The sequence below is a fragment of the Impatiens glandulifera genome, chromosome 6, assembly GCF_907164915.1.
Source record: "Impatiens glandulifera chromosome 6, dImpGla2.1, whole genome shotgun sequence".
In the NCBI taxonomy this organism is placed as follows: domain Eukaryota; kingdom Viridiplantae; phylum Streptophyta; class Magnoliopsida; order Ericales; family Balsaminaceae; genus Impatiens; species Impatiens glandulifera.
Window position 1 is genome coordinate 8,493,147 of NC_061867.1, and position 72,089 is coordinate 8,565,235.

General features: G+C 33.3%; 5 protein-coding genes and 1 long non-coding RNA gene across 6 annotated transcripts in view; all 6 read left to right on the top strand.

Moving 5' to 3' along the window:
* The first annotated feature begins 11,761 nt into the window (after window positions 1-11,761).
* On the top strand, window positions 11,762-15,223 carry LOC124943075 (putative disease resistance protein RGA3). The gene has a single exon (XM_047483637.1). It carries the CDS (start codon window positions 11,762-11,764, stop codon window positions 15,221-15,223), a length of 3,462 nt encoding a protein of 1,153 aa, XP_047339593.1.
* Window positions 15,224-29,866: 14,643 nt separating this feature from the next.
* Window positions 29,867-34,802, top strand: LOC124942421 (putative disease resistance protein RGA4). Its single transcript, XM_047482926.1, has 2 exons — window positions 29,867-30,410; window positions 34,265-34,802. Exons 1-2 carry the CDS (start codon window positions 29,946-29,948, stop codon window positions 34,793-34,795), a joined length of 996 nt encoding a protein of 331 aa, XP_047338882.1. The 5' UTR covers window positions 29,867-29,945; the 3' UTR covers window positions 34,796-34,802.
* Window positions 34,803-35,458: 656 nt separating this feature from the next.
* LOC124943076 (putative disease resistance protein RGA1) lies at window positions 35,459-36,919 on the top strand. Its single transcript, XM_047483638.1, has one exon. The coding sequence runs from the start codon at window positions 35,459-35,461 to the stop codon at window positions 36,917-36,919; it is 1,461 nt and encodes a 486-aa protein (XP_047339594.1).
* An 83-nt stretch (window positions 36,920-37,002) lies between these two features.
* Window positions 37,003-37,739, top strand: LOC124942422. Its single transcript, XR_007099697.1, has 2 exons — window positions 37,003-37,055; window positions 37,617-37,739. It is a non-coding gene; the product is annotated as an uncharacterized LOC124942422 (long non-coding RNA).
* A 21,996-nt stretch (window positions 37,740-59,735) lies between these two features.
* Window positions 59,736-63,662, top strand: LOC124943078 (heavy metal-associated isoprenylated plant protein 36-like). Its single transcript, XM_047483639.1, has 3 exons — window positions 59,736-59,876; window positions 59,942-60,199; window positions 63,574-63,662. Exons 1-3 carry the CDS (start codon window positions 59,738-59,740, stop codon window positions 63,660-63,662), a joined length of 486 nt encoding a protein of 161 aa, XP_047339595.1. The 5' UTR covers window positions 59,736-59,737.
* An 8,410-nt stretch (window positions 63,663-72,072) lies between these two features.
* Window positions 72,073-72,089, top strand: part of LOC124943079 (putative disease resistance protein RGA4) — a 690-nt gene continuing 673 nt past the window's right edge. The window contains exon 1 of the mRNA XM_047483640.1: window positions 72,073-72,089. This exon is cut by the window's right edge and continues 673 nt beyond it. Coding sequence (XP_047339596.1) covers window positions 72,073-72,089 — 17 coding nt within the window.

Sequence of the window (72,089 nt, forward strand, 5' to 3'; positions counted from 1 at the left end):
AAAGAGGGGAAGGAAAAAGCAACACTCTACAACTGAAAAATAGAAACTTCTGGTGCCTCATTGACTTGTTCTTTGTATTCTCTTAATTTGTGTTGACATGGACATGGTGGATATACAAGTTATATGTGTAGTTATGGCCAATATTTTGCACAAACTCTATCAATATCGATCCATGTCGGCATAAATGTGCTTGAAGTTGGGAAAACAATTGTTATTGCATTTGTTGTAAATGAGCCATGTTTTTTGGATGATGATTTGTTTGTTGTTTTTTAATAATAATATATAGAAAAAGTATTTGAGATGTTTTACGGCATTTGCAGAATAAACAATGGTATGCAAATTGAATTATCTTATATTAATAATTTTGAACTCCAGTCTTAAAATTTTTATTATAGGTATCTTTCTTATGTTTTTGTGGGCAACACTTACACAAACTTTGCTGGAATGACAATGACTGTAGCTGTTATGTCAATGACTGTATCTGTATCTGTTATGTTTAATCCTTTGGTAAGGCTTTTTCATCCCTTATATAATAATAATAGACAAAGAAAAACTTCAATTGTTTTTCATAATTCTTACATTTTTTATGGTATTGAAACCCATATTATTCTTCATTCCCCAAGTCTGAACTTCCTCCTGTTCTTCAGGTCTGTAATGAATTTATCTCAGTTCATTAATTTTTCAAATTAAATCATATATTTCTGAAATCAACTTTTTTAAAAAAAAATTCTACTATAGGTGTATGATATTATATATCCTTTGTCCATGCCATCTACTACATACCAATGTAAGTATAAACTTTTTATGTTATTGATTCTACACTGATATGATAAATTTTTAATACATTTTCTAGATTTGGCAAGCAAACAGAATTACCGACCGGGACAAAAGACATGACATGTGTCAACGTGTTCTCGAGGGTTATGGGCTGAAAATCAGAAAAATCGATTTTTGTTGCATCAATAATTTTTCAGGTAATTTTTATTATTTATCAACAATTGTTTCTAAATTAATAATCCAGCAAGAATTTACATATATATTTGTTATTTGATTATGTTTGTGTTTTATATTGAGGTGAGGTGGTTCCTGACTAGAAAAAAAACATGGACATTAAATTGAAATTTCAATCGATAAAACAGTCTATCAATAAATATAGATTAAATTGAAATTGATTGACTTTCTTTATACATAAACATGTTGTTTTTATATATATTTACATGTTGTTAGATACTTTGAGTCAATCAATTTCAATTTAATAATACAAATTTATTTTAGGAATATTTATTTAGGTTGGAAGAGGCAAAAATATTTTAAAACTGAAAGAACAAGGAGTTATTCTTCTGATTAATCATATATAATGCATGATTTTAGCTCATAGTAGATTGATTTTAGTTGAAATATTGAATCTCAATAAGATCTAATAAATGATTTCGAGTAAATACATTATAAATTATGGTATGTATTAAATTAAAATTTTATTTGGTGGTTTCATAAATTAGCATGTTAGCACCTATATCATGCCTTCAATAGGCATGAGAATAGAATGGAATACAATATTGTCTTGGTATTATGAACTATCTGATATCAAGAATTAATAATTTCATATTAAATATTGTTCCTTAGATATGTAACACAAATTTTATTATTAACATAATTATTCACTTACATTCACAGGTTCATTTTGTGATAATCCACCATAACCTTACAAATCTGATTTGAAATTCATCATAAGATTAGTCTTTCATCCTATTTGACTTGAATTATCGTTATGTTCATTTGTTATTATTAATTTATAGGCTAACCACATTTTGATTATATGCTATCGTTTTTCATTGTCTCTTTATATTCTGTTACTGGAAATAAATCTAACGAGATCTTTTGCACACATAATTGCAAAGTGTTCGCTGTATTATTTCTAATTTAGGATCAATGTGAGTTTTTCATACAATTTAAGTTTCAGTTCACTCATTTTTGTTTGAGAAATCTTAAAACAACTATTTAATACTTATGCTCCTCTTAATATTTAATTTAAGTACTAATTTTATTCATTTTATTGGAAATTTCTTATCTTATATCAAACAAGTATTCAGAGGTGTGTGATACATATCTCTAATCTACATAGTTTTAGATATTTATTTTATTTTCTTATTAAAGAAATATAAATGTAGAGTACATTTAACAAAATAAGAAAATTTGTATGGGATAAATAAGGGTTATTAAATAACGAGGAAGCAGATTAACAAAATACCCAATAAGTAAAAAGGGTCTTACCACTATGTTTCTATTCCCATTCTACCATGTTTTCTTGCTAAAATCAATTTTAAGTTGTTAATATGAATAGAAGTAGTTGTTAATATGAATAGAAGTATTTTGTGACCATGTTCAAAAATATATATTAATTTATTCATTATAAATTATACTTTTCTTTTATCAGAAAACTCTTTTCTCTGGTCTATAAAAGAAAATGAAATGGGCTATTCTTAGATCCCAAATGAAAGAGCTCTATTGGATATTGACAAACGAAGTGCTAGAAGGAAGATGGGGTACTGGAGATAAATGGAGGAAGTTAATTGTGTGTCATTTTAAAATGAATAAGATATCTTGGGTTTATAAAAATGCTCCGGTTAGCAGAGAAACCAGAAGGGACTAGGTTTTTTTCTTTTAACTTATACCGACGCTTAATATGTGCCGGTATTAAGCGTCGGAAATGTATCATTTGGTATGTAGTGTAAATTGGATGGTCTTTCATGTTTTAGGTGTTTCATAATGGAGATATTGGACAGGAGTCTCCTTAAAATTATCCTTTGATTTTAAATTCTAATTATTATTATTATTATTTTGTTGTAAATGTTCGAGTGTAAACTCGAACTCAATCTAAAATTACACTTTGGTTGCAAGTTCAAAATTATTGAAGTAGTATATCCAAATTAGTTAAATATAATATATTGCAATCAATTAAATGATCTAATGTATTATATTTTATTTAACAAATAAATAATAAGGTCCTTATCTAATTGGTGGAGTATTTAACCGCAAATCAATCAGTAGAGCCATGCGTGTTTTTCCACTAAGAAATCCTATTTTATGTTAGGATTTATGTGCCGAAATTCGACCCGCTTTAAACGATCTGTAAAAAAAAATAAAAACACAAGAAGACACATATTTATAATGGTTCACTCGAAAGATCTACGTCTACTTAATCCGTCACCTGATTTTACTATGAAGAAGAAGGAATACATAGATTTTGCCTCACACTATTTATCTCTGTAAAATTATGTCTTTAGCCTATAAAACTCTTAACGCCAAAGTCAATTAACTTTTGTAGACTTTATTATAAGTGTACTCTACCCCTAAACATTATAATATATTCTATATCAAATTTAGAATATTTCTGAATCATTTCTCTCCTGTCTAAGCCTGAGAAACGATAATATAAGATTATTGAATTCTAGTTTGAAATTGAGGAAATACAATAATTTAGCAGATAGCAAGATAATTACAATTAGAATAAGATTGAAAATTAAATTAAATAATTAGACAATATCAAAAGGAATACAAACTCGAAAACTTTTGAAATCAAGTCGGATTAAAATCTTGTATTATAAAAAAGAATAATCTCATATACAAGAAGTTCAAGAATGATCTTAGCGACTTATAGAAAGTATTGGATGGACTAAGATCCATTTCTAAATGTTCCCTCAAATAAGCACAAAAATCAGAAAGATCTATGTCTACTTAATCCGTCATCTATTTTACTACGAAGAAAAAGGAATACATAGGTTTTGCCTCACACTATTTATCTCTATAAAATTATGTCTTTACCCTATAAAACGTTTAACAACAATATATTTATACGTTTTCCCTCGAATAAGCACAAAAATCAGTAAAGCTTATTCTAGCCGACAATGACGAAATCATTTTAGGCCCTCTACCCTTCTAATTTTTATTTTCTTTTCTTTTTCTATGGAAATTAACCTAAGTTTCTGTTCCTATAAATATCTTGAAGCTTCCTAATTTTTTGCTTTTAATATTCGAAGTCTCTTATTTCTTCCTTCATATTATTTATTTACTTTTTATTTTCCGTAGAAGAACAAATAATATTAATATTATATGTTTTTCCTCAGTGGTTTTATTTTTTTATACCATTTAAGTTATATTTAAAATTGTCCGCCATTTAATTAATTGAGGATTAGATTGATAAAACATAATTTCTCGAACTAATTATTTTTTATTTTAAATCTCATGCAATGAACCCGTTTATGAATTTAAGAAAACATTTTTACATAGAATCGTGATTTTTAAAAGATAAAATTGGGTACTAAAAATGAGTGTCTACCCTTCTTATTAACATGATTTGACGAACCTAGTATATTTTTGGTGGTAATAAATACAATATTGTTATATATTTTGTGTCTTTAATTTCTACCGTATATATGAGTTTCAATTGCAAGTTATTCATCACACTATGATATATTCAGAAAATATGTTTTCGAGATCATAATAATGTTTCTTCTCTTTTTGTGTATACGATGTTTTATTTATTGTATAACTTAATATTTGATATAACATTATTGATGTATGATAATGTAATGTGATAACTCTTTTTAGACAAAGATGAGAAAATGAAGGGAGAAAATTGGAAGTTCTATGGAATGGTATTATATATATTAACACTATAATTAATTTGTGTCACTACAAATTACTTTTTTTTTATTAAACAATAAATAAAATTAAAATATATTTTTAATAAAATAAATATATGCATATCTATCGAAATCTTTTTTCACCAACAATTATGACATTAATAAATAAGATGCACATTATAAAACTAATAAGTATTATTATTGATTGAAAATTGGAAAAAATTTATATGTTCGTATTTGCTAGTTAGACAGTATGTTTGTGCAAATTTACATAATTTTTAAGCTAGTTTTTTATGTTCTCATTCTAACAAAAACATATTAGATGAAAATTTACGATTAGTTTTTTATGTTTGAGAAAACTATGAAAGTGTAATTCAATCACAATTTCTATGTTTGTAAATATAATAAAAATAATTACAATTCCAACCTAAAGAGAATGAAATTGAGAACTATAAAATTACACTAGATTGAATTTCATTGGAATTTTAATTCCAATTTCAATTCTTAATATTAAAGTGTTTACCAAACTTAATAATTAAATTGGACCCTCAAATTCCAATGTCAATTCTAAGTTTACCAAACACAAGAAATTGGAATTACATTAATTATAATTATAATTCTATCAGAATTGGTATTGAATTATAATTCAATTATTATGTTTAACAAAACTATAAAATTGTAATTCAATTCTAATTCTTATGTTTAAAAAGTATATTATAAAAACTAATTTAAATATATATTATTTGTCACGACCTATTAACTTTAAAAAATTGGCCACAATGGGTTAAGTACATAGCCCACAAATACACTTAACCATTAACCAGACGCAACTTATCGTCTGACGGACTCGAACGCAAGACTCTCAAAGAGACTGAGGATATCCACAACCTATTAACATAGTTCAAAAGTGAAAGTTTTTTTTTCTAGTGTTCGGTTATCAATAAGAAAAAAATATATCAATTCAACATTTTAATTTACTAAATTAAAAAAAAAAAATCCATTATAAATGTTAAATTCCTAAATTCTAAAAAAAACAAAATGCCAGTTGAACCTCTTAACTTTCTAAATTCAATAAACAATATATCTGTTTGAAAATTTAACTTACTAAATTAAAAAATATATTAGTTAGACATTTTAACTTTCTAAATTAAATAAATAATTTATCGGTTCAACAGATTAATCGCGTTGTAAATGATAAAATATTAAGATATTTTTGTTTTAAAAAAATAAATATTAGAATTATAATTTCGTGATAAAAATAGTGGAATTGAAAATGGTAAAGTTACATCGACTATAATCCCACTGTAATTTTAATTCTAATTCCAATTATTAATCTTAAATGGTCTATTTGGACCCCAATTTCAATTCCATGGTTACTAAACACACTAGAACAATGATATTTTTTTTTAAATATTCATTATCCACGATGTAATACTTTTTTTCATTCCTTAATAAAACATTTTTTTCTTCTAAAAAATACTTAATAAATTGGTTGTAATATATCATATGAATAAATGATAAAATTGAATGGTTAATTTAAGAGTTTGTTTCATATTTTTGTGGTGTGAATATATAAACTTATAGTAAGTTATTGGCTTTATTTTCAGTTGTGATGCTTAACTTGTAGAGTATCATAGTTTTGTTAATTTAGTTTTAAGTGTAATTAACCATATTATTGGTTTAACAATAGTATTAACTTCACATTCTATACTTATTTTTAACATAGTTTAATGAATTCAATTTTTGATCAACCCAACTAATATGAAATTTTATAAACTTATTTTGTTTATGTTTATTATTTCACATATAGACAAAAGAAATTGGTGATTTATTTGTGTCTTATTATAACACTTATAAAAATCAAAATAAAACCATAGATTTTTGTGAAAGTATTTTTTTTAAAATTGCTTCGTTTTTAACTCCGTCAAATGTAGGATTATAAACGAGTTGAGCCAAGCCAAACAATTCTAGATTCGAGCTTTTATATTAGAGCTCGAGCTCGTATGTATATAGTTGGGCTTACGAGCTGTTCGTTCGTTAGGAGTTTGTTTATAAACTAGAAGAATGTTTCATGTTAGGTGAAGAATTTTATCTTTGGGGGTTTTGAATATTAATTTATTAATAAATATTATACGATATTTTAAACAAGGATGTAACAAAAATATTCAGGAGCTGACGACGAGCTGAATATTTAAGTTTTTTATAATAATTTTAAACGAGCTCGGCTCTTTAAGACAAAAAAACGAGCTTGACTGAGCATTTTACCGAACTGAGATTCGAATAACTCTGTTCATCTACATAGCTAGTTAAACGTATTCTCCTAATTTAACTAAAATTGTTAGTCCTTTAAAAACTAACTGAAACCAATTAATTAATGTCACATGATGATTAGAAACTTTAACTTGAAACTCCTGCTAGTTCCATTGTTTCTTCAAAAAATATTCAGATTAAGAAATATATAAACGATATAACGGAAAATTGTAAACGAGTGAATAAATGTAGATTTTTTCTATTTATTAATAATTAGATAGTGTATTAAATTGAAAAAAAAATTAAGAAATTAGGGATAATGTGACATTTCTACCGTAAAAATAAATAAATATGTGTGGCCTTAATAACACCCGAGCACCACATGACCGAAGCTAGCTATTGATTGTGTTTAGGAAGGAAATTAGATTTTTTAAGTCATCCCATGTGCGAAGGAAGATCATTAACATGTCATCAACAAATCATCATGATAATGAGAGTCCATGATAGGAATGATCACGAGGAGAACAAAATGATTAATATTGGTTGTATCTTTAGCTGTGGTTATGGTTTTCAATTTCGCGTTGTTCTTTTTCAGGCTTTGGGCCGTTGATATCATATCTTCACATGAAGTTGAACTTTTGAGGCGGGTTTCATTTTCTTTTAAATAGATCGTAGTTTATTACTTGGAGGAATTTGGTATTATTTTATATTGGTGAATTGTTCTTTACAGGATGCAGTTTGATCATGTTAATAGACAAGCAATGGATGAATCTGTTGAATGGAGACGAAGGTACGATGAAGAAGTCGAAAGGGGTACAATATGCATTAAGGAATTAACCGATGTTTGGATCATCTCTGTAGTGTTAAACTCCTAATTATTTTTCTCTAATGATTGGTTATTCCATTTTAATGTAACAAGTATATTTTTTTACTCCTTTCACTCTTTCAAAATTTTGTTATTTTGCTAATACACTTGGATTTTGTTGTTTACTTTGGCTTAAACGAATATTTGTTTTTCTTTTTAATTTTAAAAAAATGGTTGATGCATATGAAAAGGAGTTCAATTTTGAAGAGGATAATGGAGGAAAATGGTGCTAATGTGAATATAAGAGGGCACACACAAAACTAGTTAGAAAATGTAAATGTTCTTTTAGTTTTGGATCCTAATGATCCAAATGAAAGGTCAACAAATGAGAGATATCTCATATGAAAAAATAAAAAATAATAACTTTACCTAAAGGTTAAGTTATTATGATCTCCCATATGAAAATTTTGTTTGTTATATTTCTAAAGAATGCATTTTTTAAAGAAACAAATAAAATAATTTCATTAACATGTTGTGAAAAACAAGACATGATGAGAGAATATTTCACAATAATAATGTAAATAAAAAAGAAATTTGATACATTACCTTTAGAGTGTGCAAATGGGTAAACCCAACCCATATTCAACCAAATTAAATTTGGTCAACCCATTATTCAACCCATATTAATGAATAATATGGATTATTTATGGGTTGAGTTGGATAACTCAAACTGAATTTTAGTTTATAACACATTTATTAAGGTTTTTACTCGTTTAATATTTAACATGTTTTTGTCACGATTAACACATTTTGATCCATTTAATAATTATTTGATTCATTTTATCTAATTTAATACGTTTTTGACTTATTCAACACGTTTTTAACTCGTTTACATAATATTTGCTTCGTTTGACCTATTTTGACTCGATTAATACATTTTTAGTTTTAATACGTATGTAACTCGTTTTAATCAATCTTACACGTTTTAACATGTTTGACACGTTTTTGACATGTTTAATACGTTTTTACCATATTTAATACGGTTAACACGTTTAACACATGTTTCACGTTTTGGCATGTTTAACACGTTTTTGACATGTTTAATACGTTTTTGGCACATTTAACACGTTTTTGACATGTTTAACACGTTTAAGGCGTTTTTCACATGTTTAATACATTTTTTTATATTTTTGGCATGCTTAACACGTTTTGGACATGTTTAACACGTTTAAGGCGTTTTTCACACGTTTAACACGTTTTTGACATGGGTAACATGTTTTAGCACGTTTAACTAGGGGTGGACAAACCTACGGATCGGATACGATCCGGTATTTCAGATCGGATATCCGCCTCTATTTTTTTCAAAAATTGTGATTCGTATCCAATCCGGTATCCAACCACTATCCGATTCGAAAATACCGAATTGGATCGGATCGGTCAGCCGGATACCCGTCGATCCGATTTTTTTCATATTTTTAATTTTTTTCATATGCTAGAAAATTGAAATTGTTCTATTGAGGATTTCAGTTATGAATAATGACGATTTGAGAACAGATCTAAAGGGAAATGGGAAGAAAAACAAATGAAAAAAACATATTTTTGTTTGGGTTTGTGGGTTTGTAAAGGAAAATGAGAGAAAACATAAGGAAGAGGGAGATTTTGTATTTTTGTTTGGGTTTGTAAAGAGAAGAAAGGAAGAGATAGATTTTTGTTTAGTTTCTAATTGTTTAATAATATTTTTATTTGAGTTTGTAAAGAGAAACGGGAAGGAAAATATAGGAAGAGAGAGATTTTTGGTTGGGTTTGTATTTAATTAATAATATTTTTGTTTGAGTTTGTTTATTTAATAAATTTTAAAATCACCGGATCGACTTCGGATATCCGAAATCTTTTTTGCCCGATCCGTATCCGATCCGGAAATCCGTAAAAATATCGGATCGGATCGGCCGGATCAACGGATCAGATCTTTCGGATCGGATTTTTTGGCCACCCCTACGTTTAACATGTCTTTGACATGTTTAACACGTTTAGGCATATATACCATGTTTTGGCACGTTTAACATATTTTTGACATGTTTAACACATTTTTGAAATGTATGACATGTTTTTAGCACGTTTAACCCAGCACATTTAACACGAAATATTTGGTTCATACTAGTTAAAAATTTGGTTCCTTAAATCAATTAATTTGATACACACAATCCACTATGAAATATTTTATTTGTGAAAAGATGTTATTCGAGACAATTAAGCTAAATATAAATGTACTGTGAAAACTAATATTATTGAAGAAATAGATGTCTTATGGATAGGTGTTACAAGCGTAACATGCTGGCCTCGGTCCGGGCTTGATTGCGGATGGCCAGGACCGAGAGGTACCCAAAAAGAGTCGCGGGTGTGCGGCAGGGTACCGGAGATGAGGAAGGCGATGGAACTAAAGTCTATGGTCTGGCGCTTTTGTGAAGCGCCAGGACCGAGAAGAAGCGTGCCGAGACGAAGTCGTGTGCGGGCGACTAAGGACCGAGAGGGGCCGAGAAGAGTGTCGAGGGCGTGCGGCACTGGCCCCAGAATGCTAAGTAATCAAAGTTGCTGTCGGACCGAAGGGTTGAGGACCAGGACCGAGAGAATGATGTTAGCATGCGTTTGCCGGACCGAAGGGTTGAGTACCAGGACCGAGAGAATGATGTTAGCATGCGTTGGCCGGACCGAAGGGTTGAGTACCAGGACCGAGAGATTGATGTTAGCATGCGTTCGTCGTGGCACGAGTGTGGAATGCCAGGACCGAGAGAGGTGTTGGCGAAATGTAGGTCGGGGGCCGGATTGCGGAAGGCCGGGACCGAGTGGAGGCCGAAGTGGGGTCGCGTGCGTGCGACCTAGGGCCGAAAGAGTAACAACAGCCAGCGCATGGAGTGTGCGGGCATCAGGTGGGAAAAGTGTGGAGAAGGTAGCATCAGACCGAGGGAAGGTTAGCCTTGCGGAAGCATCCGACCGAGGGGGAAAGCTGACCAAGTGTAAGCATCAGACCGAGGACCGAGTATTTCAGACATGGGCCGGATCATTGTGCATGGGTTAGGCCTCGACCATGGATCGGGCCTTTGGCCGGTTTTGGACCGGTACCCGATCCGACCCACATGGCGACCGAGGAGAAGTGCGTCGCTAGGTCAAACATGGAATAAGTCTCAGCCACGACCGAGTATTTCGGGAGGGCCCGGTCAAGACCCTATATTTTCGGAAGGCCAAGTCTTGGATGACTTTTTCAGCAAGGACTTGGCCAAGGCGGCTGCCTGAGTCTCTAGGTTTCCCACTTTGTTATTCTTAGGGCTATAAATATGTCATGAGCTGCACAAGACGAATTGTTGGGTTTTGTTGGATTTTTGGATAGAAAAATATCCCCACAAGTAGTGTCATTTTGTGTGCAGCCTTGATAATTTATAGCCTCTTTGTAACCGATATTTGTGAGTGAATATATTACAGAGTTGGGCGTTTGCCCGTAATTGTTGTGTGTGTTTATCTTTGCTGAATGTTTGATTTATCATTGTGGGTCTGGGCAGAATTGTTGAGTGAGTTGTTTATTTCTTTGTGAGAAGTGAACCTCGGAGTTTGGCTGACTGTTTTGGGGCGCAAAACAGGCCGCACAAGGGCGAAAAACTTAGAAAAATTCCGCTGCATAATTGCCTTTGTGACAATAGGCATGGTATACCTAATTAAATTTGAAAGGTTAGAGAAAACAGAGAAAAAAAGGGTTATATATAAATTAGTGTTATATATTTTTTAACTTAAATTTAAACCTTTTCAATATTAATTTATACTTAATTCTTCATGTGAGAATAAATTATAACTTGAATAGTAATAATAAACTAACTTTATTCTCTTAAGATTGCCAATAATTCATATTCAGATATTTCAAAAGAAATTGTGGTTTATATTATTGTATGGTCCACACGAAAAGGAAAGGAAAGTTCATTTTGTAAGTGATTAATTTCAATGATTGTTATTCAGTAGACACAAGATAACATTTGTGAGAAGTTTATTCATCTGATTGATCATCGAGAGAGAAACCAACATGGTTGATGCAGCTCTAATCAGTGGATTGCTTTCAAACTTGGCACCTCTGATTCAGGATGAATTCTCGTTGTTTTGGAGTTTTAAGAAAGAGGTTCAAAAGCTATCCAGCACGCTATCTTCAATTAGTGCCGTACTTGAGGATGCAGAGAGAAAGAACGTGCAGGACAAGGACAAACAAACGGAAGATTGGTTGCGGAAGCTCAAAGATGTGGCGTATGAGGTTCGAGAAATCATGGATGAGTGCACCTTTCAAGATCTTCGTCTTCAAGTGAACAGGCGTAATGCCTCCTCTTCAACCCTGATCCAGGTAACCAACTCAATAACCCGTCCTTTTAACAGTACTAGAACACGTCTAAAAGTTGGTCACAAAATTAAGGATGTTCAAGAGAAGCTTAACCAAATTTCTTCAGAGCGCCAAATGTTACGTTTGAGTGAATCTATTCCTGACTCAAAAATAGTTAAGTTTACTGGTCGTTGGCGTGAAACCATGTCTCTTTCTAGTTGTAATCAAGTTTATGGGAGAGATGAGGAGAAGAAAAAGATTATTGATATTCTGGTCAATACATCTAGTGTTAGTGTTGCCAAGAAGTTATCTGTTCTGCCAATTGTTGGAATTGGGGGTTTTGGTAAAACAACACTCGCCCAAACGGTCTTCAATGACGAGGAGATTGCTAAGCATTTTGAAACCAAAATATGGGTTTGTGTTTCTGATGAATTTGATATTCAATTGGTGATGAAAGCCATCTTAGAAGAAAAGGCGGAAGCACGCTCAGAAGAATTGCAGAAAAAAGTTAGAGAAAAATTGAGCGGGAAAAGATATTTGATTGTATTGGATGATGTTTGGAAGGAAAATCTTGAGGCATGGGACCAATTAAGATCTATCTTGGATTGTGGATCAAATGGTGCGTTTATCCTTACCACGACACGGAAAAGAAATGTGGCAAAAATTATGGAAACGGTTCAACATTTTCAGATATCATTGCTCTCTAACGAGGATTGCTGGCTACTATTTGAAGAGCGTGCATTTATGTGTGGAACACCAAAAACTCCCAACTTTGTTGATATTGGAAAAGAAATAGCTAAAAAATGTATGGGTGTTCCCTTAATTGTCAAGACATTGGGAAGTCAATTGAGCTTCAAAAGTGAAATAAATGAATGGTTTAAAATAAGAGATAGTGAGATATGGGAGATATGTCAAAATAAAGACTATGATCTTTTGCCCATTCTAAGGTTGAGTTACTATGACCTCCCTTATGATTTGAGAAGATGCTTTTTGTTTTGTGCTATATTTCCCAAGGATGCTGAAATTAAAAAAGATAGATTAATCCAATTGTGGATGGCCCATGATTTAATCCCTACTATTAAAAACCAGGTTGTTGAAGATACTGGGAATACAATTTGGAAAGAGTTGTGTTGGAGATATTTTTTTCAAGATGAGAAATTAGATTGGTCTGGACTTTATGAAACATGTAAGATGCACGATCTTATGCATGATCTTTCCCAATCTGTTATGAAAGATGAATGTTTTACGTGTGATGCTAATAGTTCAAATGATGGTTTAAGCCCAGAAATTCGTCATGTATCTACAATGGTTGATGAATTTGTCAAAATATCAGTTCGTTCTCTTAAGAAAATTGGAGGGTTGCAATCACTAATGCTCAATGGCAGAGATGTTTATGGAAATGTCAAAATACAGCAGATTTGTTTGAGTGTCTTGAAGGAACTTTCGGCTTTACGTGTCCTTAAACTGAGCTGCAATGTGCAATATCAATATTTGCATTTAGAATATGTGGGATGTCTAAAACATCTTAGATACTTAGATATTTCCGGTAATAAAAAGATAACAACACTACCTGATAGTATTTGTGATCTTTTGAACTTACAGACTTTGAAACTCAATTGGTGTTTTAAGCTTGAAAGTTTGCCCAGAAATATGAAAGACCTTATTAACCTACGACATCTTTATTTGAAGGGTTGTGATGGATTAAAATATATGCCTAGAGGGATGGGGCAATTGAAACATCTGAAGACGTTAAGTTTGTTTGTGATAAGCAACAAGGAGAGACACTGCCAACTTGATGAATTAAAAGAATTGAATATCGGTGGATCTTTTAAAATTAAGAATCTTGGAAGTGTTAGAGATGCATCTAAGGCAAGAGAAGTAAGTATGGCTAAAAAGACGAGTATCAATGAATTGGAGTTGGAATGGAGATCTAATGATGAAGTTGATGACAATGAGAGTAAGAGTACTAGAGATGAGAAAATTGGTGAAGCTCTAGAGGTTTCAACTGCAAAGCTGAAGATATTGAAAATGATTGGTTACAGAGGTGTGAATCTCCCTAAATGGGTGCGAAAATCATATCATTCTCTAACACGCCTTGAGCTTAGTACTATTGCTAGTAGCAGCGTTGATAATGAAATGATAGTACTATTCCCTTTGTTAGAGGAATTGAAGATTTGGAAGATGATGAATTTGAGGGAATTGGTGTCACCTAGCTGTTGGAGTACTGGAGCATTCCCTAATCTATCCACGCTGGAGATATCTGATTGCCCAAATCTAGGAGCCTTGCCACCTCATCTCAAAGAACTCAAAGATGTAACCCTTGAAGGTGAATGTTCGGATGAATTGTTATATAGCATCTCTAATTTTAATGGTAGTCTCACTCGTCTCACACTTGATAGATTGAATAATAATGATGTGGAGCACATATTCAGCGTCAACAACAAGATGAATGGAATTGAAGTAGTGTTATTCCCTTTGCTAAAGAACCTTACTATTATTAGCATGAAGAATTTGAGGGAATTGGTGTCTCCTACTATTTCTAGTGCCGAATTATTGCCTAATCTATGCAAGATTGAGATATGGTATTGCCCAAAGCTAGGGGCCTTGCCACCGCATCTCAAATCACTTAAAGTTGTACGTATTCAGGGTGAATGTTCGGATGAGTTGTTATATAGCATCTCAAATCTTACTGCTCTCACTCATCTCGAACTTCATAGGATGAATAAAAGAAGTGTCTTATTTCCAGCTGCATTAATGTTTGATGATGAGACACCAACCCTTGCGGACAATAATAATAATAATAATGAAGCACAATTAGGAGGAGGAAGAGTACGCTCAACTTTCCAATCTCTTCAATCTATGGCTATCGAGGGGTGCAAGAAATTAAGGCGTTTGTTTGATGAGGGAATGATATCAAAGATTAGTGGCTGCCAGAACAAACACTTCATCAACTCTCTCACGGAATTGTGGATTATAGATTGTCCGGAGTTGATGATATCAGTTGAGGAATTTGGAAACCTCAATATTAATAATTCACTACAGAGATTGTGGATTGAAGATTGTCCTAAGTTGGTGTCTTCAGAAGAAGCGGACGATGTTATCGCACTCCTGCGTCCCCTACGAACCAGACTTGGTCCTGAGAACTTCTTTGTAAATAATCTATTGGAGGAGGAATAGCAGAAGAAGAAGAGTCAATTAGAAGGTACATATTCATCTATTAATTAATGACTTGTAAGAAATTTCTTGACATCCTAAAAGAGTCGAATGCTCAACAAAGAGGAACTTCTTTTTTTTTTTTTAATAATTGAAGCTTTATCGCATTCTTCAACTATTTTATTATTGGCTGCAAACAGGGGCACGTAGAAAGGATCCTTTGAATGATTTCAAGTACATACTATGAAGGAGGATGGAATATCACCTATCCACATTACTTGTATGTGACTTCTTTTCATCTTCATAACCGCCACGATAAAGTCGATTTAGAATCTGTTTTCAAATTGAACGTGTCATTGCTTTTCGCAGTCAGTAGGCTAGTCTGCAGATTAAATCCACATGGATATTCTCCAGCTGCTTGCATTACTGTTACTGCATTGTATGTTTTCTTCTCCTCTTTCTCTGCAATGTATAATTTGATTGTGACTTTCAATTGTTTATTTGTTTCTTTGTTTGTTTATATAGAGTTGGACCATACAGTGATAACTTAAAGGAGTAGAAGACTCATCAAAGAAGTAGTACCTAAATAATTATATTAATTTTGTAATCTATTGGTTTCTTAATTCTTGTTTACTTGAAGTTGAGAGTAGATAGATAATCTATTGGAAAACAAACACCAAGAGCAGAGCATACCCAAAATTTAGTACGTAGAGCAGCTCTATTTCTATGATTTTATTTTTAAAACCAAAAAAGATACTTTCCAATCCATTATATAATGGTCATATTCACATTATATAATCTTTTGCATCAGGAGAACTCTGCTGGTAAAACGGTGTGAAGTTATACGAATCCCAACCGCTAAAAGCCAAATGTTCTATAAAAGGATTTGATCTAATTTCCTTTTGCATATTCACATTTACGTATTTCATTTGATGCATATATAGTTAGATCTATCTGTTCATCAGAAAATGTCTACAGTTTGGTGAGAGTTAGAATTCTTGTTTTGTGAAGAACGTAAATGATCTGTTATTGAGAGTCTTGACTTATGATTGATAACAATGTATAAAACAGTTTTTTCTTGAATACTCTATCAAGGGTATACTCATCATTTCAAAGAAAACCTCAAATTTTAGTAAGTTTTTTAATCAAATATTATTTTGGGTTACATTTCATATTTTCATCAAATTCTAGTACATTTCAAACTAAGTTTGGTAGAGGAACTGGATTAGAGTATGTCTTCAATTTCCGGAAACAACGACTTCAACTTCGTCGTTGACTAGCCCATGTGTTCCCGATTGTCTGTTTCAGGATTGGGAACCTGTGTCTCCTATTGCCTGAAATCGACTCGAGCCTTTATTGAACGAGCATCGATCTCGTTCTCTCTTCAAAGGGTATTTATAAGGGGGTTGGATTGATTGGTTAGCATCTTACTTAATATATAGAGATAAGATGTGGTATCTAATGCTTTTTATCAACTATATATGGAGACCATTGGAATTTAAAGGTTCTAATTCTTGTGCCAACACATATCAAAAGGAATATGGTTATGTTAAATTGAATGTCACATTTAAACACTTATCAATATCAACCAACTAATTAAGTCAAACACTACAAGAAACAAAAAAGGATAATACCAACTATAGAGGCAGTCGATATTGCGATTTAAACCTTCGACGACGGAGGTTCAAAGAGTGGTCGTCGACATTGGTATTGCCGTTATTAAGTTTTATTGGATAATAAGGGATCTTGTTCTTAACTTGAATCCGGGTATATCCTGAAATAGTGTGCAATGACTAAACTTGGATAGGACAATTAACGCCGAAACCTAAATGTTAAGTCAGTTAATCCAATTATTTTAGGAGTCGTAATGTTTGGCTAGAAACTAACTACGATTAATGAGTTTAAATCTATAGCTATAATAATTGGGTCCTATTAGTCACATACTTAGAAAGTAGTTGGGTTAAGTGAGAATGATTTCTAATTATTGTATATATTAGATATTATTAATAATTAGAAATATTATTTTTATTGTTTTTATTTATGACAAATATCATTATTGGTGAAATTAATTTCGGAAACAGGTAATTATAAATATTATTTTATTTTATGCTTTTATTTATGAAATAAAATAATCATAAATGAGAATATTAATTATGAAAACAGAAGGAAGAATATCAAAGATTTGTCTTTTGATATTCTAAGAGGGAATACTTATAATTAGCAAATCAGACAATCTCTCTAGGGATGCAAATCTACCATCTCTCATTTTAATCAACTAGAGAGAAATATAATTTTCCGAGAGAGAAATATTTTTCCGCGATATTACACATTTTTTCTAAGAGACAATAAGATTGTCTTTGTTGTTCTCTCGTTCTAGCAATCGAAGGCAACAAGATCTAAACGGACTCGTGTAGACCGACTAGAGGAGCAACATGTGGGGCTCTTATTTTTTCATACTGCAAGATCTACCGAGTTCATGCATCAAAGGTATAACCTAATGACTTATATCTTTAGTCGATCGATTATGCATTAATATCTTGCTTAGATATTTAGATTAGATCTTCTTCCACAACATATATCTAATAAACTTTTTCAATAAATCAAAATCGCAATCTTAGATCTACACAGTAGTGATCACTAACTCATTGAAAAATAAATTCAAATGAGTTAGAGATAAAAGTGATGGACCAATAATATATAACTAAAAAACTTAATATCTATGAAATTGTTGAGGCAGATCAATAGATAAAGACAATAGGTGCAACGTCCCAAAATCAACTTTTCTAGACCAAGAAATCTCCGGTCTTAATAGAGATCTAGGACCGTGGATAATGGAACCCAGGACCGAGTGGTCCGACCGATGATCCTGCAAATGAGGGATTATTAGGCAAGTACTCTTTCTTAATGTTTTCTAAACCCACACAATGCTATTTATCATGTATTTTATATAAACGATGCAAAATGTTTTCAAAGTATGTTTTCATTATATGTCCATAATTTATAAAGAATGATTATTTTATATAAGGGATATGGATTCAAAGGAATTAACGGATATAGGGGAGGATGGCTACCGGCATGAGCTTTGGTAGTATGATTCCAAATATGTGCGGACGAAATTGACGGATGGATGCCTTCCTTGGAGGATTAACTCTCTAGGCTAAGAGTCCCAATATGGCTCAGATGTAACTGTACATGATTTTCTGATTATATACCCTTAAAAACCCTCATGGATGCAATGCAGTAAAATGTCTTATTTTAAATGTTTGTTGGGTCTTTAGACTCACTATGCTTGTGTGGTGTAGGTACCCCAGCCACGGTTTTTATGACTAGTGAAGGAAGATTTGGAGTCAAGCATGGTGCATGAGATGCGTGTGGAAGGAGGGACCGAGACCGTATGATCGACTTTTATATCATCCATTTTAATGATCATGTCAAATAGACACCCTAGCGCTTCCACATTTATGTTCGAAATCACGTTGAAATAGGTGTAGGAAATTTAGTATTTTATGGCGTAACAATTTGGTATCAGAGCAATAGTTCCGAACCTTAGTACTTTCACACACATGCTCCTACAGATATTATTCCAAGAGTTTGCCTTCAGGTTGGTAAATTGTTTTAAATGATGTTTTTGCGTGAAATAACACTACATGATGAACGAATTTGTGTGTGTATGGTAACAAGGGCTCTCGTTGTTAACTTCAATGTGAGTCTAGATTTGAATTTGGATTTATATGAGAATTTGTCTTTTTAAAATTTGTTTATTTTTAAACATGATATTATATGAATATATATTTATCTAGATTCTAAACAATAACCTATTAAGTAACTCAAATGACAAAGGTGGTTGTTAAGGAATAAGACCACTATTAACATTTTAAGTTTAATGGCTAGTTTCTAACCTTAAAATGACCATCTTGTATAGATTGATTAGATTTAGTAAGAATTTTTAAATGGACTAATTGTTTCTTATGAATAGTTATTGTATATTATTTAAAATTCTGATCAGATTTTTTTTTTGGAAAAACAACTTAGTGTTATTTCATTAAAAATTCCCAAAAATGAAAAAAAAAAACAAGAGTTTAAGAGATCATTCTAGACAGGCCTAGAATGATTTTGAAGTCGTAACATTCTGAATAAAAACTAAAAAGATAAAAACGTAAATGATTATCTAATTACAATGATTTAAATTCTAGTGAGTTTAAAAAACGATAAATTCCAGTTCCTATAGATATTCCAGTTTTGCTCTATGCTTGGAATTCTTGTCCACATTCCCGCGAGGGCGCTGCAATCCGATACAATATATTTCCATAACTCTTCAACGCTCCTGCGGGTTCTGCCATATACCCTTGCATTCCGTTCTTACCAAATGTTATACACCACTACTCTAAAGTCGCACTTAAACACGCTTGTTGCAAATCTATTTCCCTTGGCTTTGAGTAGTGTTGTATCTTTGATTTTATTCCATTCGCTTGGGAAAATATTCAGCTCCAAACTTTTATAGAATCTGTCCTAAAGCTTTGAAGCAATACAGCAGCTCCCGAATAGGTGATCTATGGTTTCTTCATTTCCTCTACATAAAAGACAGCTTGCGTTCGGAATGCTCATATACTTGATGATACGATCACGAATGTTAAGTCTTTCCTAGAAGGTGAGTCATAGGATGAACTGGTGTCTAAGGATAATCTTCGTTGACCATACAAGAGGAGTCTAATCTACTTTCTGCGCTTTTTTCCGGGTTACCTCCCATATTTTCTTCGATACCAGATTCCCATTGTCCTCAGCTTTCCATTCATGAATATCCGGTCTATCGTGTAGTTGTATGTTACTTATATGATCAAGTATCATCTGTCCTTCTAGATTTCTTCTCAGGAGTGAGTCCAAATTCATGTCTTTAATGTCTCTAATTTTTGCTTTTGTGCAGTCCCTTCTGATGCGGGTATTTTGAAACTCCTCCTTGTGGATGATAGACTGGTTTTCGAACCAGGGGTCGTGCCAGAATAGAGTGTATTTCCCATCCCCTAGCCGGATGTCATAAAGATCTGCAATATCGCTTCTTAGTTTAAGAATATTTTTTAGAGACCAACTCATACCTTCATGAATTTTACAGGTCCAGATGTTGATTTCGTATTTCATAAACCTCGTATGCACTCATTTGATCCATAGTGACTCCTGATTGCGCTACAAAACCCACGGATTCTTGAAGGTGAGAGCCTTGTTCCACTCAATACAGTTCTTCAAGTTGATACCTCCCTCATCCTTCGGTTTACAGAGAACGATCCATTTGACTTTTTTTCCTCCTCTTCCGTTACTTTCCCAAATAAAGTTCCTCATCAACGTATCGAGCTCTTTCATTACCTTCTTCGGAATGACCATCTGCTGCACCCAATAGCCAGTTATGCCCATGACCACGGTTTTCATAAGTTCGATCCTCCATGCATAAGAAAGTTTTTTCACTGCCCAACCAGATTTCGTGTTTTTTACCTTTTCAATCAGATGTCCTGCTTTGTTTCGTCCTTTCACGCCTCCATAAAATGTCACACTTTTGCTTTCATTAATAGTTAAACCTCCTCTACCTCACAGAATGGGTGAAAGATTTATTTATATTAATATTAGTCAAATCCAATATTAATCTCAATTCCATCAGTTTGAAAACATTTTCCGAGCTGCATTTGAGTTTAAGTTTAGACAAAAATTGTTGATACATTTTTATATAGTTTTAATATTGATTTAGAATAAATAATATACTTGAAAATTATTTATTATTATTTAGAAATGAGTAATGTGGTTAAAACTATTACTCTAAAAATGAAAACGGAATAATAACAAGCATAGTGGAATGCAGAACAATAGCGTAAAAGTATGAAAAAACAAAATAACGACACAATAATCTTACATAGGTTCAGACCAATAATGTCCTACGTCCTATTTTTGAAAAATTAATTTAGTAGAGTTATAACTTATAATAGAGATTACAAACTCTAACTCGCTCTCTGTTTGTTCTAGGTTTTAGTCTCACACTCTCTTCTCGTTTATAATATATATATATATATATATATTATAATTTATAATTATGGTAAAGATCATGTGATATCTTTGACATCTCCATCATGATATGATCTCGTGACAATTTAGTTGACATTTTCATACTAATACGATTTTATTGACATCTTAACCAATATGTGATTTAATGTCTTTTTTAATCCAACAAATAATCGCACATATCTTCCTTCTTCTTTTTGTACCTAACATTTAGGCACACCAAATTGAGCCTCAAAACCCTTGACTCAATTCCACAAATTCTTATAATCCCGCTCAATCACCATCCCCAAAGTTTTCTTTATCGGTCCTATATCATTCATTTCGAACTCACTCCATAGCAAACTCTTGAATCGAACCTCTATCTTGTTTTTCGATGCGATCAATATATCATCCACGTATAACAATAGGAAGACCCCGCAACCATCAACCCACTTGACATAGAAACAACTATCGAAATTGCTTCTCACAAAATCGTTATGAACCATAAACTCATTAAAGCGCAAATATCATTGTCTTAGAAATTGTTTCAAATCATAAAGCGAGCATTTAAGGAGACATACATTGTCTTTATTACCGGGTTTGACGAACCCATCAGATTGCGTAATGAAGATGTTCTCCTTCAAGTTCCCATGAATAAATGTCGTCTTCACGTCCATTTGCTCGAGCTCCAAGTCAAACTAATTCACTAGATCTAGAAACACACGAATGGACGTGTGCTTCACTACCAGGGAGTAGATCTTATTAAAGTCGACCCCTTCGCGTTGTGTGAAGTTCTTAACTACCAATCTCGCCATAAATCTTGACTTGTTACTATCCTCTACACCTTCTTTGTACTTGAACACCCACTTTGAACCAACTACCCACTAATTGTTGAGTTTGTCTACCAATTTCCACGTCTCGTTTTTGTTAAGTGATGCCATCTCCTCCGCCATAGCGCACTTCCATTCAGTTATCTCATTTCTCTCTATTGATTCTCTAAATAATCTCGGCTCTAAATCTTGTAGTTCATCGGCCATAAAAAAATGCAAAGGCCACCAAATCGGAGTAGCCAAATCTTTTCGGAGCTCGGGTTGTCCCACGGTCTCTATCTCGCGCTATCTAGTTGGAGCTAAGGTTCTCTTCCGGATCCGTATCTCCCTCATCTACATGACCTTTTGTTTCATCCTTTTCACTAGTCTCCCTTGTCTCTATCGATTCTTTAGTAATTCCTCTTAGAAACTCCACCTCAAATGGCTTTCATGCTTCATTCTCAGTACCCATTTTAAAAACAACCACTACTTATAAATTTGACTTTTTTGAAAATATGTTGTATAACGTTTTATTTTTACAGATTATTCTTCCGGACCTAAGCATGCATAAAATTTATGCGTTATTTAAAAAAATTGTAAAAATAATTATTTAAATACTAATACTTGTTGTTGATCATAAATTATGGAGGAAAGTACATGAAGAACATCAATCATTTAAAGGCATTAATGTTTAAACATAAATCCCAAACGAGCATTTATATCAAAATATTTATTTTTCGAAATATCCCAAAAATATTTTGAAAGCATATTCTATTTTTTTGGGATTTTCAGAAAATGATTTGAGGTTCCAAAATTATAAAAATATTTTGTATTTTAAAAATGGGAACCAAAGAGGCCTTATGACGGTGTCCTAGGCCTTGGGTTCATTTTCATCGGTCATGGTCGTGGACCATCGGTCCGGGCTAAGAAGCCTCAATTGAGGTGTTAAGGACTCTCGGTCCTTGGCTGGGATTATCGGTCGGGGTGTAAAAAACCAATAGTCATGGGTTAAACTTAAGATAAGTTCATCAGTCCTAGGTTCGGGAATTCTCGGTCGGGGTCGAGATTCCTTTGTCCTGGGTGGAAGCCATTGGTTATAAGTTCGGATGTTCTCAATCCTAGATCTGACCTCTTGGTCCAAGATAACAAGCCTCGATCGGACCTATCGGTCTGAGACTGAATATCCTCGTTCGGATCTCTCGATCGTCGGTTGGACCTACCGGTCCTTAAGAACATCAAAATTAAAATTTTTGTAATTTTTCTAGATGCTTGAATTCTTCAATCCAAGGGTCTAGGTAGCTTCACAAAGCTCCCAATAAAATTTAGAACATCATCGTAATATATCAATGAACATGGGTGATGATCAATTTGTTCAAAACAGTTTGTAGCCAAATATCGAGTTTTTGATTTTAAAGTTGTTTTGAGGTGAAAGGAGTTAGCCAATAGTTTTTTTGTACCTCATATACTTGATTGATACCAAAATAAGAACACTAACTGTTCATTTGGATCAAATCAAGAACTCAAAATTTCAATTATTTTAAAAATATTTATTTTGATCAAACATGATCGGGATGGATCAAACATGATCCAAACAGTTTCCCAACATCATTACAATCATATTGGGAAGCTTTCTAGATTGTGATTCTCAAGGATTAGCCCAAGAACAACAAACTCGAAATTTGGATTTTTAAAATTCAAATATGAGTTTTTCTTTTTAAGACCGATTGGTCGATTATAACTTTAACATAAAGTCCATAAATGATCATAAGATCAATTTCCAATCATCAAATTCAAAAACTAGACATGATACAAGATTATGAAAACTGAAATATAAAATTTTCAATTTCAAATTGGAAGTATGAATTAAATGATGATTGAAATCTTACCAAGGATTGAAGAACACTCCTTACATCTTAAGGAATATTTTAGGATGCCTAGATATAAGCTTTAGAGCCTTATGCAAAATTTTCAAAAACTCGAAGCTTTGAGCTTCAATGACGGATTTTTGATTTCTATTGATTCAAGGCTTGAGTTGTTATCTATTGGTTTTGGAAATGTTGAGGGGGACTATTTATAACCTTTCTGAGTCGGTAGAGGCTTCAAGTGGATCGAATCAACCAAAAACCATTAATAGCGTTTTGGTTGTTCTTCATCCTACTTACCGAAATATGGATGAATCATCCCTATTGAAATAGCAGAAATGATCAACGAAGTAGGGTGATCATTTCAGCTTTCGAATCAGCTGATTTGGTTGACTGTGGAGAAAGTTCTACTTTTGGAAATCAAAGAATGAAACATCATCCTTATCCCTCTGGTGTCGCGATGAAGAAGACAGTGGTGGCCCAAAACGACGTCGTTTCAGATGAGAACGCGGACGCGAAGCGGTTCGTTAGCATTTGTTCGCGTCCGGTTGGCATTTTGGCTAACATGCATTAGTCGATCAGTTTGCTTCACGTTTGCACGTGCCTTTGACTGCAGCGGGCTACGCGGACTCTAGAGCGTTGAATGAAAATTCAGTGCTCATCCGATGGACGCAGTTACGGCTGTAGCTTTTCTCTAGGATTTTGGCTGCACCCGATTATGATTTTATTTTTATTTTAAAACCTTAAGAGTTTGTTTGAAATTTATTTTTCTCACCATTTTGGCTTTAGTTTTGATCTTTTTAAATACAAAAAATATTAAAATAAATATGACAAATATTTTGCCATTCATTTTATTTTAGGGTTAAATAAATAATTTTTGGGGATGAAATGGGTACCTCATTTCATCCTAAATTAGTTATTTTAATCCTTAATTTTTAAAAATTATTTTAAGATAAAATGAGTACAACATTTATCACAATAACTAATCTAATCAATTATTTTAATTATGTTTTTCCCATGGGGTTAATTATCTTGATTTTATTTATTCAAAACTAAATCAAAATAATTATTTTAATTTATAAATTGGGCATGTAAATTTTTAGTGCTTACAACTTTACTCACCCAGGATATCCAACAAACATACATTTATTCGTTCTCGGATCAAGCTTTCCATCTCGTTGGTGCATGTAAGACACACACCCAAATACCTTCAGGTTGTTGAGTTTTGGAGGAGCGTCATTTCAAACTTCTTTCAGTGTCTTTCATTCTATTGCCGTCAATGAACAACGATTGATAAGATAAGACTCAATGTTAATCGTCTCACCCCCAAACCACTTCGATAGACCGACCTCAAACAACATACATCAGACACGCTCAAGTAGCATTCTTTTTATTCGTTCTACCAAGACATTCTGTTGCGATGTCTATCAAATGGTTTTATGATGAACCATCCCTTCTTCCTTGATAAATTGATTGAACTCCTCGCATATGTACTCTAAATTGTTATTTGTTCAGAGTTTTTTAACCTTCTTCCCGGTCTGAATCTTTACCATCTTCTTTTACTCCTTAAACTTAGTAAATGCCTCATCTTTGTGCTTCAAGATCTATACTTAAATCTTGCGCGAACAATCATCAATGACGGTGATAAAGTACCGACATTTACTTAGAGTTGTAGTCCTCGCCGACCCTCACAAGTCTGAATGAACATAATTGAGGGTCTCCCGAGTTACCTCAACCGATCGCCCAAACTTCACTCTCGTAGCTTTACCGTATATGCAGTTCTCGCAAAACTCCAATCATCAAGTTTCTCGTTGCCAAAATAGTCTCTCTTACTCAACTCTTTAAAACCCCTCTCACTTCAGTTCCCCAATCTCTTATTCCATAGACTCGTGGGCGATACATCTCGAGGCTCCACCACTGCCGCCATATCACCAACTAAGGTGCTACCTTGAAAGACATAAAGATTCTTCTCTTGCACGTCTATCATTACCACTAGAGACCCCTTTGTGACCCTCAATATGTTCTTCTCACCATTCCATGTAAATTCAAGTTGGTCTAGTGAACTGGAAGAGATTAAATTTCATTGAAGGTTCGGGATGTGTCGTACGTCCGTCAATACGCTCTCGATTCCATCATGCGTCTTCAAATGCACTATTTCGATCCCCATCACCCTGTAAGATTTGTTGTACCTAACAAAACCTCGCTCACCGAAGTCTTCTCATAGGTCTCGAACCAACTCTCGTGTCATTTTTAAATGAATAAGATATCTAGAGTTTATAAAAATAATTTGTGGAATGCTCCGGTTAACAGAAGGGACGAGGAGTTTTTTCTTTCTTTTAACATATACCGACACTTAATATGTGTCGGTATTTAAGCATCTGGAAAGGTATCATTTGATGTGTAGTGTAAATTGTATGGTCTTTCATGTTTTAGGGGTTTCATAATGGAGATATTGGACACGAGTGTCCTTAAAATTATCATTTGATTTCAAATTCTAATAATATTATTATTTTGTTGTAAATGTCACACTCGAACTAGAGTTAGTCAATTTAAAATAACACTTTGGTTGCAAGTTTGAAATTAGTGAAGTAGTATATCCAAATTAGTTAAATATAATATATTGCAATCAATTAAATAATCTAATATATTATATTTTATTTAACAAATAAATAAGGTCCTTATCTAATTGGTAGAGTATTTAACCGCAAATCATTCAATAGAGCCTTGTGTGTTTTACCACTAAGAAGGAAAAACAAGTTTTCAAAAATTATTTTATATTCATTTTACATTTACTCTAGAGTTTTTAAAGATCAAGAAAACAAATATATTTTTGCGTTTTTCAAATATAGGAAGACTCTTAGCATCCCAAAGAATTTGTCTGCACCGTTCTTGACCCGTCAATCACTGGGGAAGGCTATCGTCGACACTCATCGAAGAATCAAGTGTCTCGTCGGAAAATCACAAATCAACGATTCACAGTTCAAATTCAAATTTCGGGTTTGTCAAAGGCTTCCCTAGACACATTAGAACTCAACCCAACTGCCATAACACAACATGAAACGATTTTTACTCCATTTCTCAAAACCAAACAATTCTTATTCTATTTTACAATTTTTTGTGAAATCGTGAAATAATTATTACAATTGTCCAAACCTATTATGTTAGGATTTGTATGTCGAAAGCTGACCTACTTAAAAGGATTTATAAAAAAAATAAGAACATAAGAAGACACAGATTTATAGTGGTTCACTCGAAAAAACTATGTCTACTTTAACCGGCACTTAATTTCACCGTAAAGAAAAATGAATACAAAGTTTTGCCGGCTAAACATTAATGTAATAAAATCTAAATAACATTTGATTTAACCCAAACTCAAACCGATAAACTCTAATTAACTTCGGTAGAGTTTATTATAAGTATAGACTTCACAAATAAACATTATAATATACTCTATATCAAATTTAGAATATTTATGGATCATCCCTCTCACGTCTAAGCCTGAGAACGATAATAAAAGATTATTGGATTCTAATTTGAAAATGAGCGAATTTAGTTTAAGTGGAAATACAAGTGTGATGCTGAAAATTAAAAAACCAATTAATGTCACATGATTAGAAACTTTAACTTGAAACTCCAGCTAGCTCCATTGTTTCGTCATAAAATATTAGATTAAGAAATATATAAACGACATAACAGAAAATTGTAAACGAGTGAATAAATGTAGATTTTTCCAATTTATTAATAATTAAATAATTAGATAGTGAATTAAATTGAAAATAATTAAGAAATTAGGGATCATGTGACATTTATACAGTAAAAAAAATATTTTTTACCTTAATCACACCCAAGCACCAAGCTAACTATTGAATGTGTCTAATTTTGGAAGGAAATTAGATTTTTTTAAAGTCATCCATGTACGAAGGAAGATCATCAACATGTCAACAACAGTTCATCATGATAATGAGAGTCATGATCATGGAATGATCATGAGGATAACAAAATGATTAATATTGGTTGTCTTTAGTTGTGGTTATGGTTTTCAGATTCACGTTGTTCTTCTTCAGGCTTTGAGTCGTTGTCGTTGATATCACAACTTCTTCACATGATGTTGAAATTTTGAGGCGGATTGCATTTTCTTTTAAATAGATAATAGTTTATTACTTAAAGGAAGTTGGTGTTATTTTATATTGTGAATTGTTCTTTGTAGGATGCAGTTTGATCATGTTAACAAAGAAACGATTAATCTGTTGAATGGAGACGAAGGCATGAAGAAGTCGAAAGGGTACAATGTGCATTAAAGAATTAACCAATGTTTGGATCATCTCTATAGTGATAAACTCCTAATTATTTTTTCTTTAATGATAGGCTATTCCATTTCATAGGAAAATAATAGGAGATTCTTAATGTAACAAAATATATTTTTTTACTCCTTTCACTCTTTCAATTTTTTTTTTTTGGCTATTACACTTGGATTTTGTTGTTTAATTTAGATTAAACAAATATTTGTTTTTCTTTTTAATTTATAAAAAATTGGTGATGCAGATGAAAAAGGAGTTCAACTTTGAAGAGTATGATGGAGGAAAATAGTGTTAATGTAAATATAAGAGGGAACACAAAAAAACTAGGTAGAAAATGTAAATGTTCTTTTAGTTTTGGATCCATAATGATCCAAATGAAAGATCAATAAATGGGAGATATCTCGTATGAAAAAATAATAACATTGCCTAAAGATTAAGTTATTATGATCTCCTATATAAAAATTTTGTTTATAATGTTATATTTATAAAGGATGCATTTTTTAAAGAAACAGATAAAACAGTTTCATTAACATGTTGTGAAAAACAAGACATGATGAGAGAATATTTCACAATAATAGTGTAAATTAAAAAGAAATTTGATACATTACCTATAGTTTGATTCCTACCAACCAAAGAACAAAAGGTAGAAGATGTTGGAAACAAAACTTTAATTGAAGATGTTTTTAAGATATTTTTTTAAGATCACAACGAGACTTATTAGTGAATTAGTTTCATGAATTAGTTTCATTGGACGAGAGTTGGTTCTCAAATTTTTTGAAAAGTTTTCATTTTGTTTCAAATGATTCTTGGTTTCATTTATGTCCCCATTAAAAAATATAAAGGGATGCCCATCCACTTTTAGCATTGTATATCATTCCACACAACACAAGTTGTGTGACACAATGACAGATTATTGTCCATTTCTTGGTCATGGCATGGCATGTTCTTGTGGTTTTATTAAATTGAGGAAAAAGCACAATTAACTGAATTAAGTATGTTTTATAATACAAGCTCCTAAACTTTGTTTTTATAGTCAGTTTAGTCCTTAAAAATTTATTAAGAATTAAAACACTTTAATTTAGACTAATATTTGTCTCTAACAAACACCTTATACATTAAAATTTATTTTTTCTATAAAGATTGTTCTCCTTATCTTGGTCCACACAACTCATGTTGTTGCATTGAATTGAGAGAAAATATTTTCGATTATACAAGTTCCTAAATTTTGTTCTTGTATAGACCCTTAAAGTTTGATGGTGAATTAGAAAAGTTTGATTTTGAATAATATTTTTTTTTGTTAATTTTAAACGCTTTATATGTTACAATTTAATTTTTCTACAAAGAATATTGTATATTTTCTATCCACACGACGTATCGTTGCATTGAATTGAAAGATAACTACGTATAAGTATTATAAAAGTTATTAAACTTTATTTTTATAATTTAGGCCATTAAATTTTTATTGTGAATTATAAAATTTTACTTTAAACTAATATTTGTTCCATGAGGAGTAAGAGAGTTAGAGTCGACAGAGACTATTAGTACAACGAAAAAAATAATGCCCAGAAATTCAAAAGAAAAGTGTGTATTATTGTTATGGTCCACACGGAAAGAAAATTGTGTATTATTGTTATGGTCCACACGGAAAGAAAATTGTGGTTCATTTTGTATGTGATTAATTTCAATGATTGTTCTTCAGTAGACACAAGATAACATTTTGTATTTGTGAGAAGTTTATTCATTTGAGAGAGAAACCACCATGGCTGATGCAGCTCTAATCAGTGGATTGCTTTCAAACTTGGCACCTCTGATTCAGGATGAGTTCTCGTTGGTTTGGAGTTTTAAGGAGGAGGTTCAAAAGCTATCCAGCACGCTGTCTTCGATTAGTTCCGTACTTGAGGATGCAGAGAGAAAGAACGTGCAGGAGAAGGACAAACAAACGGAAGATTGGCTGCGGAAACTGAAAGATGTGGCGTACGAGGTTCGAGACATCATGGATGACTGCACCTTTGAAGATCTTCGTCTTCAAGTCAACAGGCATAATGCCTCCTCTTCAACCCTGATCCAGGTAACCAACTCAATAACCCGTCCTTTTAGAAGTACTAGGACACGTCGAAAAGTTGGTCACAAAATTAAAGATGTTCAAAAGAAGCTGGGCCAAATTTCTTTAGAACGTCAAACGTTACATTTGCGTGAATCTATTCCTGACTCAAAAAGAGACAAGTTTACTGATGCAGCGTGCGTGGCTAGGATGAACCTTTATCAAGATTCGTTGATTCTTACGAATACCGAAAGTCGATAGATATTGAGGAAACCTCGTTTTCTGATTAATAATCTTCCCCTAACAAAGTGTTTTAAGATTCTTTAAATACTCAAACCCTAGCTTGCAAAAGAAATAAACAACTTTTAATAAATTGCAAAAAACACCCGAAACTAATAAAAAATGCGATTTTGAGCCCCTAAACGTTTCCGCCCGAAAAACACTAGGCAATCGTCGAAATCTGACACTTGCGAGATATTTTCGGATGCTGCAACTTTCGCATAAACGCCTCTTCGACTCGCACCGCATCATTCCCCCCAGGGTAGAAAAGATTCGTCCTCGAATCTGGAACCGCATCATCCTCATCAGAAGAAGACTCACCCACAAAAGGAACAAGATGCTTCACATTGAACACATCAGAGGTACGCACATGGCTGGGAAGGCGTAAACGATAAGCATTGGGGTTGATCTTCTCCACAATCTCAACAGGACCAATCTTCTTAGCAACAAGCTTGCTATATTCATGAGTTGGAAAACGATCCTTAGTCAGAATAGCCCACACAAAGTCACCAACTTCAAAATCAACAGCACGCCTTCTCGAATCAGCCTTCTCCTTGTACTTGGCAGTAGCAGCAACCAAGCGGTCATGAGTGGTCTGATGAACCTGAGCCAACTGACCAACAAAATCCGCAGCAGTGGAATGAGGACGCACCTTGCTGGGCAGTGCTAACAAATCAAGAGGAGCACGCGGAGACAGTCCGTAAATCACATGGAAAAGACTGAAACCAGTGGAGCGATTAACAGCATGATTGTGAGCAAACTCGGCCTGAGGCAGCTTCAGATCCCAAGCCTTAGGATGATCCCCAACTAAACTGCGCAGAAGGTTCCCCAAAGACCTATTAACAACTTCAGTTTGACCATCAGTTTGCGGGTGATAGGCACTGCTAAAATTCAGCTGAGTATTAACCAAACGCCAAAGACTCCTCCAAAAGTGACTCACAAAGCGAGTGTCCCGATCAGAAACTATGGAGGCAGGAAGTCCATGAAGGCGATACACATCCCTGAAATAAAGCTGTGCAACAGCCACAGCATCAGAGGTTTTCTTGCAGGGAATGAAATGAACCATCTTCGAGAATCGGTCAACCACCACAAAAATCGAATCAGAACCACGCTGGGTACGTGGCAGCCCAAGGACAAAATCCATACTGACATCAGACCATGGTTGAGTGGGAATAGGCAGAGGCAAGTATAACCCGGCATTAGTCGAAGCGCCCTTAGCCAACTGACAAACACGACAGCGAACAACAAAACGCCCCACCTCTTTGCGCATCGAAGGCCAGAAATAAGAAGCTGCAAGAAGCTGGAAGGTACGATCACGCCCAACATGCCCTTCTTTGTGGAGTTCCTGAATCATCCTCAAACGCAGGCTGCAATCTGGAATGCACAGCTGCACACCGCGGAAAAGGAACCCATCCTCCAAGACAAAGTCCCTCGAATCCCCCTGTTGGATGCGAATGAGGACCTGAGAAAAGAAATGATCATCACGATAGAGGTCCACAAACGAATCAAAGCCGGGTACATGGACACGCATCTCCGCCTGTCTACGCAACTCTTCATGTTCTTTGGGACTCATGCGGTAATGAGGACGGTTGGGTAGGGCAGCACCTGGAACCAAGTCAATGTGATGCTGGATATCACGCAAAGGAGGCAAGGCACAAGGCAGATTCTCAGGAAAAACATCTGCAAACTCCTGTAACAGCGGCTGCACTGGAATAGGCACCTCAGAACTAGCACCACAGGTAATCAGCGAACAAAATAGAGCAAACACCATGCCCGATTCGACCATGGCGGTCTGAAAAGGACCCCGAGACAACAAGGTGGTAGGGGGGGACGCATGATGAGTGGGGGCAGCACCCTTCTTGGGATGATTTGGCATCAACACAATCTTGGTACCATGAAATAAGAACGTGTAGGTATTAGCACGCCCATCATGTATAACAGAATGATCAAACTGCCAAGGGCGACCAAGTAAAAGGTGACAAGCATCCATAGGAACCACATCACAATATACAGCATCACGATAATGGGAACCAATGGAAAAATTAACAAGTACGCGCTTGGAAACTGTAACATCCGTACCTTGACTCAGCCAGGACAGGCGATAAGGCTTGGGGTGAGGTTCAGTGGACAGACCCAGCTTCGAAACTACAACCTCAGAAATCACATTCTCACAACTCCCAGCATCAATGATGAAGGTGCAAACTTTGCCACCGATGGTACAAGTGGAATGGAACAGATTATTGCGTAACCACTCGTTGTCAGGAGCACGAGGGGTTAAACATGATCGACGAATCACCAAAAGGGGGCCAACATCACCAGAAACATACTCCTCCGCTGCCTCATCATCATAAACATCATACACTGGCGCTGAATCTGAAGGAAGAGCAGAGTCAGGATCATCCACCTCAGTAAAAAGACCACGATTGGTGGACTTTGGGTTGCGACACTCTGCTTGGCGATGGCCAACTTCACCACAATTGAAACAACGCAAGCCACTGGGACGTCCCTGCGGGGGGGCTGTAGTGCCGCGAGGGGGGTCTGGGGTGGGATGGGCCGGCTGGGAAGAAGAACCAATGCCACTAGTGGGGACAACCTGTTTTCCAAAGCTACCCGAACCGCGCCTGGCTAGCTGTTTCTCAGCCTGTGAAGCACGCTGATGTGCCTCAGAAACAGTCAAGGGATCAAACATATTCAAAATATCCTGCAACTGGAGGCGAAGGCCACCAATATAACGAGAAACCAACTGGAGAGGGGACTCAGACAAGTCAACACGAGCCACAAAGGTGTAAAACTCAGTGGAATAGTCATCCACGGAACGAGAACCCTGACGAAGATTCTGGAACCGCTGGTACAGGTTACGTTCGTAATTATATGGTAGAAACGCAGCCCTAATATGCTTCCTGAATTTGTCCCAATTCGTGAGCTTTGCCTTACCATGACGAACACGTGTCTGTTTCAACTGCTGCCACCATGCTTGTGCACGACCATGTAAGCGGATCGTAACAAGGGGTACACGACGATCTGCAGGAACTTCCTTGAAATCCAGAATCTCTTCAACCTGAGAAAGCCAATCAATAAACTCTTCCGGTGATAGACTACCATCGAACTTAGGGATGTCCACCCTGAAAGCCTGCTCCCAGCGATGATTGGGGCGTTCAGGGGATCGATTCCGAAGACCACCGAAAGGGTTTTCATCTGTCATCGTAACATCATCTTCAGGGTGGTGCATGTGCATAGATGCATCCATCCGTTGCGTCAACCATTCAACCTGCCGCCTCAAATCGTCGTTATCACGACGAAACTCAGCGTTTTCACGTCGCAACTCAGCAAGGTCACCATCATCAGCACCAGGGGTAGGGTTGCGCGGCTGTCTTCGGGGCGGCATACCTCAGGGTCGACTGGAAACTGATACCAACTGATGCAGCGTGCGTGGCTAGGATGAACCTTTATCAAGATTCGTTGATTCTTACGAATACCGAAAGTCGATAGATATTGAGGAAACCTCGTTTTCTGATTAATAATCTTCCCCTAACAAAGTGTTTTAAGATTCTTTAAATACTCAAACCCTAGCTTGCAAAAGAAATAAACAACTTTTAATAAATTGCAAAAAACACCCGAAACTAATAAAAAATGCGATTTTGAGCCCCTAAACGTTTCCGCCCGAAAAACACTAGGCAATCGTCGAAATCTGACACTTGCGAGATATTTTCGGATGCTGCAACTTTCGCATAAACGCCTCTTCGACTCGCACCGCATCATTTACTAGTCGTTGGCGTGAAACCATATCTCTTTCTAGTTGTAATCAAGTTTATGGGAGAGATGAGGAGAAGAAAAAGATTATTGATATTCTGGTCAATAATACATCTGGTGCTTGTGTTGATAAAAAACCATCTGTTCTACCCATTGTTGGAATTGGGGGTCTTGGTAAAACAACACTTGCCCAAACTGTCTTCAACGACGAGGAGATTACTAAGCATTTTGAAACCAAAATCTGGGTTTGTGTTTCTGATGAATTTGATATTCAATTGGTGATGAAAGCCATCTTGGAAGAAAAGGCGGAAGCACGTTCGGAAGAATTGCAGAAAAAAGTTAGAGAAAAATTGAGTGGGAAAAGATATTTAATTGTATTAGATGATGTTTGGAATGAAAACATTGAGGAATGGGATCAGTTGAGATCTATCCTGGATTGTGGATCAAATGGTGGCGTTTGTCCTAACCACGACACGGAAAAGAAATGTGGCAAAAATTATGGAAACGATTCAATATTTTCAGATATCATTGCTCTCTAACGAGGATTGTTGGCTACTCTTTGAAGAGCGTGCATTTATGTGTGGAACACCAAAAACTCCAAACTTTGTTGATATTGGAAAAGAAATAGCTAAAAAATGTAAAGGGGTTCCATTAGTTGCCAAAACATTGGGAAGTCAATTGAGCTTCAAAAGTAATATAAATGAATGGCTTAAAATAAGAGATAGTGAGATATGGGAGATATCTCAAAATAAAGAATATGAACTCTTGCCCATTCTAAGGTTGAGTTACTATGACCTTCCTTATCATTTGAGAAGATGCTTTGTGTTTTGTGCTATATTTCCCAAGGATGCTGAAATTAAAAAGGAGAGATTAATCCAATTGTGGATGGCCCATGGTTTAATTCCTACAGTTATAAACCAAGAAATGGAAGATATTGGGAATACAATTTGGAAAGAGTTGTGTTGGAGATCCTTTTTTCAAGACGAGAAATCAGATCAATATGAAATTTATGAAACATGTAAGATGCACGATCTTATGCACGATCTTGCCCAATCTGTTATGAAAAATGAATGTTATACGTTGGATGTTAATAGCTCAAGTGATGGTTTAAGACGAGAAATTCGCCATGTGTCGGCAATGGTTGATGAATTTGTCAAAACACCGTTCGTTCTCTTAAGAAAATTGGAGGATTGCAATCACTAATGCTCAATGATAGAGATGTTTATGGAGATGGCACACAGCTGATTTGTTTGAGTGTCTTGAAGGAACTTTTGACTTTACGTGTCCTTAAACTGAGGTGCAATAGCAAATATCAATATTTGCGTTTAGAATATGTGGGATGTCTAAAACATCTTAGATACTTGGACATTTCCGGTAACGATCAGATAACAACATTACCCGACAGTATTTGCGATCTCTTGAACTTACAGACTTTGAAACTCAATAGGTGTTCTAAGCTTGAAAGTTTGCCCAGAAATACGAAAGACCTTATTAGTCTGCGTCATATTTATTTGGAGGATTGTAATGGAATTAAATCTATGCCTAGAGGGATGGGGCAATTAAAACATCTGAAGACGTTAAGCTTATTTGTGATAAGCAAGAAGGAGAGATACTGCCAATTAGATGAATTAAAAGAATTGGATATTGGCGGATCATTGAAATTGAAGAACCTTGGAAGAGTTAGCGATACATCTATGAAAAGAGGGATAAGTATGGCTAGAAAGACGAATATCAATGAATTGGAGTTGGAATGGAAATCTGAGGATGGAGATGATGATAATGAGAGCAAAAGAATTAGAGATGAGAAAATTGGTGAAGCTCTAGAGGTTTCAACTGCGAGGCTGAAGATATTGAAAATGAGTGGTTACAAAGGGGAAAATTTCCCTAAATGGCTCGAGCTTAAGGGCTTGGACAATGTGAATACTATTGCTAGTAGCAACGATGGCAATGAAATGATAGTACTATTCCCTTTGTTAGAGGAACTGGAGATTGGAAGAATGAAAAATTTGAGGGATTTGGTGTCACTTAGCTGTTGGAGTACTGGAGCATTCCCTAATCTATCCAGTCTGCGTATATTTAAATGCCCAAAGCTAGGGGCCTTGCCACCGCATCTCAAAACACTCAAAGATGTAACTGTTCAAGGTGAATGTTCGGATGAATTGTTATATAGCATCTCAAATCTTAGTGCTCTCACTCATCTCCATCTATGGTCAATAACAGAAAGAAGTGTTTTATTTGGAGCTGGTTATATGGCATTAATGTTTGATGATGAAGCACAATTGGGAGGAGGAGGAGTACGCTCAACTTTCCAATCTCTTCAATCTCTGACTATCCAGATATGCATGAAGTTAAGGCGTTTGTTTGATGAAGGAATGATATCAAATATTAGTGGCTGCCAGAACAAACACTTCATCAACTCTCTCACGGAATTGAGTATCGGGTATTGCCCGGAGTTGATGATATCAGTTGAGGAATTTGTTGAAAACCTCAATATTAATAATAATTCACTACAGAGATTGTATATCAGTGATTGTCCTAAGTTGGTGTCTTCAGAAGAAGCGGACGATTTTATCGCACTCCTGCATTCCCTTCGAACCAGACTTGGTCGAGAGAAGTTCAGAGTAATATTCTATTGGAAGAGAAATAGAAGAAGAGTCAATTAGAAGGTACGTATAAAAATAATAATTATATTTATCTATTATTATTAATTATTTTAATGAATTCTAATTAATATCTTGACATACAGTGATAACCTAATTAATTAAAGGAGGAGTAGAAGACTCAAGAAACAAGGAGCTGGTACGTACCTAAATAATTATATTCATTTCTTATTTACTTGAAGTTCAGAGGAGTAGATAGGTAATCTATTATTTGGTATCTGTTTCTATGATTCTAACTTTCTATATACTATATGAATATGATAGAAAAGTGTTTCAAACAAAGTCAGCATCATAATCAAATTTAGATACAGCTTAATTTTACAAGAAATAGACAAATTTAATGGCATATACATCTGGTCTTTTGTCAAACATTGGACTCTAAATCCAGTATTTGTTTCAATTTACAGCATTTTGAAGTACTGAAAATATAAAAATTGTAATTAATAATAATAATTATTATTATTATAATTCATCCAACTTTTTTCAATATGAAATGTCTCATTTGAAATTTTAATCACAAAGTAGTTGACTGAGAAATGAGAATTGGATAGAGATATTTTTTTTTTTTAATTATTATATATATTTCAATTTCAACTTAAGTCACTATTACAATTTACAATTGTCTTTTATTATTATTATTATTTATGTTGTGGTACTAGCTATATTTAAAAATGATATATAAGGACATTAAAATGTATAGAAATTAATAGGTTTGGATTTGGAAGGAGATTTTTGAGTCATCTCGAATCCTAAGGTAAGAATGAAGAAAGAGAGAAGATTAGTAGAAAGGGCTTCTATGTGCATAATTAAGGAATTAAACAAGGTGAGAATTAATCTTCTCAATTTAGCCCTAATTCATCTGATTATCTCATTCCCATTGCTTGTTAGGTTATAATTAGTTAAACATATCATCCATTAATTAATAGTTCAAGCTGAATAGAGTATACATACAAATTCATTTTTTTGGCAGATGAAAAAGAACTCAACTGTTGTTACTTCACAGAGGATGATGGAGGAAAATGATGCAAATAACTACTTCAAAACAAGAGGCTGAAATTGCTTCAGAAGGTGATTGATTCTTCAATTAATATTCAATCAACATGTTTTGATCTTATTTGTTGTTTTGGTGATATGGTATGTATGTATGTATTATCAAACTAACAGGAGAACATGGATCTGTTAGAAAGGGTTGAAACACTGAAGCAAGAACTCGAAGGGGATAAGCTTAAATGCAACTTTAATTTTATTTACGTATTTGATTTGATGCATATATTAGTTAGATCTATCTGTTCATCAGAAAATGTCTACAGTTAGAATTCTTGTTTTGTGAAGAACGTAAATGAGCTGTTATTGAGAGTCTTGACTTATGATTGATAACAATGTTAAAACAGTTTTTTCTTCAATACACTATCAAGGGTATACTATACTCATCATTTCAAAGAAAACCTCTAATTTCATTAAGTTTGGTAGAGGAACTGGATTAGAGTATGTCTTCAATTTCCAGAAACAATGACTTCAACTTCGTGGTTGACTAGCCCGTGTGTTCATAATTGTCTGTTTCAGGATTGTGAAACCTGTGTCTCCTATTGCCTGAAATCGACTCGAGCCTTTATTGAACGAGCCTCGATCTCGTTCTCTCTTCAAAGGGTATTTATAAGGGGTTTGGATTAATTGGTTAGCATCTTACTTAATATATAGATAAGATGGTATCTAATGCTTTTTTATCAACTATGGAGACCATTGGAATTTAAAGGTTCTAACTCTTGTGCCAAAACATATCACAAGGAATACGGTTCTGTTAAATTGAATGTCACATTTAAACACTTATCAATATCAACCAACTAATTAAGTCAAACACTACAAGAAACAAAAAAGGACAATACTAACTATAGAGGCCGTCGATATTGCAATTTAAACCTTCGACGACGACGGTTCAAAGAGTGGTCGTCGACATTGGTATTGCCGTCATTAAGTTTTATTTGTAAATATAATTTTATATTATATATACACATCTAATTGATGAAATAGTGTGTTGGATAATAAGGGATCTTGTCGTTAACTTGAATCTGGGTCTATCCTGAATTCGGATCTATATGAGAATTGGTCAATGAATTTTTTAAAATTTATCTAGTTGAGTTTTATTTTAAAGGATGACCCTTCTAGATAAAGACAATATGTCTTAGCTGATACAAATGAAGTCTTAAAGAGTGTAAACAAATTCCTAACTAGGCAACATAAACAAAATTAATCAGTAGTGACAAATGTATAGACTGGAAATTGAATCATAGATAGTGAAAATGAGGTATAAGTACCAAAAACAAAGGAAATAATGCAGGTAATAATATGAACGAACATTAATGATATACCGCAAATTCTTCGGTAATGCTTATTTTCCCATTCTCAATAAAACTATTGTCATCGGGTGGTATTGATCTACATTTTGAAGTCGGAAAATGACTTTTTAATTTTCCAAATACCGCATTAATAAAAAAACCAAGGTTTTAACCGGCGGTCCGACCGGCGGTCCAACCGGTCCGACCGCGAAACGGTTTGGTGAGCGGTCCGGGTTTTATCTTCAAAACGGTTACCTTTCGAACCGGTCAAAATCCGGTCCGACCGTCCGGCCTAACCTGAAAAACAAACCGGTTTTTTCCGGTTGGAAAGGTAAATTTTATAAAATTTATATAATTATTATTATAATATTATTATAATAATATTTAATTATTTCTTTGTTAGTACTATTCACTTATTCAATATATTGAGCTATGACTGTGAGCCTATATTATTAATTTATTACTTTTTATTTTTTTGTTTTTACTTTTGTTTTGCTTTTTTCTTTGTTTAGTTATTACTTATTAATTTATTAATTATTACAGTAGAGAGAAAAGAAAGAATTATATATATAATTATTAAATTTAGTTATTATTAAATTTAATTGACAGTTAAATGAGCATTTTTTTTATATGCCTAACTAATTTATATATATAATTTATGTATTAATATATTTAAATTTATTTTTTAAAAAAGAAAAAAAATCCGGTTAGTGGTTTAACCGGTTGAACCGGTCGGACCGAAGTACACCACAAAAACCGGGTTGATGACCGAAACGGTTTTCAAAATCTTGAAAAAAACTACATTTTAGTTTCCTACCTAGTTTATAAGATCTCGGCTTTCTTAATTTCTTGGACTCAATGTTCAAATATATTTGAGTTGATATGATTTTTTTTCGAACAATCTCAAAATCGTTGTGATCCAATTTGAAAATGTAGGTACGTGGGTTTGTAAAGAAACCATCATGAGACTAGGAGCAAAAGGAAGTGGTGATGAAGTTTAAAGGATGAATACAAGATATATAAAATTGATTAGAATGGTAAAGTATGAGACCTTTAAATTAAAGACAGGTGCTTGGAAAGTCCAGTTCTAAATATTGTCAAAAAAAAAAGTTACAATGGAAGAATAAGCAAATAATAACTCAATATATATATATATATATATATATATATATATATATATATATATATATTTAAGATGGTAAAAATAAATAAAAAAGTGTTTAAACATAATGACAAAAGATGACATAAAAATAAAATAAATGAAAAAAAAGTAAAAACAAGTTATCCAACTGGTTATCGAGTTCGTAGATCTCCAAGAAAAACGATTAATTCTCCGACCGCCTCCACCGGTTTTCCAAAACGATTCTAAGAAAATTTTATAATAATAACATTATGAATGATACGCATCGGACAACTACGATCATTAAAGATTTAACGATTTCTCTCCAAACCAAAAAATAATCGGATGGTAACCAAAATATGTAGATATATGGCCTCAATCTAAAATGTAAACCAAGTGTAACCAATGTTTTTTTGTTTTGTTTTGAAAGAAATATCAAAAAATAATAATTAAAGTGAAATGAAAACCATAATTAAAGTGTTATGATAGCTTTCTAATTTAAATATGAAAAATACAAATAAATGTCAATGCATAGACAATAAAGTACTTTAATCCAAATACATAGTTTGTTAACAACTCCTTTATCATATATCATGATTAATTAGTCAAATAAACCTTCATTATAATAAAAGATAACATGATAAATCTTCTATTTAATTTAAAGTCACAAATAATAATGTGATTATATATATATAGTGTTTAATTAATAATCCTAATAATTTAATTTGATATAAACCTTAAATATGGATTAAAGTAAATATATAATTATGTATGTCGGTAGATCAGGCACTAATCAAGTAATTAAGGATGATGAACACAAAGAAATGTGGTGCACACTTATCATTTCTAGCCATGAAAATAATCCAACACTCAAATCCGACCCACCACATGATCCACATGATCATGGACCTAATATTATCATTACCGCTCATAACACACCCCATTGGGTCCCGACCTCTCCCATCAAATTATAATTTAAACGATATTTAGATCAAGATCTAACTAAAGTTTGTTTTTGTGCACCTTAAAATCGGTAATGTTACGTCTATGACTCATTTTATGAGAGGCGCTTCCTAATTTGCTATATAAAAAACTATAAAAAAATAACAAAATTTTTGTAGAGTTCGGTAATTGTTTACCTGTCATTATAATATAATGACAGGTAAAGATGGTCTCTACTGTGAAACTAAACTATGGTTGTTTCTTAGTTTAAGACATGTGAATTTTACAACGAAGGGATAATTTAAATAAAGTACATTTTCAAAATTTGAAAGCCTAATTTTTAGTTTATGACTAAGGGACCACGTCCATTTTGTTCCTAGATAAGCTTCTTTTTCAGTCTATCTTTCTCGGTCGCGCATGCTTCCTCATTCTTGATCAATAGTCTATTTCATTGGTCATGCAATTGTTGGGTTTTGCATCAGCAAAACCATAGATCTTCTTAAAAATCAAATTTGTGACAAATCAGTTTCGAAATCGTCTATGACGAACAACATATTTACCAAAATTGAAATAACACAAAATAATAATAACACAATATACGTGGTTCGGTCAAAATTGACATATGTGCATGGGAGGGATAAGTTTCACTAAATCAAAGAAATATTAATAGTAAAAACTTACATACATTGCTCTCAAATGAAAGAAGTGATTATTTTAGGAATAATTGAGATACTCCACAATCAAAAGATCCCTCAATCTCTTTCCCTAGGTCAGCCAAATAACAAGAAGGAACCAAAAAATCCTAGATCTGTTCACTCTCATTCAACCTTTATCTTAAATGACATACCTCGTTATGGTAAACTTTATAAAAATAAGACCTCAATTATTTGATAAAGAAAGGTTTAGATTCCATAATAAAATCTTATAATAATATGTACAAATATATAAGATTAGATGAAAAAAATTTAACATATATGTCATTTAAAGAATATTCACATAACAAGAATAATTTTAAAATCTGAGTCACATAACAAAAATGAGAATGAGCTTTCGAGAGTCTGAAATAAATCACTTTTAGCATAAAATAAGTTTTTTCAAATAAACATCAAGCAATCTCCAAATCAAATAAAGAAAGTAAATTTGGAAATATTGGAGAGTAAAATTTGAGTAGGCGATACCATTAAGTTTTCATCTCATTGTTAATCCCTTTTTCATAGTCTTCCTCTGTTTTCACCTTTGGCTACTCGCAGAGCTGAAAACATGTTTTATACTACTTATGGTATCTTCATGTCCGTTTCTTTAGTTCTTTGGCAGCTAAGAATTTACGATAACTATTCTGCTGACAAATCACTCAATTGTTAGAATTCAAGCCACTAAATATTCGAACTTAAAAATAAAAAGACTCTGATAATAGACTTGTTGATATTAAAATGTAATGGACAGGGTATCAGGTGCTAATTGTAACTAAAAAGTGACATATTTGTAGCTTCAAATGAAGAAGGATGTTTCGTATTTTGCTTAAGAAAAACATATATGATAGTTGTAAAGAAACAGCATTAAAGTTTTTTTGTCATTTTAAATTTGATTATCATTCTAAACATAACCAAACTTCAATCATCTAACTTTCAGTATGTAAGTTCAAAATAGCATCCAATAAAAATATTTTCCATGAGTTAAACATAATTATCAATTTTGATTCCAAAACAAGTCATTATTATTTCAGTTTTCATTTCAGCTATATAATAGTTTAAAAATCAGGAAATTTGATCTTTTAAATAACTTCAAATGTAAAAATTTATAACATGAAACATGTTCAAAAACAGTTTTTCTTGAATACTCTATCAAGGGTATACTCATCTTTTCAATTCATAATAGAGAAAACTTCAAATTTCAGTAAGTTTTTTAATCAAAAATTATTTTTGGTTACATTTCTTATTTTCATCAAATTCTAGTTCATTTCACATAGGTAGAGGAACTGGATTAGAGTATTGCCTGAAATCGACTCGAGCCTTTATTGAACGAGCCTTGATCTTGTTCTCTCTTCAGTTTGCTTCCTCTGGTCTATATCAGAAAACTCTCTTCTCTGGTCTATAAAAGAAAATGAAACGGGCTATTCTTAGATCCCAAATGATGCCGAGCTCTATTGGATATTGAAAAACGAAGTGCTAGAAGGAAGATGGAGTACTGGAGATAAATGGAGGACGTTAATTGTGTGTCTTTAAAATGAATAAGATATCTTGGGTTTATAAAAATGCTCCGGTTAACAGAGAAACCAGAAGGGACTAACTTTATATGTGCCGACATTTAAGCGTCGGAAGAAGTATCATTTGATGTGTAATGTAAATTGTTATGCTATGCTATGTTATACCAATCTTCTTTTAAAAAAAACAAAAATTTACAACGTCTCCAATGTCGGATCCATACAATTAACCTTATGAATTGTTTTATTTTCAACCAAAGTTTTCCACTTTTTGAAAATAATAAATACATTAGATTTGTTCTTAATAAAGTAACTCATACCTTTTTTGACAAATCATCGTCACGTAATAATGTGATCCACCAATAGAAGAAACATGCGTTTGTCTTCAAACATCGATGTGTATCAACTCTAGCATTTTTTTTTGAGTTTTTTCCTAATCTTTAATAAATTCACTCGTTTTTGTTTTCTAAGAATACAGTTTTTGCATAGTTGATGCTTTTGGAATCTGAATGTATCTCACCTTTTTAATTTTCCTAACAAAAATGTTTGTCATCTTTAATTTGATCTCCCCTATGCCTACAATATACAGTGGATCACCATCTGCGAGATAAATTTTTCCAATGTTTTCAACCACATAGTTCTCCATTAATTTATATATGGGCAGTGGTGTGGAAAGACGCTCCTAAGTCTAAACCTTTTAGTCTATTGGGCTATCGATTGATAAAAGCAACGCATTAGTGATAGTTTATGTAACTGTGTTGGCTGCATCATTTTTTCTCATCACCGTTTATCTTCAGCAATTATTTTTAAGTGACCATGTTTAACACAATTTTAGCAATCAAATGTTCGCCCATATTTGGACTATCTCATAATGTTTATGAACATAGATCTTTTTTACTTCGGTTGAAATTTTTATCATTACCTATGCCCTATTTTCAACATTTAGAGCAGAACCTTTGAACATTTTACAAGAATCAATTTTACGAACATTTTTAACAAAAATACGATCACTAACTTAACTAAAATTCAATTAAAAATTGTTGTCTTGATAGGTTCTCAACTATACCGTAGAGATACTAACAAAATCAGGGCACTAACTTCGTCTCAAAATAAATCTCAACAAATAGTAATTGATTAACAATTGTATTAAATTCGTTCAAATGAGTTGTTATAGATGTACCATCAACCATTTTTAAACCAATGAGTATTTTTATTAAATGTACATTTTTGTTATCATATGGTTTCTCATACATATAAGAGAGATTTCACCAGACTCATGGTGAACTTCTCCTTTGCTACATTGTAAGCAATAATTTTGAATAGTGTCAATCGGACAACTCCCAAAATATGTCTATTAAGAAATTTCCATTCAACTTCATCCACATTCTATGGTTTCTCACTCAAAAGAACATTAAACTTTTTTCCGTAGAGATAATCCTCAATTTCTATACTCCAAAATGCATAATTTATTTCATCGAATCTTACAATGTCATGTCATATATTGTTCTCTCCTTCCATAATTTCTGATATAATATATAATAATATCTCTATAAAATATTATCACAATATTATAAATTGTCATAATATTATTATTATATTATTATATTATATTAGTTTCCTTTTATTTAATGTAATGTCTATATTTAAGAGACATAACCTATGTAACTCTATAATAATATAACATCCAATACAATCTTTTTTATTCTAAAATGATATCAAAGTTAAAGTTTTGTTCTTGAGCTATAAAATCTATTCGTTCTCTGTCTCCATCAATGATTACTTTAGTCATTGATTGAGGGCAAATAATTAATTTTTATATTTTTTATTAATTTTTTTTTCAAATAATTTTGTTGATATTCTTTTTTTTTCTTCGGCTATCATATTTTTTGAGTTTTGTTTTCAGTTGTTGTTTTATCCCAATAGTAAATGCTCATATTTTTATTGATCTTAATCCAATCATATGAGCTTATTTACTAGTTATTTAGCCAATACATTGTCATTATTTCGTTAGGATGAGTTTTCTTTTTAGGTGTTGTTTCACTCTAGCATTCTATGTCCATGAAATTCTACATTCTTCGTTGGTTTTCTTTTTAGGAAACACAATGTCATCCCTTCGTTAGATGAATCTTGAAGCTCATTAGTAACTTCGAAGTTTATTTTCGGTTGTTATTTTACCCTAGCATTCAATGCCCATGGGATTTCTACATTCATCGTTAGTTTATCAATAAACACATTGTCATCTTGTAACTGGATGGAGCTCACGAGTTTATGAAGTTTGAAAAACTAACATCAATATTTCACAATTTCGTCTTCAACCTCAAGTTGTTCAAGTCATTTCTATCTTGAGTTTGTGGAGGGATGTTATAATATATAATAATATCTCTGTAAGATATTATCACAATAATTATTATATTATTAAATTATATTAGTTTCCTTATAAGTCTAATGTAATGTCTATACATAACCTATGTAATATAGATAAACAATTCATACAATTTTCTCTCTATTCTAATTGTTTCAAATGCTCCAATCTAAACTAACAACTTTGAGACTATTTGTTTGGATTTGGGTGTCGAAATCCAACATGTTTGAAACAATATATAAAAATACAAGAAAATAATAATACAAAAGACACAGATTTATAGTGGTTCACTCAAAACATCTACGTCTAACTTCAACTGCCACCAAATTTCACTATAAAGAAGAAGAAATATAGAGTTTTGCTTCACACTATTTATCTCTATAGATTCTTCATTGCCCAAACCCAAACATAAATCTAATAAACTCTATTTAACTCCTTTAAAATTTATTACAAGTGTAGGCTTCATAACTTAACATTTTGTTGAACCTTAAAGGTAATGAAAAACTTGGAACATTTAGCCAAGTTAATTATCTATATTTTTATATATTATGTCCAATGATCTACTTTGTAAGATGTTTTTCAGTTTTACAATAATTGATACAATAGATTAGGTCATTCTTCTGAATTTGTAATAAGACATGTTTAACTAAATTTAAATAATAATATGTAAGTTTGTGAATATTGTGCAAAGCTAAACAACATTGATTACATTTCCTTTAAATGAGTAAAAAATTAAGCTTGTTTTGATTTGATACACATCGATATATGGAGCCCATACAATGAAGATTGCATTACAAATACTCCATATATGTTAACAAATGTCGATAATTTTTTAAGATGTACATGGACTCATATGTCACTACAACAAAAAGACCTACGACGACGCTTAAAAACACCTCTATCAACCCTTAAAAGCGTCACCAAAAATATCACCGACCCTTATTTTTGCATCGCCAGAAGCAGGGTCGGCACAAGCTATAAATTGTTATGCTATGCTATGTTATACCAATCTTCTTTTAAAAAAAAACAAAAATTTAAGTCTCCATTGTCGGATCCCAACACTTTACCTTATGATTTGTTTTATTTTCAACAAAAGTTTTCCACTTTTTTAAAATAATAAATACATTAGATTTGTTCTTAATAAAGTAACTCATACCTTTTTTGACAAATCATCGTCACGTAATAATGTGATCCACCAATAAAAGAAACATGTGTTTGTCTTCAAACATCGATGTGTATCAACTCTAGCATTTTTTTTTTGAGCTTTTTCCTAATCTTTAATAAATTCACTCGTTTTTGTTTTCTAAGAATACAGTTTTTGCATAGTTGATGCTTTTGGAATCTGAATGTATCTCACCTTTTTTATTTTCCTAACAAAAATGTTTGTCATCTTTAATTTGATCTCCCCTATGCCTACAATATACAGTGGATCACCATCTGCGAGATAAATTTTCCCAATGTTTCCAACCACATAGTTTTCCATTAATTTATATATGGGCAGTGGTGTGAAAAGACGCTCCTAAGTCTAAACCTTTTAGTCTATTGGGCTATCGATTGATAAAAGCAACGCATTAGTGATAGTTTATGTAACTGTGTTGGCTGCATCATTTTTTCTCATCACCGTTTATCTTCAGCAATTATTTTTAAGTGACCATGTTTAGCACAATTTTAGCAATAAAATGTTCGCCCATATTTGGACTATCTCATAATGTTTATGAACATAGATCTTTTTTTACTTCGGTTGAAATTTCTAATATTACCTATGCCCTATTTTCAACATTTAGAGCAAAACCTTTGAATATTTTACAAGAATCAATTTTACGAACATTTTCAACAAATATACTATCACTAACTTAACTAAAATTCAATTAAAAATTGTTGTCTTCATAGGTTCTCAACTATACCGTAGAGATACTAACAAAATCAGGGAACTAACTTCGTCCCAAAATCAATCTCAACAAATAGTAATTGATTAACAATTGTATTAAATTCGTTTAAATGAGTTGTTATAGATGTACCAACAACCATTTTTAAACCAATGAGTATTTTCATTAAATATACATTTTTGTTATCATATGGTTTCTCATAACTATAAGAGAGATTTCACCAGACTCATGGTAAACTTCTCCTTTGCTACATTGTAAGCAATAATTTTGGATAGTGTCAATCTGACAACTCCCAAAATATGTCTATCAAGAAATTTCCATTCAACTTCATCCACATTCTATGGTTTCTCACTCAAAAGAACATGTATATTTCTAAAGAGTTTTCAAATGAAATGTCTAATGTTTTCCCTAAGACGGTAACTCCTAATGCACCGATTTCAGAAATTGTTAAAATACCAAAAAATTTGAAACTGAATGAGACAAAAACAGAAATACATCAAATAGGAATTAAGAAACAAGTGATGCAGTTAGGAGAAGTACGAGAGATAGAAAAAAACCATCATTGATGAATGCATTGTCAACTTTTCCTTTTGAGACAAAACGCACAGATTGTGCACATAATGATTTTTTTGGGTCAAATTTAATCTGATAAAAAAGAACCAAAATCCTATGAAGAAGCATAAAAGATAATGAATGAAGAGTTAAAGGCTCTAAAGGAAAATAAAACTTGGAGTTTGGAGACTTTTCCGAAAGAAAAGAAGGCGATTGGATCAAAATGGGCAATCAAAACAGAGTTAAAACCAGATGGAACCATAGAGAAAAGAAATGTGAGACTTGTTGCAAATGGTTAGAACCTAAGAGAAAGTATTGACTTCATTGATAGTTTTTCACCAACTGCGAAAGCAGTCACTGTATGTATTTTCTTTTCTTTGGTTGCTTCTAACAAATGGTATTTACATCAACTTGATGTAAATAATGCATTTTTGGATGGTAAATTAGATGAAGAAATTTATAGATTAATCCCTTCTCATGGTTTTGATGAAGCCAAACCTGGACAGTTTTGTGAATTAGAAATAAAAATTTATTCGGTTTAAAACAAGCATTTAACCAATAAAACAAAGAGTTTTCTAAATATCTTGTTGATAATAGTTTTAAATAATCAATGCATGATAATTGTCTTTTTATGAGAAAAGAATTGTCTAGTTTTACAGTTTTGTTTGATTTACATATCATAATTTAAAAGATATTTGAGTGAACTGTTTCAAGTAAAAGATACGAAAAAAGTTACATATTTTTTAAGTTAGAAATATATTCACATCACAGTGGGATATTAATAAACCTAATAAAATACATTCAATGAAACTGGATTAACATGCCCATCACAACCTAAGACGCTAATGAATAAAATTTGGATCTGTCAGACATCGAAAGTGTAAGACTACCAAATCCAGAACGATATAGGCGTCTGACTGAAAAGTTGATTTATTTGAATTTTACTCGACCCTGATATTGATTATAGTGTGTAACAGTTATATCAGTTTATGCAACAAAATATGACAGAAAGCGGCTTTACATGTTGTGAAATATTTAATATGGACACCATTTTTTAGATTGTTTTACTCTTCAAACAATAAAGTTCAACTTAAAAAATATTCAAATGCGGGATTGGGCAACATGTATAGTGAATGGAAGATTTGTTACGGAGTATTGCGTGAAACGAACATCACTTTTATCTTGAAAAATGAAGAAGCAAAATATCATATCTAGATCTTCGGTGTAGACTGGATATCTTATATTTTGAAGGACTTTATGCACGAGATGCCACTATCTATTTCACTTTATTATGACAATAAAATCGTTATTCATATAGCACAAAATCCAGATTTCCACGAAAGGACAAAACATTTGGATATTGATTGTAATATTATTCGAGATGAATTCAAGGTGGATGTTAGAATTTTTATTCTTTCAAGCATGTATATTCGGAAGAACACTTGACAAACTTTTATAAATATTGCTTGAAAGATTAAATTTGAGAGATTTTCACAAGATTGCAACTTGAAGAGGGATAGTAAAATTATTAGTTTATCTTTGTTAAGAGTGTTTATTTTAATACATATAAAAGATAAAAAAAAATTAATATCTTGGACTTTCTAGACTTCTTTATATTAAACAAAAAAAAAATATATTTAATAATTCAAGTTGAATGTGAAATTTATCTGGCGATTATAGAGTTTTCCTCTTCTTTGATCTTGTGTAAAAGTATTTTATCTTCCATGTTAATCAAACATATAGTGGGCTTGAATTTGTGATGACTGAAAAGAACAAGAAATTGAAAGAATGAAGAGTTTTTCTTAAAAACAAAAACAGGGCAGGAAACAGGGGACTTTTGTACCTCATGTGTGTTTTAAATCAGAATAGATTAGTTAAATAATATAGTCAAGAATAAATGAAGATAAGTAAAAATAAATGTAGCTTTTCTAAAAAAAAATGGTCCATTCATAATTATTTGATAAAAATATTGTTTGTTTAAGATTAACAACAAAGTAAGTTAAACTAATTCATTAGGTGCTCAATATGTTTAGTATAAGAATCAAATAATTAAGTTGATGTATAGAAGTGCATCACTAATATTGTTAACCACAAGACGAGGAACTCACAATTCAATGAGGAATGATTCCAAGGAAACAAAGCTCCGCAATTACATGACTAAGAGACTGTTATTCACACTAAATAGTATTGGAACGTGCCTCGTTGTCGAGTCGATAATCAGATTACAACCCAATCTGCATCTAAATTCAAATTAGTAAGATTTGAGATATGTATGGAAAGTCCAAGAATATCAAAATTTCATCCAAATTCATTAGAAATAGGATGGACATAAAATTGGGGCTCAATATATTATCTTCACATAAATAGTACATGGTCTATGTCAAAGAAGAAATTTATCATGACTGAAATAGTAAATAACTTGTACAAATAATTAATGGGAGAGAATACTTGTAGGATGGTCTCCATATTAAAGATCAAATCAAATAACACATTATTAAACCTATGAAAAATAACTCCAAATTTGATAATTCACCATTAGACGATATGATCTAAATGACCTAATAAAGATGGAGAGAATTATTTGGATCACAAAAATCTGGGATAAAAAATTCTCTCCGACTTAATAAGATGTTGCATGAAAAAAAAATACAAAACAACTCAAATCTGAGTTATTCATGATTCTTAACTGGACATCTCAATTGACTCCTTGAAGATATCACTTTACTTGTATTCAAAAGAGTATCATCTAGGATACCCGCGACGACGGAGACAACCGTCGTCGATGGGTTTTGAGCCAGAGACTTCAAACTCTGATTGGCCGCTTGGCCGCTGCTCAGGGCCGCCCTGGGGTAAGGCAACCTATACCTATGCAGTTGAATAGGCCCCCACTTTTATAAGGTTCCCAATTTTTTAATATTTAATAGTATTATAAGCTATCTTCATTTTATCCGTCGATCGGGCAATACGAAAAATATGAATTGTTTTTCATAGGCAAATACATACTAATTAGATTTCTACAATTATTTATACTTATTATTTATACTTATGGTATCTCCATGTCCGTTTCTTTAGTTCTTTGCCAACTAAGAATTGATGTTAATTAACTGTTCTGCTGACAAATCACTTAATTGTTAGAATTCAAGCCACTAAATATTTGAACTTAAGAAAAATAAGACTACGATAATAGACTTGTTAGATATTAATATGTAAAGAACAGAGTATCTCAGGTGCTGCTGATAGTTGTAAAGAAACAACATTGAAGTTTTTTTTGTCATTTTAAATTTGATTTTCATTCTAAACATAAACCAAACATCAATCATCTAACTTTAAGTATGTACATTCAAAATATCATCCAATCAAATATTTCCCATGAGTTAACCATAATTATTCATTTTGATTTTAAAACAAGAGTCATTTATTATTTCAGTTTTCATTTCAGCTATACAAATAGTTTGAAAATCAGGAAATTTGAGCTTTTAAATAACTTCAAATGTATAAATTTGTAACATGAAACATGTTCAAAACAGTTTTTCTTGAATACTCTATCAAGGGTATACTTATTTATCTTTTCAACTCGTTTTAGAGAAAACCTAAAATTTCAGTAAGTTTTTAATCTAAAGTTATTTCATATTTTTGTCAAATTCTAGTCCATTTCAACTATGTTTGGTAGAGGAACTGGATTAGAGTACGTCTTCAATTTCCGGAAACAATGACTTCAACTTCGTCGTTGACTAGCCCATGTGTTCCCAATTGTCTGTTTCAGGATTGTGAAACATGTGTCGCCGTTGCTAGAACAGAGAGTAGGGTCGAAGCCAAGAACTCATAAGAGAGCTTTTCTAATGTTACCAATAAGAGAGCTTACCAATATTTTTTAGTTCTATTAACTTGTATTTTAACTAACTTTTTATTTATTTTAATTTTTATGTGTTTGTAAGTACTCAAAATCTCTCAATTATTTTTAAAACCTTTCCATACAAGTGAAAACTCATTTTTTTACCTGAAAACATAGATGGAACATCATGGAGATAGAAGAAAAATGCGAACAACCTTGAAAAACAAAAACCTAGAAAATATAGTTAAGAAACTAAAATTCAAGTTTTTTTTACCAAAAAACACCTATTGAAGGAAAGTTACAAATGAATTGGGTTCCATTTTAGTTAAGCGAACTTTTTGATTTACTTTTATTTACCATTGCAACGTCTAGAAACGGTCGACCTCTTAAAGTGTTTATTCGACTCAATAGTTTTCGCCTCATAACTTACCTTTCTCTCGAATCCCGATTGGAATGAGAAACCAAATGATAGGCTAAATTAGAGTCTAATTTAATGTTGATTTTATTAAATAACGTGGTATTCCTTCCTCTTGAATCTTGCAAAACAAAACGAGAGCATGACTTTCTCAAAAGTCGTCTCGTATGAAATGATGCGAGGAACCGAAATATAATTTAAAATGGTATCGATTAGACTATCTTTGACTTTTTAGAGTTGTCACCCAATTTTATCTTTAAGAAATTGGGAAAATAAAATATTGTGCATTCTCGAACGCGAATAAAAGAGATTTCTATCAAGGTTCGGAGTTTGGTTACACGTGAGATCTCATGTCCATCAAATGATGATCTCTATTATACTCTTGGTCATTTTATACAAAATATTTATTTTACACTTTATTTATTTAATTCACTATAATACATGCGTTTAAGGATAAATTCAAACATAATCATACAAATCTAACAATCCATACATAGGGCATACATAGAAAAAAAAGGTAAATTGAGATAAATAAATGTAGGTGAGATTTCAATAATACCTGAAAATAAAGTAGAGATCAAAGTTAGAAAATAAAATATAATCCAACAAGACTTAAGGAAATCATTTTTTATTTTTGTCCGAAGATATTTGTTTAATCATTTTTTATTATTATTTTTTTTGATATTATAAAATGTATTCATTGTCATAAATGGTTAAAACAAATAATTTACTGAAAACAAACGGGTTCTAACCCAATGGATCGGGTTTAAACCATGGGTCAGATTAACAATGCAGGATATGTGCTGGACTTCTGATCTGACCCATAGGAATTGCCTATCACAAGGATGAAGTCTCAATTACAATGCCTAGAGATGGCTGATTGTATTTCTTTTTTTTACTCAACTTATTAAAAAAATAGCAACAACGTCAGTAATATAACATGCAACATCAAATATTTATTATATTTTTTTTTATAACAAACTCAATAACTAAACCACCCAGATTTCAAATGCCTGAACGAGGATTTTTAAACCTTTGATCAAAGGCTCTACACACTTAGTGGATCACATACAAATCAACTAGATATTCTAAATCGTAGTGTAAGTGACGAATAAAACCTGAAAAAACATTTTTTACCGAAATTTTATAATGTTTTTTTAGAAATCACGCAGGCATCATCGCAGTTTATCCAAAATCATTCTAACACATTATAGACATCCCAATGAACAATTATATAACAACATATCCGAATAAAATCATGAAACTCCCGACTTCACATTTTAAAAGTTTCAAACCGAAATGGGCATTTTTGATACGTGGTGAAATAATAAGATTTGTTTAAATTAAAAGCGCATTTCTCAATCCATATATCAACCCATTACATAAAAATTAAAGTCACATTTGCTCAATATATATTGTAATAATTATAATATTGTAAATTTTGCCGTGGACATAAGACTACAAAAACTAACTTAGCATTCTTATCCAGTGAGCTTTGTTCTCATTTATTTCATTAAACTTTCATATAGGATTGTTCTTCATAGTCATATATCCAACATCTGAAAAACAACATATTGAAAACAAAAGGTTAATGTCACGGGCTATAACTTGATCGCTTGAATTACTCCTCGACCTGTGTGTTACTAGGTTAGTATTGCCACAATGCTAACTAGTCAACCTTATAGAAAATGCAAGAAAAAAACGTAGAGAGAGTGAGAACTTAGAGAATAAGATTGTATTCAATATTATTTGGTGCTTGGTTTAGGGTCAAAACTTGTTTATATATAGGTGGGGAGATCTTTATAGATTCTTTTTATCCTAGGTCTTTCTAGAGATTTCTACTGTCTTCCTAGAATTGGAAACTCCAAATGAATTTTAGAGAGTTCTATGAAAAAAAAAACTAAGAAAATTTGGAAGATTTTAGAATCTTCTAAAAGATGTACATTGTGGGCTTGACATCTTCACCCAACTTGAGTGAGCCGTGACATTAAGCTAGCAAAGACAACATGTTTAAAATTTTTGATCATGTTAATCAGTTATCAATCACTATTAATTTTGATATATTCTCGTATTGATATTTTTCCTCGTGGCAAAGCTTATTATTATTTGTCGCTCCACACACGTTAGCACTTAATGACTTGTCCAATGTTAAAAATTAATTAGAAACTTAAAAAGAGTAATATCGATTCAAATGGGTAAATTCATTTCCGCTTTACCCGATTCATATTAAATCCAAATAATTATGTTAATTCAATCCGTAGTCTAATTCGTAATATTGATTAAAACGGATTGGATTTGAATTAATGAGATATTGAGTATGGTTTGAATAATCTAATTTAACATTTTTCTATCTAATGGTTTAAATAATTTATTTATTTTACTTTCATTTTATTTTGTTATTTTTTTAAAATCACCGCCTACTTATAAATAAAATTATAATTAACAATTCTAATAATAATTTATGTATCCAATAGTAATTCTAAATTTATTTCATTTAATTTTACTATAAACGTCTAATTTTAAATATTTTAATTGACTAATTCAAATTTTATAAATACCGATAGAGAAAAAAAGAAAAAAAATGATTTCTAATGCGAAAAAAAGTTTAAAAAAATGTTAACATATAAAAAAACTGATTGCCTAAATGTTGCGAAAAAATAATAGTATATTGTAGTGAAATGAGTAAAATAAAGGAAAATATATTTTATTTGAAATTTTGAATAATTATAATATTATCCGTATTTAATCAAATCTGAATTGATAAAATCCGAATTAGTATTTCATATTGGAATTTCAGATTATTCTGTTTAAAGTTCATCTATCTGCATGTTGCAAATGAACTAGAAGGGAAAAATACACAAAATCCTAATCACAATATTACACAATAACTAATTAATGATGGCTTCTTGGAAATTCCGCAGTGCTTTGTCTTACACAGTTGGAGCCTGAATAAAAGACAAACTCACAGGACGAATTAATATTACAAATGTCTAATATATATTTCCTTTCGTTCCCATGCAGTGGGTCCAATTTATTACATATATATATTTATTGTCTTTATAGGAAACACTACACGATCATATATATATATATATATTGATAGAGAGAATCCACCATGGTGATGCAGCTCTAATTCACCATGGAAAAAACATTAACAATATAACTCGCAATTTTCAAATGTGGAAAATGAATGCCTTAAAAAAACTAATTAATGAAATTATTGGACAATAGACACAATCCACAATCCAGTGTACTTTTGTTAGATTTTTGAAAACACAAAGTGAGACTCATATTTCCTTTTCTAAACATCATTCCACATTAACAAGCAAAAAGACCAAAGAAAAAGAGTAAATGAAATGGGTTTCACATGGGTTGAGTAGTGTGGGCTTCACTTCTTTTATGAAATCATCCCACATGGGAGTGAGTTGGATTCTGATAACCCAACAAATACACCCATCATAAATGAATCAAAAAGACATTTTGATGATCAATCATAACCTTTTTCCATGATGTCACCCATCTTTTCAAATCAATCTATTTATAATATATGAACTTATCATTTCCCAATAGATAAGAAAACATAGAGTATCTGATGCAGCGTGCGTGGCTAGGATGAACCTTTATCAAGATTCGTTGATTCTTACGAATACCGAAAGTTGATAGATATTGAGGAAACCTCGTTTTCTAATTAATAATCTTCCCCTAACAAAGTGTTTTAAGATTCTTTAAATACTCAAACCCTAGCTTGCAAAAGAAATAAACAACTTCTAATAAATTGCAAAAAACACCCGAAACTAATAAAAATGCGATTTTGAGCCCCTAAACGTCGTCAGATGGCCTTAAACCATCATACCTCATGGCAAAACCATGACTTCTTCACAGCACCACATTTCCGCCCGAAAAACACTAGGCAATCGTCGAAATCTGACACTTGCGAGATATTTTCGGATGCTGCAACTTTCGCATAAACGCCTCTTCGACTCGCACCGCATCATTCCCCCCAGGGTAGAAAAGATTCGTCCTCGAATCTGGAACCGCATCATCCTCATCAGAAGAAGACTCACCCACAAAAGGAACAAGATGCTTCACATTGAACACATCAGAGGTACGCACATGGCTGGGAAGGCGTAAACGATAAACATTGGGGTTGATCTTCTCCACAATCTCAACAGGACCAATCTTCTTAGCAGCAAGCTTGTTATATTCATAAGCTAGAAAACGATCCTTAGTCAGAATAGCCCACACAAAGTCACCAACTTCAAAATCAACAGCACGCCTTCTCGAATCAGCCTTCTCCTTGTACTTGGCAGTAGCAGCAACCAAACAGTCATGAGTGGTCTGATGAACCTGAGCCAACTGACCAACAAAATCCGCAGCAGTGGAATGAGGACGCACCTTGCTGGGCAGCGCTAACAAATCAAGAGGAGCACGCGGAGACAGCCCGTAAATCACATGGAAAGGACTGAAACCAGTGGAGCGATTAACAGCATGATTGTGAGCAAACTTCCCAATGAAAGGGCGAAGAGACTGGTTCATCACACGCATAAAGGTGCTAGGAGCATTCGACAGACCAAACGGCATAACCAGCCACTCATATAAGCCCTCACGAGTCTTAAAGGCAGTCTTCCACTCATCACCCATGCGAATACGAATCTGATGGTATCCACTCTTGAGATCCAGTTTGCTAAACACAGAAGCACCACCCAACTGATCCAACAAGTCATCCAACCGGGGAATAGGAAACCGATAACGCACTGTAATCTTGTTGATAGCACGACTATCAATGCACATACGCCAAGACCCATCCTTTTTTGGGGTAAGAAGGGCCGGGACAGCACAGGGACTAAGGCTCTCTCGAATGTGTCCCTTAGCCAGCAAGTCCTCCACCTGTCTACGCAACTCTTCATGTTCTTTGGGACTCATGCGGTAATGAGGACGGTTGGGTAGGGCAGCACCTGGAACCAAGTCAATGTGATGCTGGATATCACGCAAAGGAGGCAAGGCACAAGGCAGATTCTCAGGAAAAACATCTGCAAACTCCTGTAACAGCGGCTGCACTGGAATAGGCACCTCAGAACTAGCACCACAGGTAATCAGCGAACAAAATAGAGCAAACACCATGCCCGATTCGACCATGGCGGTCTGAAAAGGACCCCGAGACAACAAGGTGATAGGGGGGACGCATGATGAGTGGGGGCAGCACCCTTCTTGGGCTGATTTGGCATCAACACAATCTTGGTACCATGAAATAAGAACGTGTAGGTATTAGCACGCCCATCATGTATAACAGAATGATCAAACTGCCAAGGGCGACCAAGTAAAAGGTGACAAGCATCCATAGGAACCACATCACAATATACAGCATCACGATAATGGGAACCAATGGAAAAATTAACAAGTACGCGCTTGGAAACTGTAACATCCGTACCTTGACTCAGCCAGGACAGGCGATAAGGCTTGGGGTGAGGTTCAGTGGACAGACCCAGCTTCGAAACTGCAACCTCAGAAATCACATTCTCACAACTCCCAGCATCAATGATGAAGGTGCAAACTTTGCCACCGATGGTACAAGTGGAATGGAACAGATTATTGCGTAACCACTCGTTGTCAGGAGCACGAGGGGTTAAACATGATCGACGAATCACCAAAAAGGGGCCAACATCACCAGAAACATACTCCTCCGCTGCCTCATCATCATAAACATCATACACTGGGGCTGAATCTGAAGGAAGAGCAGAGTCAGGATCATCCACCTCAGTAAAAAGACCACGATTGGTGGACTTTGGGTTGCGACACTCTGCTTGGCGATGGCCAACTTCACCACAATTGAAACAACGCAAGCCACCGGGACGTCCCTGCGGGGGGGCTGTAGTGCTGCGAGGGGGGGCTGGGGTGGGATGGGCCGGCTGGGAAGAAGAACCAATGCCACTAGTGGGGACAACCTGTTTTCCAAAGCTACCCGAACCGCGCCTGGCTAGCTGTTTCTCAGCCTGTGAAGCACGCTGATGTGCCTCAGAAACAGTCAAGGGATCAAACATATTCAAAATATCCTGCAACTGGAGGCGAAGGCCACCAATATAGCGAGAAACCAACTGGAGAGGGGACTCAGACAGGTCAACACGAGCCACAAAGGTGTAAAACTCAGTGGAATAGTCATCCACGGAACGAGAACCCTGACGAAGATTCTGGAACCGCTGGTACAGGTTACGTTCGTAATTATATGGTAGAAACGCAACCCTAATATGCTTCCTGAATTTGTCCCAATTCGTGAGCTTTGCCTTACCATGACGAACACGTGTCTGTTTCAACTGCTGCCACCATGCTTGTGCACGACCATGTAAGCGGATCGTAACAAGGGGTACACGACGATCTGCAGGAACTTCCTTGAAATCCAGAATCTCTTCAACCTGAGAAAGCCAATCAATAAACTCTTCCGGTGATAGACTACCATCGAACTTAGGGATGTCCACCCTGAAAGCCTGCTCCCAGCGATGATTGGGGCGTTCAGGGGATCGATTCCGAAGACCACCGAAAGGGTTTTCATCTGTCATCGTAACATCATCTTCAGGGTGGTGCATGTGCATAGATGCATCCATCCGTTGCGTCAACCATTCAACCTGCCGCCTCAAATCGTCGTTATCACGGCGAAACTCAGCGTTTTCACGTCGCAACTCAGCAAGGTCACCATCATCAGCACCAGGGGTAGGGTTGCGCGGCTGTCTTCGGGGCGGCATACCTCAGGGTCGACTGGAAACTGATACCAACTGATGCAGCGTGCGTGGCTAGGATGAACCTTTATCAAGATTCGTTGATTCTTACGAATACCGAAAGTTGATAGATATTGAGGAAACCTCGTTTTCTAATTAATAATCTTCCCCTAACAAAGTGTTTTAAGATTCTTTAAATACTCAAACCCTAGCTTGCAAAAGAAATAAACAACTTCTAATAAATTGCAAAAAACACCCGAAACTAATAAAAATGCGATTTTGAGCCCCTAAACGTCGTCAGATGGCCTTAAACCATCATACCTCATGGCAAAACCATGACTTCTTCACAGCACCACATTTCCGCCCGAAAAACACTAGGCAATCGTCGAAATCTGACACTTGCGAGATATTTTCGGATGCTGCAACTTTCGCATAAACGCCTCTTCGACTCGCACCGCATCAGTATCTATCAATGGAGGATAATGATCTTCAAATAGTTGATAGCAAGAATATTCATCATGTAGAGGCACAATACGTGGAGATGATGGTCCCTTTGTATTCGTATGGATGTGAAAGGAAAGTGAAGAAGGCATTGATGTCCCATCTCAAAGGTACATTTTATAAGAAGATTATTGTCTTTTTGATTGTGGTTTAATAATTAATATGATATTTTCAGGTATTTATTCGATCAATATAGATTATTATCAACAAAAAGTTACTGTTTGGGGAATTTGTAATAAGTATGGTGTGTTGGAAATGGTGAAGAAAAAGAGGAAAGGGGCTCGGTTTTGGAATCCAGAAGATCATAAAATTGTATTGGATGATGGTAATCCTAAATTAGATATGCGGCGGCTGGAATCACAAGAACGGCGGCGGTGGCAGCACCGGCAGTGCCAGCTGGCATTGGCAAAGGTTCAATCTTTATCTCTTAGTTGTAAAGCATGGAGTTGGAAGAAGGTATTTGATAGGTCCAGCTCTTTCTAGAAGCTTCCAAGAACAAGAAAAAGAACCCAACATTCTATTGTCATGTGGTCTTATTAAATGTTATTAAATGTGTTTTTAGTATGAATGTTACGCAGTCATCAATACTAATTCGGTTTTTAGTATGAATGTTTTGACCTTGTTTAAAAAAATTTGAAAAAATTCTAAGTATGGGTAATGGTAAAAATCGAATGTTTATTTGAAAACTTTCGGTTTTGACTCTTGTTTAAAAAAATCTGAAAAATTTCTAAGTATGGGTAAAGGTAAAAACCGAAGGTTTATTTGAAAACCTTCGGTTTTGACCCTTGTTTAAAAAAATCTGAAAAATTTCTAAGTATGGATAATGGTAAAAACCGAAGGTTTATTTGAAAACCTTCGGTTTTGACCCTTGTTTAAAAAAATCTGAAAAATTCTAAGTATGGGTAAGGGTAAAAACCGAAGGTTTATTTGAAAACCTTCAGTTTTGACCCTTGTTTAGAAAAATCTGAAAAATTTCTAAGTATGGGTAATGGTAAAAACCGAAGGTTTATTTGAAAACCTTCGGTTTTGACCCTTGTTTAAAAAAATCTGAAAAATTTCTAAGTATGGGTAAGGGTAAAAACCGAAGGTTTATTTGAAAACCTTCGGTTTTGACCCTTATTTAAAAAAATCTGAAAAATTTCTAAGTATGGGTAATGGTAAAAACCGAAGATTTATTTGAAAACCTTCGATTTTGACCCTTGTTTAAAAAAATCTGAAAAATTTCTAAGTATGGGTAATGGTAAAAACCGAAAGTTTATTTGAAAACCTTCGGTTTTGACCCTTGTTTAAAAAAATCTGAAAAGTTTCTAAGTATGGGTAAGGGTAAAAACCGAAGGTTTATTTGAAAACCTTCGGTTTTGACCCTTGTTTAAAAAAATCTGAAAAATTTCTAAGTATGGGTAAGGGTAAAAACCGAAGGTTTATTTGAAAACCTTCAGTTTTGACCCTTGTTTAAAAAAATCTGAAAAATTTCTAAGTATGGGTAAGGGTAAAAACCAAAGGTTTATTTGAAAGTCTTCGGTTTTGACCTTTTAAAAAAAAACAGAAAAAATTCTAAGTATGGGTAAGGGTAAAAACCGAAGGTTTATTTTGAAAACTTTCGGTTTTGACCCTTATTTAAAAATATTTGAAAAATTTCTAAGTATGGGTAAGGGTAAAAACCGAAGGTTTATTTGAAAACCTTCGGTTTTGACCTTGTTTAAAAAAACCGGAAAAAATTCTAAGTATGGGTAAGGGTAAAACCGAAAGTTTATTTGAAAACCTTCGGTTTTAACCTTGTTTAAAAAAAAGCAGAAAAAATTCTAAGTATGGGTAAGGGTAAAAACCGAAGGTTTATTTGAAAACCTTCGGTTTTGACCTTGTTTAAAAAAAAGCAGAAAAAATTCTAAGTATGGGTAAGGGTAAAATCGAAAGTTTATTTTAAAAACCTTCGGTTTTGACCCTTCCTAAAAATATTCTGTTTAAGGTCAGGACCGAGAGGTTTATTCAAAATTTTCGGTGAAACCCATAAAAACCGAAAGTTATATTATTAACTTTCGGTTTTACCAAATCATAATTTGGAAAATTAATTGGTTTTCTACCTTCCAATCTAGATTCTTAACTAATCTAATCAAGTGTGTGTTGTTTTTTAAAAATTAAGATTGTGTTTAATGTTAAAATGTTTATGATTGTGTTTGATTATATAAAAAAAGTGTATATAGATGTTTGTGTTTGATGATGACATGAATGTGTATAAAGTTTGATCATATGGATTATGTAATGTTTTAAGGTTATTAAATGTGTTAAATTAATACTGTTCAAAGTCATTAGAAGATCAAAAATCAATTAATTTAACAATTTGTGAAATGGTAATTCCGAGAGTTTAGAGTAAAACTTTAGAAAATACCCATAAAAACCGAAAGTTTTACTATTAACTCTCGGAATTACTATTTCACAAATTGTTAAATTAATTGGTTTTCTTTGTTGTAATCTAGACTCCTAACTAATATTATCAAGTGTGTGTGTTATTTTAAAATTTTAGATTGTCATATTCTAAAACCGAAAGTAAAATATATAACTTTCGGAAATATGCATAAAAACCGACAGATATACCAAAACCTCTCTGTTTTGTTTATTTAAATTTAATTGTATAAATGTTAAAAAATAATCAAAACCGAGAGTTATATGAAAACTCTCAGTTTATATTTAATTAATTCCGAGAGTTTTCATAGAACTCTCGGAATTTATTTTGGTAATAAAAACCGAGAGTTATATAAAAACTCTCGGAATTAATTAAATAAAAACTGAGAGTTTTTATATAACTCTCGGGAATCACCTATTTAATTAAAAAAAAACTTCTTTCTCTCTTCCCCGTTTTTTTTCCTATTCTATCAGTTTCTCTCTCCCGCCACTTCTTTTCGCCAGCGCCGCCTATAAGGAGACTCGCCGCCTCCCGCCATCCGACTCCCTCCGACTGAAGAAGACGACGCCGCCCGTAGAAGACAACGCCGCCAAGACGCCGCCCTCTTGAAGCCGCCAACGCCTGTAAGGTTGAAGATCTGCCGTGGATCTGGTTGAAGATCTGCTGTCGCGCCTCCGCCGCTCTCAGCCGCACCTCAGCCGACAATTGAAGGTCAGTTCTTGGATTTTAGGTTTATTTATATATATTAGTGTTATATATGTTAGATTTTAGGGTTAGTTTTTAGGATTTGTTAGATTTAGTAATTATTAATGCTATTATTGAATCTGATTGAATCAATTGGTATGATTGAATCTGTTTGAATGATTGATTTACTGAAGTATTAGATTAATGTTATATATGTTAGATTTGGTTTGGAATTGTTAGATTTAGGTTGATTTATGTTAGATTTTGTTTAATTTAGGATTATGGTTTGATTTTGGTTTGATTTAGGTTAGATTGGTTTGATTTTGGTTTGATTGAGGTTTGATTTAGGTTAGATTGGTTTGATGTTGGTTTGATTGAGGTTTGATTTAGGTTTGATTTAGGTTAGATTGGTTTGATGTTGGTTTGATTTTGGTTTGATTTAGGTTAGATTGGTTTGATGTTGGTTTGATTTTGGTTTGATTGAGGTTTGATTTTGGTTTGATTTAGGTTAGATTGATTTGATGTTGGTTTGATTGAGGTTAGATTTTGGTTTGATTTAGGTTAGATTTAGGTTTGATTGATGTTTGATTTTGGTTTAATTTAGGGTTTTGTTTTGATTTTGGTTTGATTGAGGTTTGATTGTAGTTTGTTTTTGGTTATATTGAGTTTTATTTATGTATAATATGTTATATATTGATTTTGATTATATTTATTGTTATCAGGTTTCATCCACCGTCTATTGAAGATCGTCGAGCTTCCTCCACCTTCATCCGCCTCCTCCACCGTCGCCGCTGGCACAACTGCTAAATAAGGTAAGTTTTAAATGTTTTTAATAATATTAGAATGAATTGAATTGAATGAATGAATTAGATTTTAGGTTAGAATTGAATTGTTTGGATTAGATTGGATTTTAGGTATAAATTGAATTGTTTGAATTGTGTATGATTGAAATAGTGTTGGATTAGATTTGATTTAAAGTTAGATTTGGTTTATGTATGAATGAATTAGATTTTAGGTTAGAATTGCATTGTTTTGATTAGATTGGATTTTAGGTATGAATTGTGTATGATTGAAATAGTGTTGGATTAGATTTGATTTTAAGTTAGGTATGAATTATGTATGAATGGATTAGATTTTAGGTGAGAATTGCATTGTTTTGATTAGATTGGATTTTAGGTATGAAATATGTATGATTGAAATATTGTTTGATTTGATTTGATTTTAGGTTAGATTTATTATAAGATAAATGAAAATCTAATTAAGTAAATTAGACTTAATTAGATTTATTAGATTGGATTAGTCTAATGCGGGTTGTTTTCCATTTTATTAGAAATATGGAAGTACCCGATAAAAGCTGGATGACCTTACGTCGAGATCATTCAGATTACGAGGAAGGTGTTGACAAGCCGAAAAACCGTGAAATGTCCTTGCGTGAAATGCTTGAACAAGCCGTTTATGGAAATAGACGAAGTGAAGACTCACCTCATCATTTATGGAATAAATGTTCATTATGAGTACTGGTATTTTCATTGAGAAAAGAGGCGTACTACTCAAGTGGTTAATGAAGATGTCGATGACTTCGATGATGATGATGATGATGATGATGACGATGATCAGTCGGAGGATGTCGTGCCAGAAATGAACGATGCGAGACCGAAGATGAATAATACAGTTAATGAAGAGGTCAATGAAGAACGTTATATTCACGAATTTATAAACGATATGTTCCCCAACATTAATGACGTCCCGAACAACGATGAACCAGTCGAAGATGCGCATAGATTTTATAAATTGCTTGATGATTGCAAACGGTCATTGTATGAAGGTGCTCGAATAACGAAATCATCAGCACTACTGAAACTACTTCACATAAAAAAATGTATGTCAATGGACAAATTCTTCGTTCGATATGTTGCTACGTCTGCTTAAAGAATACATATTACCGATTGACGCTCAATTGCCAAACTCATACTACGAAAGTAAAAAATTCATTACTGATATCGGGCTTAAATATGACAAGATAGACGCATGTAAGAACAACTGTATGCTATTTTGGAAGAACGACAAAAATGAAGATTCTTGCAGAGTTTGCGGTCTTTCAAGATGGAAAGTCGACCAAACAATTGGGACAGTTCGAGAGAAGCAAAATGGAAATTCATTCCAAAAAAGGTGTTGAGATATTTCCCTTTAATACCAAGACTGCAAAGACTATACATGTCCTCAAAAACGGCTCCAAAGGAAGAGTTGATAGTGATACGTTGAGACATCCCGCTGATTCCTTAACTCAGAAAACGTTTGATGAAAATTATAAAGATTTTGCATCGGAATCTCGAAACGTAAGATTGGGTTTATCAAGCGATGGGTTTCAACCATTTGCAAATGGGAAAAAATCATACAGTGTTTGGCCGGTTATTCTAGTTCCTTATAATGTGTCACCCACGACTTGCATGGATTCTAGCAATTTTATTTTATATATGTTAATTCCGGGTCCAAAGAGTCCGGGAGATGCAATTGACATATTTCTCCAGCCATTGATCAACGAGTTGCATGAACTGTGGCAAACTGGTGTGAAAACGTTTGATGCACACACCTCGCAATACTTTAACATGCGAGCGACGTTGTTGTGGACCATTAACGACTTTCCCGCCTACGCGAATTTATCAGGCTGGAGTACGAAAGGTAAATTCGTCTGTCCTTGTTGTAACAACGACACGGTATCTCTTCGATTGGTTCACGGTTCCAAACAATGTTACATGGGTCATAGACGCTTCCTTCCACCAAAGCACAACTACAGAAGGGATAAAGAGTCGTTTGATGGTCGAACTGATTATAGAGAGCCCCTAGATTGTTAACGAGGCAAGAAAGTTACGAGCAAGCACGAGACCTAGAAAGTTAAGAGCTATCTAACGAAAAAATATACAACTTGGATTATATCGATCGAGTCACAACTCATATTTACATTTTGAAAAATTGCCCTGAAGTAGAACATTTTTACATGTAAGATTCTATGTTGTTGTTACTAATTAGCATTAAAGAGTGTGCTATTTAATATTCGATCTATTTGCAGAGATTATATGCAGTATTGTAATAACAACGAGTCTAGTGGAGAAAGGTTTGGCGCATATTTCAAGCATCGAGTGAGTAAATTATAAATCATATATCCTAACTCTTTTTATTCATTTTAACTACTTCATTTCGAGTATATATATAGGTCGCCCATTTAGAAGAATTTAACGACATATCAAGAGACCTCAAGATCTTAGGAGAAGGTCCAAGTATGTACTCGTCTATGTATGTTTGGTGTAAAGTAAACGGATACAAATTCTGTACAGAAAAACACGACGAAGGTTTGACTACTCAAAATAGTGGGGTGGTTGTTGAGGGGTACAACGGGTCTGAAACTATGTCATACTACAGAGTTTTAACGGATATAATCGAAGTACAATACTTTTCTCACAAACGAGTTGTTTTATTCAAGTGTAAGTGGTTTAATACACACTCGGGGGAACTAGGAGTGAAAGTGGATAAATATGGCTTCGTAAGTGTAAATGTAAACCGAATTTTGAAAACACAAAGTCAAGACCCGTATATATTGGCGAGTCAAGCGAAACAAGTATTTTACGCCCCTGATATGTCAACCCGACCCGGTTGGAAGATTGTGACAAAAATAAAACCGCGGTTTATAAACATATAGTTCAGATTAATGAATTAGGTAGATTTATGTTTTTTACTTTATATTCGTTCTTATTACTACTCCATTTCAATTATTCGCTCATTTATTAATGGTATGCATTAAGAATGTCTGAAGGTCGTAAAGAAAATTGGAAGAGTATGAGGAAAACACCGAGCAAATTGTCGAAGCCATACCAGAACTTACTTACCCAATTAGAGAACTTAAGGCTCCGAGGATCGTCTTTTAGAGACGAACCACCTATTGTTGTGGTCCCGATAACTACTGCTCCCCCAACAGACGAGGATGTTGAGGCTACGGAGGCCGAAGAGTTTATAGAGAGCACGTTTGCTGATATGGTGGATGACGATGAGGCTAAAGACGAGGGTCTCGAGGAGTCTAACGAGGAGGATGACGAGGAGGAGCACGGTTCCACTTCCGACCCATCATCGACAGGTAACTCGTTTACAAATTAGTTATTGTTTCAATTGATTCACATATCTAATTATGAATTTGATAATTTTGAAGAATCTTCTGCCCGCAAGAGACGGGGGAAGAACAAGAATATCGCGCTGTCTAAGAGGGTAGCGGACACAAGGATTCATCTTACTTTTAGAGAGAGATTGGAGGTCAGGCGGTGCTAACGTGGGAAGAACACGGTGGTCTAGACATGTGGGGTCGATTATCCAGAACCCCGCAGCCATCTCACACCGTCTTCTAAAGTGGAAGACATTAAGTGCGGACCAATTGGATTCACTTTGACTGCTATCAAGACATTATTCATTAAATAATTATTTTTAACATTTAAATGTTATTTTTTTAGGATCCATTCGAAGCTACTAATGGTTCCATTGATTCATTTCGAAAGACCGGATTGGGACACGCCAAACAGATATGGGATAAATGGCGGTCAGATTTTAACAAGTCATATATCCGCGTTCACAAAGGAGACGAGGCGGCGGTACTGGCTAATCCTCCACCAGACTACGATCGAGATGATTGGGAGTTTGTGTGTCGCAACCATTTCTTCACGGAAAAATTTAAAGTACGGTTTCATAATTCAAATAAAAGTTGATATTAATTAATCTAACTTCATTTTTTATTTCAAATACAGCAAAACAGTCGTACAAATATGATTAACAGGAAGAAGCTGAAATTCCCACATCATACGGGAAGTAGACCGTTTACACAAATTGAAAAGAGTTGGTAAGTAAATTATTTGTAATAACTTAATCTAAAGATTGTTATTAATTATATAAATCATTTATTTCAACAGGAGATTGAAATGAGACGGGTACCGTCTGTCATTGAAGTATTCAAGAGGACCCGTATCCCAAAACCGACAAAAGAAAACTCAACACCCGTCCCGGACGAACACGTGCAAGAGAAAATTGTAAGTGAATTGAATATGCCTAGTTTTTTATTATAGAAATGATACTTTATTTCAATTGTGCAGGTTGAGATGGAGGAGGTTCTTAGTAACGAACCTGAAATATCTGATTTTGAATTGACGGAGAGGGTGTTCGGACAACAAAAACACGGGATAGTGTTCGGAATGGGATTAGGCATCCGACCCACACACTTTCGTGAGGATCATCGAAGTGGAAACAGTTCAAAACGAAACAATGAGCGATTGTTTGAAGAGAATCAAAGAATGGCGCTCAAGCTGGAGGAACTGGAGAAAAGGAATGAAGAAAGAATGCGCACAATTCAAGCAATGCAAGCAGAAAAAAAGAAATTGTGACAAGAATGGAGAGGGAGAAGTTAGAAATGAATGCAAGAATGGAGAGAATCAAATTGTTTATGAGGCAACAACCACCTTCTCCCCCCACAAGCTAATTCTAGTACGTTTTCATTGGTTGTTTCGATTCAAAACATGTTTTCATTAGTAGTTGTGTTGATTTGAATTTATAACAGATTGTTCGGATTATTAGTTGGGTTGTGAATTTTGTAATGATAATGATCATTTAATGTGATCGTTTAATGTATGTGTCATTTCTTTTATTATTGATATATTAGTTTGGCTGAACAGGTTTTGGTTGCGAGCAAAATAATCAGCATATTTTTAAAATTTTACAGGAAAAAACCGAAAGTAATATTGAAATCTTTCGGTTTTTCTTCAAATGGAAAAACCGAGAGTTATATGAAAACTTTCGGTTTTTCCATTTGAAGAAAACCGAGAGTTAATTGGAAAACTCTCGGTTTTCCCCGTAGGAGTATAACCGAAAGTTTTCATATAACTCTCTATTTTTCCATTTGAAGAAAACCGAGAGTTAATTAGAAAACTTTCGGTTTTACTCATGAGGGAAAAACCGAAAGTTTTCTAATTAACTCTCGATTTTCTTCAAATGGAAAAACCGAAAGTTTTCATATAACTTTCGGTTATACTCCTACGGGGAAAACCGAGAGTTTTCTAATTAACTCTCGGTTTCTTCAAATGGAAAAACCGAGAGTTATATGAAAACTTTCAGTTTTTCCCTAAGGAGTAAAACCGAGAGTTATTTGTTAAACTTTCGGTTTTCCTCTTTGTGGAAAAACCGAAAGTTTTTAATTAACTTTCGGTTTTACTCTAGGGTATCTAAACCGAAAACTCTACGATATCTCTCGGTAAATGCCCAATTGTTTTTAACGAAAGAGTCAATACCGAGGGATGGCGAGAGTTCCCAAAACTTTCGGTAATGTGTCTATACCGAAATTTATAGGGTCAAAACCGAGAGTTTTACTCCTTTTTCACCAGTGTTAATCTCAATTCCGTCAGTTAGAAAACATTTTCCGAGCTGCATTTGAGTTTAAGTTTAGACGAAAAATTGTTGATAAATTTTTATATAGTTTAAATATTGAATTTGAAGAGATAATATATTTGAAAATTATTTATTATTATTTAGAAATGAGTAATGTAGTGAAAATTATCCCTCTAAGAATGAAATCGGAATAATAACAATCGTAGTGGAATGTAGAACAATAACGTAAAAGTATGAAAAAAACGAAATAACGACACAAGAATCTTACCTAAGTTCAGATCAATAATGTCCTACGTTCTATTTTCAGAAAATCGATTCAATAGAGTTATAATAGGGATTACAAACTTTAACTCTCTCCGTCTGTTCTAGGTTTTAGTCTCACGCCATATTCTCGTTTACAATGTATACATATATATATATAGGCTTTTAGAATTCATAATTAGGGTAAAAATCATGTGATATCTTTGATATCTCTATTATGATATGATCTCGTGGCGATTTAGTTGACATTTCCTTAATAATACGATTTGATTGACATCTTCACCATTATGTAATCATGTTTTTTTTAATCAAACAAATAATCGCACATATCTTCCTTCCCTTTTTGTACCTAACATTGAGGCACACCAAATTGGGCATCAAAACCCTAGACCCAATTCCAAAAATTCTCCACCTTACCTCTATGTCTATTGTCAAACGAATGAGTTTATATTTTCAAAGTGTCTGGATTGCCGGTTAATTTTGATACTTGGGTCGGATTGTGGGTTGACCCGCCCATAAACTTAAACCGGTTAAAAATTAAATAAAAAATGCTAAAGGTATGTTTTGAACTTGCAACCTAACAAAAACAAGTACAACCCATTAACCAACTAGGCTAATAAGACTTTATATTTTAAATCTAACACTAAATTTGATAAAGGCAGAATGTTTTAACATTAATATAAGTTCAATTTTTAACTAACTAATTTATATATATATATATATATATATAATGAAGCTTAATTTTCAAAGTGTTCGGATTGCCGGGTCGAGAGTTGTGATTAATTTTGATATATATGTGAGAGTAAATGAAAAATGCTATTACATTTTAATCATAATTTTTTTCTCAATTTTTATATTATTACTCGTATAAATGTACTGTTACATACCATTTTAATATAAGAGGACACACAAAAACTAGTTAAAAAATGTAAATATTCTTTTAGTTTTGGATCCATAATGATCTAGATGAAAGATCAATAATTGGGAGAGATATCTCATATGAAAAAAATAAAAGATAATAACTTTGCCTAAAGGTTAAATTATTATGATTCCCTTATGAGAAATTTGTTTATAATGTTATATTTCTAAATGATGCATTTTTTTAAAGAACCAGATAAAATAATTTCATTGACATGTGAAAAACAAGACATGATGAGAGGTTATGATTTAGCCAAAATTAGAGTTTTATTGTGAATTATAAAACTTTAGGTTAGCCTAATATTTATTCCCATAAAAAGTAAGAGAGTTAGAGTCAAAAGATGATGAGAGAGACTATTGGCACAGTAAAAAAAATAATGCCCAGAAATTCATAAGATTATCTTAAAGGAAGTTGGTGTTATTTTATATTGTGAATTGTTCTTTGAAGGATGCAGTTTGATCATGTTAACAAAGAAGCAATGAATCTGTTGAATGGAGACGAAGGCATGAAGAAGTCGAAAGGGTACCATGTGCATTAAAGAATTAACCTATGTTTGGATCATCTCTGTAGTGATAAACTCCTAATTGTTTTTTCTTTAATGACGGGCTATTCCATTTCATAGGAAAATATTAAGAGATTCTTAATGTAACAAAATATATTTTTTTTTACTCTTTTCACTCTTTCAAAATTTTGTTTCTTTTGCTAATACACTTAGATTTTATTTTACTTTCAAATATAATGATCCATGTGCATTGCTTTTTATATAGAAAACAAGAGCATCAAGAATTTGGATGTTTAAAAAACACAAGAAGAATAGAGATTGAAACGAAGGTGGGGATTAAAGTTTCTTTATGTTCCTGAGTGAATAGCCATTAGCTAGGTACATAGGTTAAAGTTTTATGGTGAATTAGAAAAGTTTAATTTGGACTAATATTTGTTTTAAACGTTTTATACATTGCAATTTAATTTTTCTTTCTATCCACACGGTATATGCATGGTTCATGGTTGCATTGAATTGAGAGAAAGCTACGTACATATAGGTATTTTTTTTTTATTATACAAGTTATTAAACTTTATTTTTATAATTTAGGCCATTAAATTTTTATTGTGAATTATAAAACTTTAGTTTAGTTTAGACTAATATTTGTTCCAGATGATGAGAGACTATCAGTACAACGCAAAAAAATAATAATGCCCAAAAATTCATAAGATTATCTTAAGATTGTCAATCATTCATTTTCAGAAATTTCAAAAGAAAAGGAAAGTGTGGTCCATTTTTTATGTGGTTAATTTCAATTTTATGTAATTCGGTAGGATGTGCTATATAATTTATATTAGATGCCACTTTTTAATTAAATAATCATTACATATAAGTTGAAAATAAGACAATATGACACATCATTCTGCCCATCCCAATACCTCAAAAACTCCGATCACCATTATTATTCTCTTACTATTTTATTGTACTATTCTATTTTCCCTCAAAAACTCCGATCACCATTGTTTTATTTTACTATTTTATTGTACTTTTCTATTTTCTAAAGGACATGTATCATTATAATTCAGTAGACACAAGATAACATTTGTGAGAAGTTTATTCATCTTATTGATCATCGAGAGAGAAACCACCATGGCTGATGCAGCTCT

Coding starts and splice junctions, on each gene's coding strand:
- LOC124943075 (XM_047483637.1), top strand. CDS start 11,762: ATGGTTGATGCAGCTCTAATCAGTGGATTGCTTTCAAACTTGGCACCT.
- LOC124942421 (XM_047482926.1), top strand. CDS start 29,946: ATGGCTGATGCAGCTCTAATCAGTGGATTGCTTTCAAACTTGGCACCT. Junction 30,411..34,264: donor CTGACTCAAAAAGAGACAAG/TTTACTGATGCA, acceptor CGCACCGCATCA/TTTACTAGTCGTTGGCGTGA.
- LOC124943076 (XM_047483638.1), top strand. CDS start 35,459: ATGCTCAATGATAGAGATGTTTATGGAGATGGCACACAGCTGATTTGT.
- LOC124943078 (XM_047483639.1), top strand. CDS start 59,738: ATGGAGGATAATGATCTTCAAATAGTTGATAGCAAGAATATTCATCAT. Junction 59,877..59,941: donor ATTGATGTCCCATCTCAAAG/GTACATTTTATA, acceptor TGATATTTTCAG/GTATTTATTCGATCAATATA. Junction 60,200..63,573: donor TCAATCTTTATCTCTTAGTT/GTAAAGCATGGA, acceptor TATTGTTATCAG/GTTTCATCCACCGTCTATTG.